Below are 71582 nucleotides of genomic sequence, written 5' to 3'. Positions count from 1 at the left end.
TTTCCTTAATTCCCCTATGAGGAACAAGGCAATGCACTTTGGTGATTATGTGCGCTGGTTCAAAATAATCACCCTGGCTCTGGCCACAAAACAAAAATGCAAAATCCAGGGAAGTTACGTCTCCAGGTACCTCCATCTCCGGACCTGAGGTGATCAGTTTAGTGTAATTGACCCATGTCTCCAGAAACCGTATTAGCTTCTGACCATGTTAATAAGCTCCCGGTGGGCATGATTAGAAAGTCTGTGCCTGTCAAACTGAGATTGCGTAACTTGGCAAGAAAGTTTGGAAGTGTGGTTAAAGTGGGTCCACTGTGCATTATTAATGTGAATGTGTTTCAAAGACATTGCAAACATTCATTGAAATTTGTAGGGTGGAATCTGCATTGTTGCAGAAGACCCTCCCTTGCAATCCAGGTCACCCTCAACAATGAGATAACTTCCAGGACAAACCCAGCCTGTGGAAAATGTGGGGACAGTGTTGAGTAAAGGGGCTGCCTGCAGTTGTTGGCTCTCCCCAAGACATAGGACCCCAGAGGACAGTAGGGCCTGTTGATGGTTCTCCAAATGCTTGTGGATCCACCCCCATTTCTCGCTCCCCTCCACCAGCCAGCTGGTCCCCCTGCCCTCAGACTGGATCAGAGCCAGGACCCCTTGGAAGGGAAAGGCCTGTGTCCCATTCCCCACCCCTCTGAGCCAGCCCGTGCCCCCCTGGATCAGAGGCCCCTATACCCCATAACGCAGCAAAGGCCCTATATCCCAGAACCTGAACCCACTTCTGTATGTCATGTGGCTTTCCCCAAACCCCTGCATGGCACCTTACTCTTCAGCACCCAAAGCATCACCCCTTACAGCTCAAGAGCACCCCCCACAGCTGCTCAAGGATTAAACATGCTCCCAATTGGGGGGAGGATGTTAACCCTTTGTGCCCTGCCCTAGAATCCCCACCTCTCCCACCCCAAACCTACATGTTACACACAGCAAAATGGCTCAGGGCCCCCAGCCTAGGATGGGTGAATCACTCCAATTCCTGCTCATCCTGTCACAAAGCTTTGCTTGCTGGACCCTCCCTCAGGGATCCCAGGACCGAGCAGGGCTCAGAGCCTGATCACCAGAGGAAATAATATCCTTGCGTGATCCAGTCCCTGCTCCCAAAGTCAGGTCCCATCACCAGGCTCCGAGACACTCTGAGCTCATTCTCCTTCTCTCTGCAGCAAGGGAAGCACCAGAAAAAAGCTCTGCACAGGGTCTGCACAACAATCAGCCTCATGCTGTAACTGCACACCTTTCCCACCCAGTAAGACTAGCTCAGCAGGGTGGAAATGCAAACACCTCTAGGCTCTTCCCACCGAGCTGGGAATGGAACCCAGGAGTCCTGACAACCAGGTTACCCCTCTGCCCTTCTCTAACCACTAGACCTCACTCTCCTCCCAGAACCAGGAGTAGGTCCCAGGAGTCCTGGCTTCCAACTCTCCTGATCTAACCCAAAAAACTTCCCTTCCCAAGCTGCAGATAGAAACCAGGAGTCCTGACTCTCTTCTCTCCCCACCCCACTTCCAGAGCCAGAAATAGGACCCAGAAGTCCTGGTTCCCAGCCCTGCCCCATCCCAGCTCCTAACCTAGATGACCCCACTCTCTTCCCACAGCTGGGACTAGAACCCAGGTGTCCTGTCTGAAGCTTAACCTCCCTCCATTTCCTAGCAGAGATTTCAAATCTCAGGCCCTAACATTTGCCTCAAGACAACTAGTTAATCTATGAGGAGTTGTATTAATAGCAACACCCGCAGCATCTCACCAGGCCTGGTGGACTCTCCTTCCTCCAGAGCCCATCACATGTCTATTAACAGCACCAAATGAGCACAGCTGCTCTGACAGCCTCAGCAGGGCTGCTGTCAGATGCTGTCCAGGCCTTTAAAACCACACAGGTTTCCTTACCCAGCCCTGCTGATTCTGGTGACCAGGAAAAGGAGCAGTTGGAAGGCCTCTCTGTAACCCCTAGAGCTGGGCTCAGTCTCTGTGGCCTGGTCAGCCCCCAGCCTGAGGTTTGTGAGCAAGGGTATCAGTTGGTACCAACTGTGGTGAATTTTGGGAGGTGGACACATTTGTCCTACACACTGGGCTGAGAACCCACCAACTCATTAAATACAATGTAACAGATTCAGGGGTCTAGAGGGGAAAGATCCTGTATGCCATTCCCAGACCTCCTCCCATCCCTGCCCCTGGCCAAAGGTCAGATTGGGACCAGCTTTCCCCAGAAGGGGAAGGTTCCCTATACCCTATTCCCAGTATCCCCTTGTCAGAAGCCAGAACCTCCTGCTTGTAGAAACCCCACTCTAACGTGCCCTCCTCACATAGGGTTGCCTGCAATCCCTTATTCAAGGGATATCCCTTATTTTTTCATCTCCTTACAAGATCAGGTGTTGCTGAGCATTGCAATAAGCCACAAGAAATACCCCCTGGTGAAGGTAGGTGAGTTCTGCTTATTGTTAAACTAAAACTGATGATATACTGGGAGAAGGGCTTGGGCAGAGGTGCTATGAAAACAGCCCCTTATATCTGAAATACAATGTTGGCCACCCTATCCTGACACCACCCTCCTGCCAGCTCTTGCTAGGGCTATCAAAAGCAACAGAGTGGCAGTCCAAAAGCCAGACTGTCCAAGGAAATATGTCCCAGGCTGGGGCAGGAACAAAGTTGAATTTTGGCTCCAGTACAGAAAGAGTGCTTGATGACTGTGAGAAATTAGCTGGGGAGAGTGAATCAACACAGAAACACTGAGAGAACAAGATGTGTGAACCATAGAAGTGTGTGTGTGTGGGAGGTTAATATCCTGAAGCAGGAAGTTCCACAGATTAATTATGTACTCAGGAAAAGAGAAACCTGCTCTGTCATATCAACTGCATTCAGCTCCTAATGTAGTATTCTCCTCCCTTCCCCCAAAGGAATGTCCAGGTGAGATCCTGGGGTCACAACCCTGGTAGATGAATTCTCAATATCTCACACCCACAACCTATCTTGCAAATGCCTTCCCTTTAAAGGGGGGGTGTTTGCTGGAGTGCCCTTAATATAGGAGAGCCTCTGAGGCGGAGCTAAGGCCCTCTAGCCCCACCCACAAATAGCCTGACTGCCTCTCTTTATAAAAGACCATGCTCAGGGAGTAGTGGTTTCCTTTAGATTGAGTGGTAGAGTTTGTAAGATAGGACTGTGTATAGGCAGTCTTAACGAAGAGTGTTGGGCAACTTTAAGATAATCTTCTATCTATGGGCTTTTGTAGAGAAGGGCTGAGAGTTAGGGCTTCTGTGTTCTGTTCCCAGTTTTGGCTGGTAGTAGGGTCTGGCTGGGGCAGAGCTGGCTGGGAACTAGAATTCCTGGTTTCTGTATTCTATGAAGAGAACTTTGAGAGAACATTGTCACTCCTAGCAGGGAGATTCAGGCACAGAATGGGTGTGAAGCCTGTTTTTTCTAACCCACTAGACTCTCTCAGACCTGGGCAAAGAACCCAGGAACCCTGGCTTCCAGTATCCTCCTTCTCTGTCCCATTGGCCCTTTCTCAGGTCTCCAGAAGGGCTCTGTAGAGTTGAAAAGCTTGTCTCACCAACAGAAGCTAGTCTAATAAAAAAATCTCACTTATCTTGTCTATCCATAGACCCTATGATGGCAATTTCACACATTATCCTGCACAAACCTTACTGAATTATGTGAAAACTTATTGAATTAAATGTATGTATCATTGCGTGCTAGGGATTGTATTTAATTCTGTGGGACATGAGGACTGTTGCCCTCCAAAAATTAAGAACAGGTTGAAGGGGTAAATTCACTCAAGTTGTAACATCTCTAGAGAGCTACCACCCCCTGGAGAGAGCTTATGTATACTCGTTCAAATTGGATTCTTCAAGGCCCAATGGACAAAGAAGGGACATTGACAGAGCCTTATTTCTAGTGCTCCAAACAGACAGGATTTTGTCTCCAAGGGCTGCCTCAATCCTTCCCGGGAAGTTTTGGAAGGACATAGCCCAGTCTGTTTGTTTGTTCTGAGCAAAAGGTGTTGTGAGCTTGTAACCATAGGAAAAAAAAAAACCTTGATGGCAAGGTTTGAAGGACAGTTCAGCATCCAGAGCCCTTGTTGGAGCTGGGGTGATCTTTGGTGAAGTTATTTGCATGCATGTAGGTTCTTTTCTTGCTTTTAATATTTTCTCTACAATGTTTTCCCCTTGAGAATGAATTTTCTTGCTTAGCAAGAGTGGTGTGGTAACTTATAACTGTAGCAATACACTGTTTTCTGTCACTAAGGAGAAAAGTAAAGCAGGTTGGCTTAGGCAGTCTGGCTTACTGGGGAATTCACAGTGTAGGTAGTGAACTGTGGAACTGCAGAAAACCCCAGTCAAGAGGGAGAGAGATGTGCATCCCCACCCAAGAGAGGTGAGAGCTGCAGAGCTGGAAACCTAAAAGCAGGTGTCCTTGCTGGACCATATAGAGGAGTTACAGGTTCATTGGCCCTAAATGAGACAGACTCCACTCCCCTTGGAACTTCTCTGGAGTTTACTCGCAGGGACTTGCCTTAATCAACACCCCTCACCCTCAGGTTTTAGTTCCCATAGAAGCTGTGGGAACCATCCCCCTGGACTAGAAAACAGTAATACATAAACCATTCATATAATGGAATTTAATATAATGGTCCCAAAGATACTGCATGGGGTTGCAATATCTGTCACACCAGATCTCCTGAGTGTCTTATCTGTTGGACCATGCCACCTCTCTAAAACATTATTCTTAAAACTTGAACGCATTAGAGTTTTGATTTTCATGATAAAGTTACATAGAGTGGAAGGGAATGCAAAACATGATCAAATTATTCATCAAAGCGGCTGAGAGAACTTTCTTCTCTCTAACGTTCTCCCCAGGGCAGCCTTCACCTCCTTGTTCCTCAGGCTGTAGATGAGGGGGTTCAGCATGGGGATCACCACCGTGTAGAACACAGAGATCACCTGGTCCTGCTCCCGTGAGGAGGTGGAACTGGGTCGTAAGTAGATAAAGACCGTCGTGCCATAGAATATAGCCACGGCTGTCAGGTGAGAGGCGCAGGTAGAGAAGGCTTTGCGCCTCCCCTCGGAAGAGCGGATCCTGAGTATGGCAGCAGTAATATACAGATAAGAGAAGAGGATGATCAGTATGGTAGTCAGTTGTATGAAACCAGCAAAGATAGAAAGCAACATTTCATTGTTGTGAGTGTCGGTGCAGGAGAGCCGCATGAGCGGAAGGACGTCACAAAAGTAATGATCAATTACATTGGGCCCACAGAAGGACAGCTGAAAGGTGCAGCTGGTAAACATGGTTGCATTTGCAGCCCCAGCCATGTAAGAGCTAGCCAAGAGCCAGACGCAGGACCTCTTGGACATGATGAGCCTATAGAGCAATGGGTTACAGATGGCCACATAACGGTCATAGGCCATCACCGCAAGGAGTAAAGACTCAGCTGTGGCAAAGCCAAAAAGAAATATAGCTGTGCAGCACATCCAGCGTAGGAAATAGCCTTACTCTTCCTTGAGAAGCTCACCAGCACCCTGGGGGCGATGGATGAGGAGTAGCCAAGGTCAACAAGTGACAAGTTGCTGAGCAAGATATACATGGGGGTGTGAAATCGGGAGTCCCTCCAGATTAGGCCAATCATCCCCATATTCCCCAGCAAGGTGAGAACATAGATCACCAGAAATATGAGGAAGAGGGCAACCTGCAGCTCTGGATGGTCAGTGAATCCTGCAAGGATGAATTCAGTCACGGTGGTGTCGTTTCCCCAGGCCATTGCTTCACACAGGCTTTGAAGCAGACATACACAAGGGGAATTTCTGTATAAATAAAAAATAGTGTGAGGACCTGGAATTCCATATGACCAATGACAGCATTTTAGTCCACTTGAGACCCTTGTTTGCTGAAAGTAAGAGTACTTTTACCCATGTGTGAGTAACTCATTCTCTCTCTCTTTCGAAGTGGACAATCTGCAAAGAACAACTATTAGCACAAAACTATAACATAGTGCCAACTTGATTGCCAGAGGGTGAAGTTCACTGTTGGCTCAGCTGAAAAACCTTCCCCTCCCCCAGCAGAAATCAAGGGAGTTTACATTAGAGCTGGGTGATTTTTGTTTTGCTTTGATTTGGTGACTGACCTGAAAAATCCTAAAATACCAGTAACTTGTTTCCTCTTCCCCACCCCAAAATCATTTACATGTCAGATTTTTACCCTCTGCTCCTTTGGAACCTGTGGAACTCCTTGCCTGAGGAGGTTGTGAAGACTAGGACTATAACAGGGTTTAAAAGAGAACTAGATAAATTCATGGAGGTTAAGTCCATAAATGGCTATTAGCCAGGATGGGTAAGGAATGGTGTCCCTAGCCTCTGTTTGTCAGAGGGTGGAGATGGATGGCAGGAGAGAGATCACTTGATCATTGCCTGTTAGGTTTACTTCCTCTGGGGCACCTGGCATTGACCACTGTCAGCAGACAGAATACTGGGATGGATAGACATTTGGTCTGACCCGGTACGGCCATTCTCATGTTCTTATGTTCCTTCTTTTAAAGTTAAATCTAACATATTTTTTAAATAAAATGTCATTTCCAAACAAAACCTTGAAACTCATTGTTTCAAAAATGTCAAAATGAAATATTTCACCTTTTAAATTTTTTTTCCTCCCTGAAACCATTCGCAGAATTTGACACAAGTCTACCAGAAGTTTTGGGTGATGCAAACCTGCATTTTTGGGTGAATAAATTATTCAGAACAATGGCAAAGGTACACAGTTTTCCTGATCACCAGGTAAGGATGACCAGATGTGGGCGAGGTTGTTAACTTGTCTTGCTAGGGTCAGAGCATCAGGGGATTAGAATCTACTCGGGTATTTTAATGACAAAAGGGATTAAAGACCAACTTATTTTAAATGCTAAATTCTCCTGTGATACTTTCCAGGAGTATCAAGGGCTGAGGTCCCTCAGCACCACCTACCCTTAGCATGAGGAAGTCTTGTCCACGCTGGCTCTAGACCTAAATTCCCCAGCCTGTGGCAAGACAAGCGCAGCCTTCCAGACCTCTGCAGGCCTCGCTTTCTCTGTGCGGGTTACCCATAGGCAGATATCAACCCCCTCCAAATCTTCTGCGTGTCCCTCTGGTGTACTCAGCCCCTGTTCCACTGAACACACCCAGAGCTCTCAGCCTCTCTACCCCCAAAGAAATTGTACACGGCAGCTTGCAAAACACACCTTAGGATCACCACACTACTTAACACACAGCACTTAGATATACAGAAAACAAGAATAAGTTGATTATCAAAGAACAGAGAATCAAGTGATAGAAAGTAAGATAATTGGAAACAGTTACTTATAAAACAAAATCATAGCATGCTTCCTAGAGCCTAAACTTAACTAACAAGGCACAACAACATCAAAAGACAGGCATCCGAGCTTGAATCCGTAACTTTTTTAGTCACTAAAAATCATGGCTTACCCACAAGATAGCTTACCCCAGGCCTTCCCCAGCATTTTCAAGCAGTCTGGTGGAGATCCCTTCTCAAAATCAGTCCTGCTAGCTGCTTGTCTTCACAGGTTGATGGAATAACTGGGGGTTAATCTGCATCCCAGAAGTAGTTTCAAAGATAGATTCTTACCCTTACATAGGTTACCCATGTTCTTTTTCCCTGCAGCTTCCAACATTTATTGATTAGCATTTTGCTCAGGCTGCAAATAGTGTCCATACAGTAATTAATTTGCACATGACCAGTTACAGTGAGATAAGCATCTCTTCCCCTCTGACTGCCAGGAATATGTGGATTACTTTTTGGTGACCTGTGTTAACTCACAAACCTAGAGACTCTAGTTTTTTGTATATATACGTAAGTCTTCACATATTTTACATACATACATAAAGCTGAATGATTATGATGACCAGTGGGGCCCAGGCTTTCATTAGAGACCTTACATGACAAAATTTGGTGGATTAGTGTGCTGATATCAGACCCAGAGGTTTCCTTGTATATCTATGTGCCTTCTGCTAGTTGGTATCAAGAGATCCTTGGATCACATTTCCCTCTTGGCCAAGTCTAGTAACTTCAGAATAAATCTTTTGGAAGATTATTTCTGTGACCCTTACACTCCCAGTATGGTGTTGCCGGGGCTAACACTGTTGCTGTGCTGTGAATGATCCCTGTGGTCAATTCTGGTGCATCCTTCTGGAAATCTCATAGGAATTAATCTCTACCCAATGCCGGGCAGTTGCAGAATGAGTAAAGCTCAGAGGCTGATCTGGGATTTATACACTACCCATTGGGATCCCACAATGTGGCCTCTTACAAAGGGACGAGAGAAGAAAGGACTCAGAGTTTGGGAGGACAGTTAATAATGACAGCACATGAAATGAATCAAAAGTGTTTTGCTGTTATCTGCAGCACCATCTCTCTCCCCAGACACAGCCCAAGCCCAGGGTACAGCCTAGCAACACAACGATTCACCTGCTGTGTGCTGCTCTTTAGATTCTGGATGTAGCAGCTTCAGCTGAAGGGGTCATTTCCTACATAAGTAGCTCTCTGATCAGTTAGGAAATTTTAGGTCAAAATTATACCTTCAACCCGATTTTCCAGTGGATCATTAAATTTTACTTGCTGCTTGCAATAGGCTTTTACTTTTCTTTCCCCGCTAGTGCTACACTCAGACAAAGCAAACCTACCTGCGTGAGGATGAATAATTTATGTGATAGCTCCAAGAAAGTCCCATCTGGAGGAAGGGCAGGGGACTGATTTATATTCTCTTACAGGCCATTGGGACTGTAAGTTTCTCCAAACTGTCAGATAGACGAAGGAGCTTCAGCTATCTTCATGTTGCTGAGGCCAGGTATCTTTGTGGAGAAGTAATTTGTATAACGCCCTGCGAGGCCGCTGTGATGCATGTCGGTAATTGATCCCAGCGGGTCCATTGATCGCTGAGACCGAATGAGTCAAAGCACTTGGGATGGAATATGGAGACTTTTCAGTTCTCGGTGTTGTTCAGATTGTGCAGATTGGATGGCTCAAGAGATTGGGAATTATCTAACGGTTCAGGGCTACCTTGTGCTTTGATCACCCACTCTGTGTAAGGGGCAGTGCTTAACTATACCACCCCAGGAGGAGATCAGGGATTGAATTGTGACTCAGGTGCCACAGCCGATAGCTACCCTCATCTATGATGATTCGTTGGAACACAGGGGAAGAGGCAATGCTCTGCCAACTTTCCATCCACCCATGTGTCAGCTGTGCAGCCCATGCTTTCCCCAGAAAGTCCCCTACGTAGGGTGAAGTCTGTGGGGTCCTGCTTCTCCTTATGTGTGAATGACCCCTGTAGAGACAGGCCAGGCTCTGGCTCTCAGAATGTAGATCGGTTTTGTTTAAGCATCCAAAGCTTTTCTGTGCAAAGCAAACATCTGGAATCTATAATACTGGGCTGGCAATGAGCAAAACATAGATGGCAAACACCCACTTTCTCATGACAGTCCGAGTACCTCTACTCTTGGTCTCAGTTGGACACTGAAAACAGTAAGGCCACATCTACACTGACAATTGAAAGACAAAACTTTTGTTTTTCGCAGGTACTTAACCTCCCCCCTCCACCTGAAAGACAAAAGTTTGCTGTGAGCAGCGCCTTTGTGAACGACCGCATTGTCGGCAGGAGCGCTCTCCTGTCGACAATGCAAACCCCACTCGGTGGTGGTAGAAGCATTTTGTTGGCAAAAGTGCCGACCAACAGCGTTCACCCTGCCCAACTTTTAGCAACCCAGCCGTGTCACTAAAAGCTGTGTAGTGTAGACATAGCCTAAGGCATAAAAATATATGTGAGTGTTTCAGAATCTTAAACCAACTCATGTCTGAATGTGCTGCTTGAAGAAGAGCTGGGATCTATGGGGGGATCAATGGTTTGTTCTGGAGGGAGGGTTGGAACAAGTTCATTCATATTCATAGGGAATATATATTTCTCTCTCTCTCTCTCTCTCTCACACACACACACACACACACACACACACACACACACACACACACACACACACACACACACACAAGAATCAAATGTCGGAATGACTTTTATTTTAGATTAAGGAAAACAACAAAACAAGAAAGAACTAATGTAAGTCCTCAGGTGAAAGAACAGTGTGTGCATGTCTTTGTCCTCAGTCACATGATGCATCATCTCTGCCTTACAAAATAGCCACTGGGTGAGCCCAACATTCTCTGTCCTAGATTTTCCCCCACCAAATGTGTATTCTGTACTGCACTATCCAGCCTTGTCCTGGACAACTCCGATAACAAAGGTCTCTGTCCCTGTAAGGAAACAATATGCAACAACTTGGCATCCTAAATGGACTTACCCACACAGTTCACAACACTGGATTAATTTTGATACAAGAACAAAAAAAGTTTATTTAACTGCAAAGACAGATTTTAAGTGATGACAAGTAATAAGGTGTTAAACTCAGAAATGGTTACAAGAAAAATAAAGATAAAAGACTTTCTCAACTTATCAGACCAGCCTTGGTGTAAAGTGGAGTTCTTACCACAAGTTCCCATAATCACTGCTGTCCAAGTTTCAGATCTCAATCTGCACCCAAAGTCCATAGCCTGTTTTTGGTGGTTGTTGTCATTGTCTTAGGCACAAAAGAAAGAGACGGACAGGGAGAGAACTTGGGAGTATTGGTGCCCCTCACTTTTATAGTTCAGCCACCCTTTGAAATTCTAGCCTTGGGATCCCTATCCTTAGAAACTTATTAGGACTTTTAAAGTAATAGTTCTGTAGATTTTGTCGCCTACCATCCATGGAAATAGCCTTTGATATGTGGTTAGCTCTATTTTCTTTTTAAAATACTTATGACCTCTCAGTAAGAAGTCTGTAGTAAGTCTTGGACACATTCCTCAAGGAATATCTAACTTTCAGGGAGGAGATATTGAGAAGTGTGGCAATGGGCACTAATGCTTGTGATGATACAAGCTTCAATCCCACTCACATACCACCAATGTATTGGCTTTGGACTTTTGTTCTCCTGTAATGTTGTCATTGCAGTCGATGTCATTACGGTTATTTCCATGTTAACTGTTGCAGCTTCCCTGAAGAATATGCACATGGAAGTGGTGAAGAGGGACTGAGAAAAGGTTAAATGGAACCACAAAAATCTACAGTTAGATCAAGAGGATAGATCTTTTGGTCAAGCAAGTAATTTTGGTAACAATATTCTCTTCTCTGAAATTTTGACCAGAGGGAGAAATTTCCACATCTATGTGCTTAAGATTTATGTTGCTGTGTAAATCAAGAGTGAATCTCCTTTAATGCTGCTTCAATGGTTATCACTATCAGCTCTAATCACAGCAATCTGTGTTCAAATCTCAGTGAGAACTACAGGTTTCTTACAATTATTTCATTCAGAGAGAAGGTCAAGGGTTTTTTCTTTAAACGAATGTCTAATGTAGGGCCCTGGGTCCATATTTAGTCACACAAATAACTGGCCTGATTAACAAAATGCTGCGAATCCAGAAGATAATATAGATTTTTTAAGTTTCCTTGTGCCAAAACCATGTCAATCCTAAAATATTGTCAATAATAAAGTAATATGCTGTTGTAAGTTATTTTCATGTTTAATCATTGCAGGACTTCACTGAAATCAGCTTTTTAATTATACTCAAGGAGTGTGTATTATTTTTAAAACACTAGGATTTGTAGTGTATTCTAAATAACCATTGTAACAACTTTCCTAGGGTTGCGGTGGATTCTCTGTCACTGGAAATTTTTCAATAATATTTTTTTTCTAAAAAAATATGCTGTAGTTAACATCAGAATTAATTGCTTAGGTTCGACAGCTCTGACTAGCTTCTTGTGATAGATGGGAGGTCAGGCTACATGAGCTCATGGTCTCTTCTACCCTTAAAATATATGAATAAGTTCCATTGTATTCCATATAGATTCTTATACGCCCTTGCTCCACTTAGGCTCTAAACACTTTGATAAGTTCATTAAACAACATGACTAACATCTGTCACATGTGGGTGTTCTCTCTCTTTCATCATTTAGCCATAACTGCTGTACCAGATCAGATCACTGTTTCTTTTGTCTGGAAGTCACCACTCACAGCTGCTCGAGAGGAAGGTGAAAGGAACAACCTGTTGGCAAATTATGAAATAAGATAGTCCTAGGAAAAGATTCGACCTAAACTCAGTCAGTAATTGGGTGTCTGGAACATTTTTCATAGTGGGGGTGCAGAAAACCAGCCCACTTACCCCTGTCCCCCCCACCACTCCCCAGAACTGGGGCTAGGAGCAGGGCCGTGTCTCCTGGAGTGAGTGACCCAGACAAGGGTGAGGAGCTGAGGGTGGTGCCACTGCTGGAGATGGGCATGGGGCCGGCAGCCAGGACTCCAGGGTGGGGCAGCATCCGGAACCTGGGGCGCAAGCCTGACAGTGGAGCCCCAGGCATGGGGGTGGCTGCTGGGACCCCAGGCAGAGATCTTTTTTGACACCATACTCCCTGGCAGGGAAGTGTCTGGCCATCACGGTCCTGCTGCAAATTACTCAATACCATCTCAGATTCTATGTAACTATTTCATATGTTCTAAACCTATTGCTTATGTCTGTGTGTGCTTAAATCTAACAAATCGTAGTTTTAGATAAGAGCACACTTACTTGTATGAATCTTTCATCAGACAGAATTGCTGTGTTCCCATTGATTTATTCCTGACATTGCCTGGGGTGAAACAGTTAAGTTACCACTGCTTTGGGTTCTGAAAACCCTGGGTAACAGTTGAAATGTCATGCATTTTTAATTTTAATCAATAAAACAAAATTTGTTGGAGAAAAATAACAATTTTTCCGTCACGGTTCAGGGCAACTGCCCCTATATTTCCCCTCTGTGGTCGAGAAAGTGCCCCGACTCTTAGAATTCTGGCTCCCCACCTGTCACTTCTCTTGGGGTATGTCTACACTACCCTCCAGATTGGCGGATAGTGATCGATCTATCAGAGATCAATATATTGCATATAGTGTAGACACTATAAAATCGATCCCTGATCGCTCTGCTGTCAACTTCAGAACTCCACTGCGGTGAGAGGGGGAAGCGGAGTCGATGGGGGAGCGGCAGCGGTCAACTTGCTGCTGTTCTCACGGCCAGGTAAATCGACCTAAGATAAGCCGACTTCAGCTACTCGAAGTTGTGTATCTTAGGTTGACACACACCCCCAGTGTAGACATAACCTTGAATGTGTAGAAGTCTCTCTCCACTTTCTGACTGAAATTTTCCAGGCTGTAAAGTTCCCTGCCTATACTATGAATTCTACAGCAATGAGATTCCATGAGCCAGCCTGCTTTACTTGTCTCCTCAGAGATAGAAAACAGTGTAATTGTCAGTTATCACACAGATCTTTCTAAGCAAGCACATTTATCCTTAAGGTAAAAGCTTTACACAGAAAACAAATTAAAATGATAAAAGAACCTCCACACCCACTGAAAAGCTTCCCATAGATCACTGTCCCCACCCTCTCAAGTCCAGTAAGATCTTTGGCAGGTGACAGTCCTTCCAGCCCTTCCCTAAATACTGGGGGCCCTCCCCTTGGACAGAAGTTCTGTACATTTGCTGGATCAGGAAGGAGGCCCTGAGTCAGTTTAAACTCAGGTTATTGACCCCAAACCCCTTTTATTCTGATCTCTGAAGAATCTGAGAGAATTTGTCTAATTACCTCCCACTGGAGCATTGTGGTCTCCTCTGCCATTCAATTTCATGTATTCACTGGCCTACAATGTTACATACACTCATTACAGTGAGATCTCCCAAAAACATGGCAGGAAATTGCCATACCTGTCAGATATTCTCCTTGCCCTGTTTTTATATTTGTAACAATTAGTGATCTGTGATATGTAAGAAATTAGACTGATAGTTGCCCTCTGGCCTTAAACTCTATAGATTAGTCATTTATTATTATTATTATTATTATTGTTTGTTTGTTTATTTGACAAACATAATAAAATACCCCAGAGAGTTTGCAATTAGGTCCATGTGATTTGGCTCCTGCTCTAGTATTCAGCCTTCATTGTTACTGTTCTTATTTGTATTAAAATGAACCCCTAGGAGCCCACAAGTACCCCATTGTGCTGGGTGCTGTACATATAGACACAACAGAGAGACAGTCCTTGCCCCAAAGGTTTCCAGTTTAAGACAGGAGACAACAGACGTTGCAGACAGGTGGGGGAGTACGAGAAAAGACACAATACTGGGCAATTGTCTCAATAAGACTGTGGCCTAATCGTTGTCAAGTTTCTGGAGACTGTGAGACCAAACATGAGTTTTCAGGAGGGATTGGGAGGAGGAGAATGAGAAAGTGTTGTGAATATTTATAGGGCACTCCTCCCAAGTGTGAAGGGCATGGGAGGAAAGCACAAGGATTCTTGTCTGAAAATTTAACATTTTAGCGACAGAAGCTGGGCCTACTGGCCAATCTGGGATGAATGGTGGCCTTTCAATAGTGAGTGTTGGTAGGGTCAGCTGGAATAGATTGTGAAGAGTCTTGAAAGTGAAGGAAGCATAGAGAAAGGGGATCCAGTAAAGGGAGACTGAGAAAGAGATGACATAGTCAAACCAATGAGCTAGGGAAATGATCTTTGCAGTAGCGGTCTGAATGGATATGAAACATTCACATAAAGAATCTGACACATCAGAAAAGGGCAGACAAATAAACAGACAGGTTTTTAAAGTGCTTATACACAAATGCTAGAAGTCTAAATAATAAGATGAGTGAACTAGAGTGCCTCAGGTTAAAGGAGGGTATTGATATAATAGGCATCACAGAAACCTGGTGTAGCGGGGACAATCAATGGGACACAATCATTCCGGGGTACAAAATATATCGGAAGTACAGAACAGGTCATGCATGGGAAGGGGAAAGGCACCATATGTGAAAGAAAATGTAGAATCAAATGAAGTAAAAATCTTAAATGAATCCACACGTTCCATAGAATCTCCATGGATAGTAATTCCATGCTCTAAGAAGAATATAGCAGTAGGGATCTTTTATCGACCACCTGACTAAGACAATAATAGTGACAATAAAACACTAAGGGAGATTAGAGAAGCTATCAAAGTAAAGAACTCAGTTATAGCAGGGGATTTCAATTATCCCCATATTGACTGGGTACATGTCGCCTCAGGACGAAAGGCAGAGACAAAACTTCTCGATACTTTAAATGACTGCTTCATGGAGCAGCTGGTATGGGAACCCACAAGGGGAGAGACGATTCGTGATCCACCAGAATGGTCTGCAGATATAAAATGGATATCTGTGGAGTTGCAGGGCTCTAATTAAAGGAACCGGTTATGGATCTATTTTCCAACATATGTCACTTTTTTGCACCTTCTGAGGTGAATGACCCCTTAAGCATCTGATCAGGATTTGGGGGATAGGAGGGGAGGAATGGGCCAGTTCTCTTTGAAACAAAGAAAAGGAGAGGAAAGAAAATACCCAGAAGTTGGAGCAATAACTGAACACTGCACATCTTTGTGTGGTTATCCCTAGGAGATGTGAAAGTTTTAATGACCCCCTCCATGTTTGCCCTGAACTGCAGAACTTTGGGGCTCCCCAAGGATTCCATCCCCAAATGGCACTGAAATAACTTTATAAACAAGGCTTCCAAACAATCTGCTTTACAGTCAAGAGTAACAGATGTCTCCCTCCTGCAGGTAGGTTTAATTGCTCTGGTTCTGATGAAAATGGAATAAATATTCTCTTTTGGTTCTGGCATTTTGAATTAATTCTGATTCAGAGCCAAATCTCATGGAGATCAGATTTATTGCCTCTAGAGGTCCTGACATTTTAAGAAGGCTGTATCCTCAGCTGGTATCAGTTGCCTAACTCCACTAAAGCCAATTTTCCATTTACATGTGCTGATGATCTGGCTCGTTAGAGTAGAGCAGTAGCTCTGTTATGGATAAGCTTGAGACTCACTTTCCATTGGCTTTAAAATCCACAGCCTTACTCAGACTTGAAAACAGTTGATCCTCGTGAAGGTCCAGGGTAGGGTTAATGGACTAAATTTGAAGTCATGTGTGCAAGGGAGAGCCCCTTGAAAAGTCACAGGATATCAGAATTGTGCAGTTCTCATCATGTTATTTTGTGAATGCCCTGGGCACACTAGGGCTCTGATTCTCCTCAGACTGTTCTCACCTTCTTAGGGTTGATCCCAGCTAATGTCTGGCACCCACTGCCCCTAAAAAATGCACATTTGGCTTCCTAAGTGCCAAGCACCTTCCACATGGAGACCTGGCAGGTTCCAATCTTAAAATCCTTCAAGGTAGGTTTTGCCCCCTGGATTAATGGCTTGTGCCAGTTTGCTGGATCAAAACAAGGGCCCCTCAGTTAATTTAAATTCAGCCCTTGTACACCATGCCTGCGCTTGTCATTTTTGTCACGACGTATGTATGGGACCAAACTCTCAGTAGGCATAACATATGTCTAATGATGACGCTCTGTCTGTAATTTTGTCACTTGTTCCTTAGAAACCTACTGCCACTCTGAGGGAAGGAGCATTTCAAAAGTTATCCAAGGTAAACTTGCATGTGCAGGGGGAAGGCTGAAAGCCAGAGGGTTTGCAGGCAGCTTGGCCTCAGAACCAGGTGGCTCAAGATGACTGGATGCCAGGGCCCACCTTGCTCTGGGAATTTTGACTCCTGGCTTTGGCAGACTTCTACACTTGCGTGTTGTGTACGTATGACAAGGAGGAAGGTGGAGAGGAGAGCTGAATTGCATGTGTGTGTGTGTGCATGTGGTGGGAGGGAAAGCTTGGAGCAGCCAGGTCTTTTGGGGGATGGTCACAGCAATGGTTGTGGTGGAGGGTTGAGTTTCAGAGGAGTGGTAGAGGAATGTGTGTGGGGTGGTGTCCACTGTCCAAACACTAGGGCTTTGAAAACTGAGTTCAATGACTAGAGCTCGGAAGAAGAATTTGCTTTTGAACAATGTAGGGTTTTTATTTTCCTGTGATCCCTTAATGTATAAGGGAAGCACTTGAACACGTTACCTAGGGAGGTTGCAGAATCTCCTTCCTCAGAGGTTTTTAAGGCCAGGCTTGCCAAAGCCCTGGCTGGGATGATTTAGTTGGGAATTGGTCCTGCTTTGAGCAGGGGGTTGGACTAGATGCAACCCTGATATTCTTTGATTCCGATTAATTCCCTCAAAAAACTACTATTAAGCCAGGAGAGGGGCACCTGTGTATGGATTGCTAGGAGAGAGAGTCACATAAATCCAGGTGGAAGGGAGGTGCCTATCTGTGAGGAAGGGGCAGTGCTTAGGAAATCAGTGGGTCCTATTGCAAGCTTAGGAGACTCCCCACCTGGCATCATGTTGACTGTGGTGGAATGCATTTTAAGGTGCCTCTCTGTCCCCATTCGTTGTACAGGGAGACTGTGGAAGCTCCTTCACTGGAGGTTTTCAAAAAGAGGCTAGAGAGTCAGATGCATGATTTGGGCACAACAAATCCTGCCACTTGGCAGGGGGTAAGACTCGATGACCCTTGCAGTCCCTTCAACCGTCACGGTTCTATGATTCTGCAGGGAGGTACCTAACTCGGCTTTCTGGATTGCAGTGCTGTGCTTATGTCTGTTTAGGCACCTAAAAATTAGATGCCATGATGCTTAGAGCTGCACTGCCTGAGTCCCTTCATGGATTCCAGCCAATGAGACTTAAACACAGCGGGCCAGATGATCATCCCCACAGACATGCCGAATAGCATCTCATCCCACCATTGCTCCCATCGAAGTGAATAGCACCACCGCCCAGCTGGGGTAAGTTTGCTGCTCAATTGAGAAAAAATATCGGATCTGGTGCTCTGGGGGAAGGAATGTTTTTTTTCTTCTTCAGAAAGGCAAGGCTATAAAACAGAGCTTGTGATAAACATGGCTGTGCAACTTTAATAGCTGTCACCGTGGTAATCTGAGGAGTGGATCCCGAGCAACAGGGTCAGTTTTCTGGTGGAATCTAGTTTATTGTGACATCAGGAGCTCGGGAGTGTGAACAGGGGTCAGGCTTCTTGTGCACAAAAGCTAGAGGCTCTGCATGGAATGCTGGGAAGCCTCAGGCTGCTGAATAAAGGTCTCTTTCCTGCAACTCCCTGCTTGCCCACATCACTTATTGCTAATGAAACAACTAGCCTGGCTCCATAACAGAAAGTGCATGAGCACCCATGCCTCAGAGACGTTCACACACCAAGTAGTACTTTGCCCTGCAAAAAGTCTCATTGCCCAGGGGTCCTACTAACTGATGTTGGGGATTGTATCAGAATCTGACCCTGGAAATGACATTATGCAGGTGGGTGAGTTGTCAGCAGCAAAGATTGAACTTGTCCCTGTGGCTTCAACAGCCTGAGCCGCACTCCCTGAGCTAGAAACCCTAGCCTGAAGCCAATGGTGGACTCTGAACACTCCATGCAGATCAGACAGGAGAGGGAAACAGATCTTCATGGTGAGTGAGAGGCTTATGGATTTCTGATATGGTTCCACTGCCTAGAGTTAATGCTTTGTTGAAAGTGACAGAGTTTGAGGTGTTTTGTATACAGCCCTTATCATAAACAGATAGCTAAGGGTTAATGCCTCTTTTACCTGTAAAGGGTTAAGAAGTTCATCTAGCCTAGCTGATGCCTGACCAGAGGAACCAATGGGGGAACAAGATGTTTCAAAAGGAAGGAGGGAAGTTTTTTCCTTTGTTTAGTCAGTTTCAGTTTCAGCCAGAGTGAAAAAGATCAAGGAACCAGCCTCTTATCAGAGTAGTAAGTTTTAGAAAGGAATAAATAGGTTTTGTTTATTTTCGTTTGTGACTTATTTTGGTGCCATTAAGGGAATTATCAAATTGGGTATTCTTGTGTGTATTAAGATTTCTGCCCAGGGGAACATCCTGTGTTTTCAATCTATTGTCTGTGAGATACGCTGGTATGCTGTCTTCCAGAGGGTTTATATTTTTCCTTTCTTTTACCTTTCTTTTCTTTAATTAAAAGCCTTCTTTTTAAGAACCTGATTGATTTTTCCTTGTTTTAAGATCCAAGGGGGTTGGATCTGGACTCACCAGTAACTGGTGGGGGAAAGGAGGGAGGATGGTTAAATTTCCCTTGTGTTAAGATCCAAGGGGTTGGATCGGTGTTCACCAGGGACTTGGTGAGGAAGTCTCTCAAGACTATCCAAAAAAGGTAGTTAGTTTGAGAGTGGTGGCAGCGAGACTAGATGTAAGCTGGTAATTAAGCTTAGAAGTGTCCATGCAGGTCTCCACATCTATACCCTAAAGTTCAGGGTGGGGAAGGAACCTTGACAGCCCTTGTCAGGGTTCCCTCCCCACTCTGGACTGTGGGAAACAGATGTGGGGACCCGCATGAAAGACCCCCTAAGCGTATTTCTATCAGGTTTTGTTAAAAAACTTCTCCAAGGCACAAATTCTTCCTTATCCTTGGACAGTACCACTGCCACCACCAAGTGAGTTAGACAAAGATTCAGGAAAAGGATCACTTGGAGTTTCTGTTTTCCAAAAATATCCCCCCAAGCCCTTTCACCCCCTTTCCTGGGGAGGCTTGAGAATAATATACCAACCAAATAGATAAACAAGTTGAGCACAGACCAGACCCTTATGTTTTTAGAACACTAAAAACCAGTCAGGTTCCTAAAAGCAGAACTTCATTAAATAGAAAAAAAATAAAAGAAGCACCTCTGTACAATCAAGATGGAAGGTAATTTTACAGGGTAATAAGATTTAATACACAGAGAATTCCCCTCTAGGCAAAACTTCAAAGTTACAAAAAACAGGAATAAACCTCCCTCTTAGCATAGGGAAAATTCACAAGCTAAAATAAAAGATAAGCTAACGCATTTCCTTGCTATTGTTTCCAATTTTTGAAATCTTGGATGCTTATTTCAGGTAGGGTTTTAGGAGATGGTTTTTCCAGCCCTGGTCACTCTCTGTACAAGAGAGAATAACAAAGAGACCACAAACAAAACCTCCCCCACCAATTTGAAGGGATCTCTTTCCCTTATTGGTCCTTTGGGTCAGGTGCCAACCAGGTTATTTGAGCTTCTTAACCCCTTATCGGTAAAGGAGGGATTTTATGCTACCCTTAGCTGTCGGTTTATGGCAGCCCTCATCTGTCTCCTCTCTCAGTGTACTACTCACTTTCTCACCTGCAATGGAAAGTGCATCTGGGATAAATGGCGGAGAGGAATTACACGGCAGTGACTGAGTTTGTCTTGTTGGGATTCACACAAAACCCGAAGCTGCAGGTCATCCTCCTTTTGATGTTTCTGCTGATCTACATGCTGATCCTAGTGGGGAACCTCACCTTGGTCACCTTAATCAGAACTGACTCCCAGCTTCACACCCCCATGTACTTTTTCATCAGCAACCTGGCCCTCTTAAATGTCAGCTACGCCACCATCATCACTTCCAGCATACTTATTACTTTAGTATCAGTGAGAAAAGTCATTTTGTTCTCTGGGTGTGCTCTGCAATTCTTCTTCCTATGCATCGCATTATCCTGTGAATGTTACCTCTTGGGTGTCATGGCGTACGATCGCTTCATGGCCATCTGCAACCCATTGCTCTACACTGTCATCATGTCCAAGTGGTTTTGCGTGCTGCTGGTACTGGGGTCCTACCTAGTGAGCTGCGTGAATGCAATTGTTCAAACTATATTTATATTCCGCTTGTCCTTCTGCAACTCAAACGTCATCAACCATTTCTTCTGTGATGTGTCCCCAATCCTGAAACTGTCCTGCTCTGACACCCGCATTACAGACATTGTTCATTTCACCTGTGCCACTGTGGTGGTAACACCTACTATCTTGATCATCCTCATCTCCTACATATACATTGTTGTCACTATCCTAAGAATCAACTCTGCCAATGGCCAACGCAAAGCCTTCTCCACCTGCACCTCCCACCTGGCAGCCATCACCATCTTCTACGGAACGGGCTCTTTCATGTATTTACGGCCCAGTTCAAAGTACCTCATGGACCATGACAAAATCATTTCTTTGTTTTATACCCTCGTGATCCCCATGTTAAACCCCCTGATCTACAGCCTGAGGAACATGGAGGTGAAAAAGGCCTTTATGAGGATGTTACACAGGAAGATTTATTCTCAGTGAATTTAAATGTTGAGAGTGGGTTTTTAACAGTAAACAAGGGGAGTGAGTTCTTTACATCATCTTGTTTTTTGTGGATAACCAACCCAGTGCATCTTGCACCAAAAAGAACTAAGGGGCAGGTTTTCCAAGGGATCTGCACCAAACAGCTAAGATTTGGCAACTCATCAATTATCCAGCTTCTCAGAGCTGCTCAGCTCCCAGTTAGGAACCATTTTGTGCTAAGGCCACATTGCCATCCTCAAGTGAAGGGCAGGCTGGTCCTGTGGTTCAGGCACTGGCCGAGGACATAGAAAATCTGCGTCTAATTTCTTGGTCCACAGTGACTTTCCTCTGTGATGTTGGGCAAGTCACTTAGCCTCTTTGTGCCTCTGTTCTCCATCCTTACAACGGGGATGGTGGCACTGCCCCGTCTCCCAGGGGTGCTGAAAGGGGAGCAACGTTAAAAAAAAAAAAGACAGTAAAATGCTTGGAGAGCTACTGATACAAGCAATAGGCATTATTATTAATTATTATTATTATTAATGTATTAAGTGTTTTAAAAGCATGAGCTGGGCCCTCTAATAATGAGGAGAGTAGCTGAAAAATCATTTATATTTCATAATAATTATGATATGTGTGTAGTTATTATTATTTGCCTTCTAGGTTTTGAATATTTGAATTATTTAAAGCAGTGAATATTTGGGTGAACTCTGGTCATGTTTAGAAGATTTCATTACAAGGTCTTACCTAGAGTTCAGGGCATGCCCCAATGAGCCACTGAGGGGCATTTCATCTCTGCCTTATACAGTACTAGTCCACTAATTTTGTACAACCTTCTACTTACTCACAACAGCCTTTTCTGTTTCATGGATGGCCACATATAATTTACATCTGTCACGGAGTGTGGGGGAATCAGGGCCCTGCACCCCCGGTTTCCTGCGATTCACCGTGACTCTCAGCCAGCCAGTAAAGCCGAAGGTTTATTTGGATGACAAGAACACAGTTCAAGACAGGTCTTGCAGGCACAGACAACAGGATCCTCCCCAATTAGGTCCATCTTGGGGTCCCAGGAGCACCACAGCCCATTGAGGAGTCAGAACCCCGTCTGTGCTTCCATCCATTCCCCAGCCTTCTCCTGAAACACTCTCACTCCCCTGCCTCTCCTTCCCCCAGCCTTTGTTCAGCTTCCTGGGCAGAGGTGTCACCTGGCCTCTAACCCCTTCCTGGGTTCTCACATTACATGCTCTCTCCCATCCCCCAATACAGACCGTCCTTCCAGGCCAACACTCCCCACTCAGCATTCACAGACCACAGTAAGAACAGTCCCAGTTCGTCACAACATGTGATAGTCGTCTGGTCGTCTATGCCAAAAACTTTGTATGGGTTTGTTCATCTCAGGTTTCTAAGGATCACCTGACAAAATTACATACAAACAAAGCATCGTCATTAGACATAAGTCATGCCTACTGAGAGTTTGGTCCCATACATACGTCATGACAAAAATGACAAATGCAGGCATGGTGTTTAGACTATTACATTAACTTTATAAATGTTATCTGTATGTTGGTGATCAAAAACTCAGGAAACATGACAACATCATAGACTGTCACATTAAGAGGTGCCCAGAAAATATTCATAGCCCTTTGTGTTCAATAAGTGTCATATGTATTTGTGTGTTCTGGTTTCGTTGGCTGGGTTTCCCTTGGAATCTGCGTGAATAATGCAGAAGCTTTGTCCTTTGGAATAAGTGGCAGTGATTGGTTTCACCTGTTTCCGGAGGCCTGAAAAACAAAGAAAGCCTTTTGGGTACAAAGGCTGAAATTAAATTAACTGAGGGGCCCTTATTTTGATCCAGCAAACTGGATCCAGCCATGAGAAAACAAGTGGAACTTCATTAGCTCACCTTTATAAAAGAAGGGGTAGAACTCCCAAATGGATTGTCACTGAGAGAAACTATTCCAGAAACCAAATGGACAAGAGGGGAGATTGTCTGAGGAGGCCTGAGGGTCAGAGTCAGGAAATTTTGTTAGGGGAATTATTAGGGCGAGAGACTGATTTGGGGAGGACACTACTGTGCTTGCACAGGCTTTGAAGAAAGAGTCTGCAGGGGGTGGGATTGTGTTTGTTAAGAAGGTTCAGTTACAGAAACTACCTCAGTTGAAGACAGTATCCCTGGATTCCTTGAGGAAAGCACAGATGAGGGTCACCTCAGAGAATGAGTTGACCTGGCAGAATGCAGCTTAGTCTGACAGGAGGAGGGTGCTGTAAAATAGGCCCGATCTATCACAGTGCCCTTGCTGGGACATTGAGGGGAAACACAGATGCAGTTGCCCTAAACTGTTACAGGTAGATGCCCATTATTTTTAGTAGGTTGTCTCTATAGGGATTTTTGCCTTAAGCATAAAAGAGGGGGGAGGGATAGCTCAGCAGTTTGAGCATTAGCCTGATGAACTATGAGTTCAATCCTTGAGTGGCTCATTTAGGGATCTGTGGCAAAAATCTGTCAGGGGTGGTACTTGGTTCTGCTGTGAAGGCAGGAAACTAGACTTAATGACCTTTTTAAGGTCCCTTCAAGCTCTATAAGATGGGTATATCTCCAGATAGGCAGGGCAATGTAGGGAATCTACTAGACCTGCCCTGAAACTCCATTCCCCAGGGCTGCAAGTGCAGAACCTCTCAGTGCTAAACTCACTCCATGGAATTGTAAAGGGTGTTACACAGACCCAGAGTGCTCAGATTCCAGGATATAAAAAGTATCGATCAGGGTATAACATGTATCAATAATCAGCTTCAAATGTAAACATTTCCATCTCAACCCACATGACTCCAAATGCACATGGATGGATAATTCCCTTTGAATTGCTTCAGGAGCACCTGGCCTGGATTAGGAGCTGGGAGGGAGCAACAGGGGATTACATCCCAGGCCGTGATAGAAACGCAATATAAACATCTCTAAGCACAGATCCTTCTGGTGTTTCTTTCCTCGTGCTACAGGTATGTTATATGGTGATGGTTTTATGTGGAACTAAATAAACTAATAGATGCATTTTTAACATCATGCAAAGGTATAGTGATCTACCTACCTGTCTGTCTAGCTATAGTCTCAATAATAGAGAGAAAGAAGGATATAAAAGGCTTGGTAGGAATTACATTCCATGGGAAATTCAGACATTTTGAAATTTGTTTTCATTCCAAATTGAAAAATAAAGAGAAAAAACAATCCTATAAAATGAAATTTTTTTGGGAAAAATTGTTTCAGGTCAAGCAAAATGTTCCATTTCAAAAAAATCAAACCAATTCATGTAAATGTCAATCTTTTTAATTTAAAGTTATGTTATAATATAATAAAAAATAAAATACATTTGAAACTGGAAAAAAAAATTGAAAAGAACACTCAAAACATCCCTGTCTTCTCAATTTTTCCCGTTCAATTTTGACAAGACAGTCTTTCCTCATGGAAAAATGTTCTATGGGAAAATTTTCCACTAGCTCATATATATATATATATATATATATATATATATATATATATGAGCTAGTGGAAAATTTTCCCATAGAACATTTTTATATATATATATAATAAGAACTGTTTGAGTTATTTATCAGCTATTTTTCAGGGTGTCTTAATTCAGAAATCATTGCAGGAAAACATCCTGCCTACTCCTACATTTTCTCATTCCAGGAAAAATAAAAACCTCCTGTTCCACAGACAAAGTAGTATGAGTTGGAACATAGGAAAGGGTGACTATTTAAGATGTATGGGTGCACTGCAGGTGCCTAGTGGGAAGATGGTATTAGAAGTACAGTGCCTGGAAGTATAGTGCCCAAAATATCTTGGTTGATGCGGTGAATCCTTCATAACTAGAAGTTTTCCTTAGACACCCAGATTGTGGTAGCACTCAGGCTGGCATATACCCACGGTGTTGCCACTGAAATCAACTGAGTTCCTCTGGATTTGCATGATTATATATGGAAGTTGTCTCTAGCACATTCATCGCCTTATTTCCCCTCTGAGATGGGCGAGAGAGAAGCAGATCATTTTTACCCATCAGAGTATGATTTTGTTCAGAAAGTTGGATGGTTGGTCTTGCTGTCTCTCTAGGAGTGGAACTGAGACTCGCTGAGTGCTGTCTAGCCATTGAATGGTTTTCAGCAATAGTTCAGAGGAACCTGTTCCTGCACCCATCATCAGCAATGATGAGAGCTGAATAAGTATGTTAGGGTACAGCTACACTGCAAAGAAAAACTCACGGCACAGAGCCTCTGAGCCTGGGTCAACTGATTTGAGCTGGTGGGGCTAAAAATAGAGGTGTAGATATTCAGGCTCAGGCTGGAGTCCAGGTTCTGAGATCTTCCGCTTCTTGCAAGGTTACACAGCGCAGGCTCCAGCCTGAGCCCGAACTTCCACACCACTCTTTTTAGCCCCGCAGTCCGAGCCCTGTGAGCCTGAGTCCATTGACTCCAGCTCTTTTATCACAGATTAGAGACTCTGAGTTACCCATTCCTTGCTAGCTAACTTTCCTAGTGTTGTAGCTGGGATTTCCAGGAAAGATTGGATGATGTTTATGATCATATTAATATCTAGCTCTTACATAGCACTTTTCATCTCTAAATTTCAAAGTTCATTTCTTCTATACCTCCATGCCCCTACCACAACATATGCATAAAAATACTTAGAACTTGTATACGAGTTCCCACATAGCTCTCAAAGTGCTTTACAAATGAGTGGTGTTGAGAAAGTGAATAAGGAAAAGTTATTTACTTGTTCTATAATCTAAGAACTAGGGCCACCAAATGATATTAATAGGCAGCAGGTTTAAAACAAACAAAAGGAAGTTCTTCTTCACACAGCGAACAGTCAACTTATGGAACTCCTTGCCTGAGGATGTTGTGAAGGCTGGGACTATAACAGGGTTTAAAAGAGAACTGGATAAATTCATGGAGGTTAAGTCCATTAATGGCTATTAGCCAGGCTGGGTAAGGAATGGTGTCCCTAGCCTCTGTTTGTCAGAGGGTGGAGAAGGATGGCAGGAGAGAGATCACTTGATCATTACCTGTTAGGTTCACTCCCTCTGGGGCACCTGGCATTGGCCACTGTCGGTAGACAGGATACTGGGCTGGATGGACCTTTGGTCTGACCCAGTACGGCCATTCTTATGTTCATAAAGGCATGTGAGCACAATTTTCCCCATTTTACAGATGAGGCACAGGGAGGTGAAGTGTCTTGCCCATGGTCATGAAGAAAGCCAGTGGCAGAGCTGGGAATAGAAACCAGGTCCACTAACTCCCAGTTCTATGTTCTGTCCGGTTGCTAATAGATATGTGTCCACATCAATTTTTTTCCGCAGAGATTCATAGAGTCTAAGATCAGAAAGGACAATTGTGATCATCTAGACTGATCTCCTGTATAATACAGACCAGAGAACTTCCCAAAATAATTCCTGGACCATATCCTTTGGAATTAATAACACTCCTTAGGAGTGGCATACATTACCCTTCTTTGTCACTTGCAACAGATAATAAAAGGACTAAATAAAACCCTCCTCATCTCTGATGACTACAAAAACATTGACCGTAGCTAGGCAGATGCTGTGCCACAGCCCCTGCCTATCATCTCATTGCTTCCTTGTACTCTTCCATCTGTCAGTTTGCACCCACCTGTGGTCTATTGTCTTGTAATTAAATTGTAATCTTTTATGGGCAGGAACTGTTTTGTTGTTCTGTTTTTGTACAGCATCTAGCACAATAGATTCTGGTTTATGATTAAGGTTCCTGGATACTACCTAAATAACTGTAATAATATTAAATAGTCCATGAAGTCTTGGTTCCTTTTGGAAGATAGGTCCATCAATGGCTATTGGCCAGGATGGGCAGGGATGGTGTCGCTAGTCTCTGTTTGCCAGAAGCTGGGAATGAGCGACAGGGGATGGATCACTTGATTGTTCTGTTCATTTCCTCTGGGGCACCTGGCACTGGCCACTGTCGGCAGACAGGATACTGGGCTAGATGGACCTTTGGTCTGACCCAGTATGGCCGTTCTCATGTTCTCTGGCAGTGATCCTTCTGAAACAAAGTGGAGTTAAGTTGGGGAAATAGGTTGGAATAAACTTACATTGTCATTGTTTATACTGTATAATCTCCCCAGAAACAGAGCATATCACAGCCAAAGCTCCTGTTATATCATAACTTTATCAATCAATCAGTCAATCTACCCAGCTCCTTAAGTGGGCTCCCCCTACTGCAATATCTGAGCAAGGAATACATGACAGTAAAATAAATGATAAAATACCATTAAAAAAATCAGCAGTTTTGGGCTTGTTTTAATTCCTTCACACCAATCATTCGATCATGTCTGAGGCTGTGTTAGAGCTAATGGAAGCAACTCTGATGGTGTTGTATAACTCCTAAGATCTTTTGCCTCCTTTTCCCCTTTGAGTTTAGATGCTTTTGATGATGCCCAGAGGAAACGAGAGCGCCGTGTCTCAATTTCTGCTGCTGGGATTCTCCAGCCTGGAAGAGTGGCAGATTGTGCTTTTCCTGGTGTTCTCCCCGATGTACGTGATAATCCTGACCTCCAACATTGCCATCCTGGCAGCCATCAGTGTTGATCGGAGCCTCCATACCCCCATGTACTTCTTACTCTTCGCTTTGTCCTTCTCGGAAACCTGCACCACTTTCGCTGTCGTCCCCAAGCTGCTGGTGAATTTGCTGTTGGGAAACCAAACAATTTCTTTCCTGGGATGCGCGACTCAAATGTTCTGCTTCTTCGGCTTTGGGGCCACAAATTGTTTTCTGCTGTCAGCCATGGCTTACGATCGCTATGTGGCCATATGTAAGCCACTGCAATACCCAGTTGTGATAACCAGGAGGGTTTGCGTTGAGCTGGTCGCTGTTTCATGTGCAACTGGCTTTCTTATAGCGCTAGGCATCAGTTCCCTTGTATTCAGTTTGCCCTTCTGCGGGCCCAATGCCATCAAACATTTCTTCTGTGACATCTCGCCCGTTCTGAGGCTGGCGTGCAGTGACCATCATATCGCTGGGATGGCCATTGTTTTTCTGTGTGCCTTTGTTTTGCTAGGCGCCTTCACGGGAATCGTCCTCTCTTACATCTATATCCTCGCCGCCATCCTGAAGATCCACTCTGCACCAGGCAGGCGCAAGACCTTCTCCACCTGCGCCTCCCATCTCATCGTTGTGATCACACACTTCGGCTGTGCTTTTTTTGTCTATTTAATACCCAAATCAACCTCTTGCCTAGATGAGGACACTTTCATTGCCTTGTCTTATACCTTCTTTAGCCCCATATTGAACCCTGTGGTTTATAGTCTGAGAAACCAGGAAGTTAAATCAGCCCTAAAGAAATTAACTGCCCACACATTTCTTTCTCCAAAAATGTGAAAAGTTGCAAATTTAGGCAATTCCAATATATCAATGAACTCTGCATGATTCATAGACTCATAGACTCCAGGACTGGAAGGGACCTCGAGAGGTCATTGAGTCCAGTCCCCTGCCCTCATGGCAGGACCAAATATTGTCTAGACCATCCCTAATAGACATTTATCTAACCTACTCTTAAATATCTCCAGAGATGGAGATTCCACAACTTCCCCAGGCAATCTATTCCAGTGTTTAACTACCCTGACAGTTAGGAACTTTTTCCTAATGTCCAACCTAAATCTCCCTTGCTGCAGTTTAAGCCCATTGCTTCTTGTTCTAATAGTGATGTCACTATTGTCCATGGTATGGTCTTCAAGGCAGTGACCTTGTCTTTCTCTTTGTCTGGACATTAAGAGCCCCTGTGGCTCAGTATAAATAATGGACAATAAAATAATATTGTTACCCCTTATTCTGAAACCTCTGTTGCCCCTCTGACAATGTCTGGGGCCTTGCCGGTCAGCTTCCCAGTAGCAGTTAAATCTACAATGCAGAATCTGGCTGTATTCTGAGGGTAACTTGCTCTATTCACACATGTATACCAGTCCTGAAATGAGATGGTCAAACAACAAGCAGCGCAATCTCTTATTCCAGGAATCTCATCCCAACACCGATGCACAGGGAGCAACTCTGCCTCAAGAATTGTCTCGAATCAGAGGCCAAGGCAGACAGCAAACTCTCCTGCCACTCACACAACTCCCATTCCCTCCAAAGCTGCCTCTACAACCAAAGACTTACTTTACCCAACTATGATAACAACACCACATGTTCCTCCCAGAGTCAAAGCTTGCTTGCACACTAAGAGGATGTTTATAGAGGCACTGGAGGTGTAATTTTCAGCTAGGGTAGACATACCCCTTCTAGCTCTGATCAAGCTAGCATGCTAAAAACAGAAGCGTAGCCATAGTGGTGCGAATGGCGGGACGGGTTAGCTACCCCAAGTATGATCTCATTTGAAACCCTCGGCATGTAATCAGGGATAAGCCCTCGTGCTGTTGGGCTACACGATGAGAGCTAGAAGGGGTATGTCTACCTGAGATGGATGTTACACCTACCAGCTTTAGCGCAGACATACCCTAAGAAAAAGAACTGAGACCATGGTGGTGCCTGCATGACATTATTTTTTTCTCTTATTTTTTTATTATCTCTGTATACGTATAAGTGCAAAGTGTTATTACGACCAGTCGGTGGCAGTGGAGGAGTTCCTGACTTCTAGTCTTTGTCCGTGCTTCACGTTGGTTAAATCAGTACCGCTCCCCCACCCCCAAATACACAGATCTTTGCTGAAATGGAAGTATCGGTATTTGGAATCTCAGGGAAGGCGGCTGAATGACTGCCACAGTTTGAGCTTTAAGTAGAGCTGGTGGATTTTTTCCCACAGGAAAAAAGGGATAAACTTTTTTTGTGAATAACGTTCCCCGTTTGACCAGTTCCAGTTTTTGTTAATAGACACCCCCACCCGCCCTTCTCCCATCTTCCCGAGATAACTGCCGATATCCCAGCACAACCATTTCTTCCCATGTAAATATTGTAAAGGAAAAGAACCTCTTAAAGCTCCCCGCTGCCAGTGCTTGCCTAGTACATCTCTTTACTTGTGTGAGATGAGGACCAGGGGGTATTTGCTCATGCCACTAAACTTGTTAAACTGAAAAATAACTTCAATTTTTTTTCAAAGTGATAAGAGTAAAATTAAAGGCAAATTACAGTCCTAGGCAGATCATGGCATGTTCCCTCCCGCTTCCCCGTAACCTCACCCTCCACTTTGGAATGGTGATGACAGAGGTGCCATCCCCTTCCAGAGAGGCAAGGCTAATGCATTTTCTTACCCAGGAGTAGCATCATGTTTGTTTGTCGCTCCCTTGGGTAGCATCAGGAGTTTCCTTTGTCCATAGAGATGAACGGGGTGTGGCAGGACACCCCCCCAGTACTTACCCCAGCAGCTAGGGTGTATCTGTTTTTGAAGAGAGCAAGCCAACTGAATTCCTTCATTCCTGCCAGACAGAGCTCCCTGCTGGGTTGGGTTGACATAGCTCCCAAAGACGTATGTCCTACAGTTACCTGCCCCATGCATCTGAATGGGATGTTAACAGAATAGACCCATGGTCACACTCTACACGGTATTGTTATAATACTTGTAAAAGGTTTGCCTTGTGAGGCATTATTTAAAAACACATAGCTTGCTGGTCAATATCATGGCAAAATGCACATGGCATCATTACATGTAAAGTTATGAACATAAGATGAAATCATGACTCAAGCATGTTTCCCAGATAAGTCCAGGGAGTAGCTAAACCACTTCCTCAGAGACAAAGGGCAAGCTGACACCTCAGGCATCAAGTCTGAGTCAAGAAGTCTGAGGCACCATTACCATCTAAGTGGCCATTCTTTGACGAGGAAGTGGGCAGGGACAGAAATCTACATTTGAGCAAAGAAACTGTATGGAGTTTCCTTTCTTCACCAGACTGCCTATCACCTTTCTCCCATCTGGAAATGCTTCTCAATGGGGGGCAGGACTATAAAAAGAAGGAGAAGACACCCCAACACTCCCATCATCTCTCTCCCTGTCTAGCTCTGGCATCACACCTATGAAGATAAAAGAAAACAGCCACTGCACTCATGGGGAGGGATCCAAACTGAAGAGCTTGGTCAGTAATATGCTGGAGTCTGTAGTGAGAGTCTTTGTTTGAATCTAACATAGTTTATTAAGTTAGACACTAGTAAATATTTTATCTTTATTTTTCTTATAACAGTTTGTGACTTTTAAGCCTCATTACTTGTACTCACTTAACATCTATCTCATTGTAATTAATAAACTTTTTTTTTTACTGTTTTACCTAGTGCAGAGTGTTTAAATTGGAGTGTCTGGCTACTTTATTTAAAATAATGAGATGGCATATAGTTGTTGGCTAAGACAGATGCTCATGAGAAAGAGGCAAAAGGAAAGGGACAGGAAAGAGGACATATAAGGTGGGGAAGGAATATATCACATAAGGGAGGGTGTGACAGCAGGAACACAAGTCTCCTATCCCAAATATTCAGGATTTAGCTGAAGCAGGGCCAGATGGTGATATCATCTGATTCCTTTTCTCTGGCTTTGTCTGGTGAGGATGTTTTTCAGGATCAGGACGATGAAGGACCAATTGTGTCATGGTGGATGCCAGAGGATGATGGAGGTGGAAGCCATAATGGTGAATCTCAGGCCTTCCAACCCACTTGTCCCCGTGCTACCATGTAGTGACCTCAACCCCAGATAAACAACATCCTTTGAAGCATGGATACTACATCCCACGGATCATTAACCTATCAAAACACGTTTGGGTGGATTCAACTATAAACATTTCCTCCCATTTGTGGAATCTTTCAGCTCATTGCCCTGCCAACCCATGACTTTACAAGATGTCTTACAGACCCTTTAGTGCTGTTCCTTTAACCCAACCATCCAGTTCATAGCAGTCGATCTGTCCCCATCTTTCGATGACTTTTATACACAATTCTATGTAATAAGCTGAGTGGGATTCATGTTACCTGGGGCATCTTAGATTTCATACATCTGCCCAACCCCAGCATGTAGCACAATGTGGGGCTGGCTCCATGACTGGGGGCACCAAGCAGTACAGCTAATTGAGACTGTGACCTTGTTGTGCCAAGCACTGTATCAGCAGAGAGAGGGAAATAGACTTCCTGAAGGTCCTACAGCAGGACAAAATTAGGAATAAAATCCAAGTCTCCTGGCTCCCAGCCCAGTATCTAATGCACTAGACCACATTACTTCTTTGTATTAATTTAAGTGTTATTTTAGCAGCTCTGCAGCTGGGCAAACACTATTATTTGAATAACTTATATGAGGAATGACATTAACATTTGGTGAATAAATTATCCATACAATGTTTTCAAAGTTCTCATTCAGCTTTGCAGAACACTTTGCTTTTGAAGGTACATTTCCTTCATGAACATCACATGACCTATCAAAGCAGTACATTGAAGAGTCTCATAGATTGCTAAAAGATGTTTTTGGAAAGGAGAAGAGATGACAAAGGGCGGGGTTATCAAAAGCACTCCAAACTGACCTTACTCTGCTCCCATTGAATTGACTTTAGTGGGAGCAGAGTGAGGCCCAAGGATGAGTGTTTTTGCCCCATGAATCCTGTATTGAAAAGTCTTGCTAGCACATCTAAGTTGCACATACTGACCAGATTTGAAACAGGTATCTTGTGTGACATACACCAAAGGCAGATCCCAGGAGGCTGCATCAGGTATATTTAGCAAGAGGAATAACATGAGGAACCATATTTGTTACGTAGAAGGATTCAACATTTGTTACCTAGAAGAATACAGTATGTTGCTTTTTGCATCTACAATGAGGCTGTTACGGGTGAGGGATCCTTCAGCTTCCTGGCTGAGGAAAATGGGCCAATTTTCTCTGAACCTAAGAACAGGGAATGAAGTGAGCTCATGAAGTGAGCCCAAGTTTTGAAGACAACACGTCCATGTGCAGTTATCCCCCGAGGACTTGAAAGACATTTTAATGATCCCATCTGTGCTTAGCCTGATATGCAGAACTCTGTGGGCCACCCAGGGATTACATCTGCAAATGCCACTTCAACTAATATATAAACAAACCCAGCGGTCTCCAAATACAATTCTTTCGGTGGGGTCAACAATGACAGACATCTGCCTGCTGCAGGTGGGTTTCATCACTCTGGTTCTAGTGGAGGTGGTGTAAATATTCTCTTTTGATTTTTTTTTTTTTGCAAGTGGAAATAGTTCTAATTTGGAGGCAATTCACCTGGAGAAGGGACTGTCTGAAGCATCCATCTATTATTGTTTTCCTTTTGCACAGTAACACGATAAGGAAAGTCACGCTGATGTCTCAGGTAATCTGGGACACACAAGTGACTGCTTAGGTAAGAGTCGTGTATGAAAAAAAGTGCAGTGGAGGTAGATTTTACAAAAAGGCCACATTCTCAATGGCTGTAATGTCTCTGAAATCAATGGTCATTTGCTCTAGTTGAGGGCCTGGCTTATGAGAGGGGTGTGGTAGCTGTGGTATACTTAACGATGGGACTTGTCTACTGTTTAAGAGCTGGTTTCTGTAAGTGCTTTACAATCAGCATGCTTGCTTGGGAATAGATTGCCTAGGGAAGTTGTGGAATCTCCATCTCTGCAGATATTTAAGAGTAGGTTAGATAAATATCTATTAGGGATGGTCTAGACAGTACTTGGTCCTGCCATGAGGGCAGGGGACTGGACTCGATGACCTCTCGAGGTCCCTTCCAGTCCTAGAGTCTATGAGTCTTGAAAATTGCGATGCCTCCTGGAAGCCAAGGGTAAGGTACAAATGGATAGTCCCTTGTGCTTGGAATTCTTGAGATACAGCCTCACGGTTCTTGAGTTCTTGCTAACCCTAGCCAGACTGCGCTGAGTGTGGACTGAAGGGGACTTGGGCTCAAACCTGACCCCAAACCTGGGCTTGGCGGGCATTGTGGGCATACTCAGGCTGGCTCAAGATGACAGTCTGTGCTCATCGAGTCTTAGCATCACTCTTCAGCTGTGAGCTTCAGTCCTGGCCTTGGCAACTTCCTTAGCCTGCGTGTGGATATTAATTACATTCTGCAGAGGTTTCTTTTAGAACTTTTGCCCTGAGGCAGGGCTGGCTCCAGACACCAGCTCAGCAAGCAGGTGCTTGGGGTGGCCAAAAGGAAGGGGCGACACATCCAGCTCTTCGGAGGCAATTCGGCGGCAGATCCCTTAGTCCCTCTTGGAGGGAAGGACCTGCCACCAAATAAGAAAGTGATGCGGTGGAGCTACCTCTAAATTGCTGACAATTGCAATCATGGCTTTTTTTTTTCCCCACCGCTTGTGGTGGCAAAACCCTGGAGCCGGCCCAGCCCTGAGAGCAAAGTTCCTGGTTTAGGAGCTGATTTTTCCAAATGTTTCAAAATGTGTATGCATCAGGGGATTGCCTTTGAAAGTGACATAGTAGAACTGACCCAGAGATGGGATCTGAGATATAAAATTGGAATCATTTTGTTCTGAGGATCCAGCCATGCAGCTCTTCCTAAAATCAGCTGCTTATAATTTTCAGGGTATAAAAATCGACATATATGTACATTGATTTCCATAATGATATGCTGCTGGGCAGTTTGGAGTAGAGCTGGTGGTGCTATTTTGGGGTAATTTGGTTAAGAGATTCCTGAGAAGCCCGGGCAGGGATTCTCAACCTTTTTCTTTCTGAGTCATCATGCCCCCCAACGTGCTATAAAAACTCCAGAGCCCAGCTGTGCCACAACAACTGTATTTCTGCCTAGAAAAGCCAGGGCCAGCATTAGGGGATAAAATTGCCTGAAGCTCTATACCACAGGGGGTCCCGCAAAGCTAAATTGCTCAGGCTTTGGCTTCAGTCTTGGGTACGGGGGTTGGGGCCATGGGCTGCCATCCTGTATGATGGGGCTTTGGCTTTCTGCCCTGGGCCCTAGCTAGTCTAATGCCAGCCATGCCTGGAGTAAACCCTGAAACCTGCCCCAGACTCCTTGTTGAGAACTACAGAGGTAGGGAACAAAACTAGGGCTCTGACTGCTAGAAACCATATACCATTGAACTGTCCTGGGATCAGTTCCTTTGTGAGTGACACACACTAAGCAGTGTGCTCCCTTGGTGACTTAAGGGCACAGATGCTGTCCCTAGAACCAAAGGACTGTGTGTCCCAACCCTTTACTCCGGTATTTTGTGTGCTGTCCACCTTGGTGCTCTCAAGGTGCCTTTCTGCTCGGTGTTTGGGACCACAAGGAAGCAACTTTGGAAGCATGAGCGGGAACGGTCACTTTAGAGGATGTCTAGCCCTCCACAGACATCCCCCCCCCAGTGCCATAGAGCTATCTGCCAACGTGTAGGTGGGGGACAGTTTGGTGAGCAGTTCCGGGTCAGAGGTATGATGCCTGGATGGTGATGGAGAGCCTTGATGATATGGGAGGGAATCATTGCCACACAGAAAATGACACCGGAGAGGCTAGTGTAAGATTCCCAGCCAGGGTAAATCACCTCTCTGTTGGCATAGGCTCACTGAACGCCTGCCTGGCAGCACTCAATATGATGAACAGGATCTGTGCCAGCCACAGGGAACAAATTCACTCAACGCATAGCACCAGCACACGGGACGGGGTGGGGAGCTGAGAACTGTGCCTGGTACAGTACATAGCTCTGGGATTGTAGCCGGGAACTGAGCATGTATCAATGAGAGCAGACTAAGGAACCAGGAATGGGCATGCTCGATGAGTGGCACATGCACACGGTGCTGGTATACGGACTGGATATGTGATCTGTATGGCACAAGTTCAACAAGGGCTGAGTTGCAATGCCACAGGCACATTCGGGGCCTGTTCAGTGTGCGGCATAGTGCACAGACCAGGTGCGGTGAGTGCATGGCACAGAACACAGCTCTGGGATCTGAGTTGGGAGCAGGAAAGATGCATGTTTGGTGCATGCACCTGGCACACACTGAGAGACCAGCGTAGGGATCTGGGAATAAGTATGTTTGGTGCCTTGTGCAGGCAGAGAACTCTTCCACTGGGATGGGGAGCTGCAAATGGGCTCTGGAGTAGGAAATGTATGTGTCCATGTGTCATATCCTTTCTCACACTGAGTAGAAGCTTGTTATGCAAAGATTCCCATTGGTCAATGGTAGAGCTCATTGATGTGGATTATGGTCTCAGATTCTGGGTTTTCTATAACCTGTCTTGGAGGCTTATGACAATACTTACCTATCCTTACAGTTAGAGAGTTTTCCTCTCAAAACTAACCTAACTTGGAATGGTGGTGGAAGCATGAAGGGGCATGCAAATGTTTAGCATATCTGGAGATAAATACCTTTCAACACTGGCTACAACAGTGCCATGCAAATGCCTGTTCTCACTTTCAGGTGACATTGTAAATAAGAAGCAGGCAGCATTATCGCCTGTAAATATAAACAAACTTGTTTGTCTTAGTGATTGGCTGAACAAGAAGTAGGATTGAGTGGACTTGTAGGCTCTGAAGTTTTACACTGTTTTGTTTTTGAGTGAAGCCATGTGAAAACAATTTTACATTTGTAAGTTGCACTTTCACAATGAAGAGATTGCAGTACGGTATTTGTATGAGGTGAATTGAAAAATACGGTTTTATCTTTTACAGTGCAAATATTTGCAATAAAATAATAACATGAAGTGAGTACTATACACTTTGTCTTCTGTATTGTAACTGAAATCAATATATTGTTGAAAACATCAAAAACATTTAAGTAAATGGTGTTCTGTTAAGTCTGCAATTAATAGCAATAATTTTTTTATCTCACGATTATTTTTTAATTGTTTGACAGACGTACTAGTTTGCTTATGAAAATGTTACGTGCAACTGTGTCAAAAGCCTTACTAAAATCTATATCATACCTATTGCTTCACCTCATTTTCTAGGCTGGTTACACTGTCAAAGAAGGACATTAACTTGAGTTGGATTGATTTCTTCTTGACAAATCTGTGTTGGTTGTTACTTATTGTTGGCAATGGGGATTGAACTATGGCTCTGACTTTAACAGTATGAGCTTCTACTGCCAGAACTAGAAGACCCACCTGTATAGCCTGAAGCCAGTAGCAAACTCTTAAATCTCTATATGGTCTAGTCACTACAGTGACCAAGAGAATCATAAGGTATATTTAATAGTTATAATCTCTTCAGACTTATGCACTGACTACAGGCCTTATTTGTCTCCTCTTTCAGTGTACACCTCACTTTTCTCACCTGCCAAGGACAGTGCATCTGGGATAAATGGGAGAGAGAAATCACACTCTGGTGACTGAATTCATCTTGTTGGGATTCACGGACAACTTGAAGCTGCAGGTCACCCTCTTTGTAGTGTTTCTGTTGATCTACTTGCTGATTCTAATGGGGAACCTCACCTTGGTCACCTTAATCAGGATTGAGTCCCGACTTCACACCCCTATGTACTTTTTCATCAGCAACTTGGCCCTCTTAGATGTCAGCTACTCCACCATCATAATTCCCAGCACGCTGATGACCTTTGCAGCAAGGAGCAAGGTCATTTCATTCACTGGATGCACTGTGCAGTTTTTCTTCTTCTGCATCGCTGTCTCTTGTGAATGTTGGCTGTTGAGTGTGATGGCGTATGATCGCTTCATGGCTATCTGCAGCCCATTGCTCTACACTGTCATCATGTCCAAACGGTTCTGCGTGCTGTTGGTGCTGGGGTCATACTTCATGAGCTGTCTGAATTCAATGGTGCAAACTGTATTTATATTCCGTTTGTCCTTCTGTGATGCTTATATCAATCATTTCTTCTGCGATGTGCCCGCTCTTCTGAAGCTGTCCTGCTCTGACACCCGCATCACAGACATTGTTCATTTCACCTGTGCGACAATAGTGGTATCAACTACCATCCTGATTATCCTCATCTCCTATATATACATCGTGGTCACTATCCTAAGGATCAGCTCTGCTAAGGACCAACGCAAAGCCTTCTCCACCTGCGCCTCCCACCTGACGGCTGTCACCATCTTCTACGGAACGGGCTCTTTCATGTATTTACGGCCTAGTTCAAAGTCTTCCATGGATCAGGACAAAATCATCTCAGTGTTTTATACCCTGGTGATCCCCATGCTGAACCCCATGATCTACAGCCTGAGGAATAAAGAAGTCAAAGAGGCCTTTAGGAGGATAAGAGAGAGGAAGGTTAATTCTCTGTAAATGCAAATACTGGGTATGGCTTTAATTCAATAGAGGGAAGAAAAGGCAGGCAGTGATTTCTCTGTATTGTTAGCTTGGTTTCTGTGAATAACCCAATGTGCGTACCTACCATGAAAAGGAACAAAGGAAGGTAGATTTTCCCAGGGTTGCTGACTGGAGGTGGAGGGGGCGGGCAAGGGTGGCAGACCACGGGCCCTGGTGACTTAAAAGGGCCCAGGGCTCCCAAGACCACTGCTGCTGCCAGGGTAGTACCGGCAGGAAGCTCCCTGCCACTTTTAAGTCACAGTAGCTGTGCAGTGCGGTGTGTCAGCAGTGGGGGGAAGCCCTGGGCTGCCCAGGGCTCCCTGCCACTTTGAATCACAGTGATTTAATCACTGGTCGGGCCAGCAGCAAAGTGGGGCACCCAGAGCTGCCAATGGGTGTGGTGTGGGTGCAAAAGGGGCAGCGGTAATCACTGCTGGAGCCCCAGGCGGCAAGGGCCATGCAGCGCTCAAGGCATCTTGGGCAGGGGGTGCTAGCCCCCCAGCCCCAGCCCTTCTGCCTAAAGTCCTGCCCCTTCTGGGGGCCTGGAGCCTCCCTCACAGTTTCCCCAGGGGCACAGCAATTCTGTCAGCAGCCCTGGATTTTCCGAAGAGCTCGACACCCAACAACCACCAGAAGGGCACCTCGGGGAGTAAGCAGATGGTCACAGAAGATCAGCTCCCACTCAGGCACCAGTTTGTGCTAAGGGCACATTGCCACCCCCAGGTGCTCAAAACCCGTGAGTCAAATCCTAAAATTGAGAGTGGTTGAAAAAAGCATTCTTATTTTTTATTTTTATTTTTTTTTAAATCTCTCTACATCTTGAACCTTTGAGTCCTTTCAACCACTTAATATTTGGATGAACTCTTGTTGAGTGTACCGGCTTTTCCTTCCAGGATATTAGTTAGAGACAAGGACTTGTCCCAATGAGCCAAGCTGAAGCATTTTAAACCCACTTTTATAATGCCAGGCCATTCTGTGCCACCTTCTACCTACTTGGCAATAATCCTTTTTGTATCATGAACATCCACATGTCATTTATACTTGATGGTTGCTTGGTTCCCTAAAAGATTGACAGTGGTTTGTTTCACTAAAGTTTCTAAGGGAAACCTTCCAATTAAGCCTCATAATGGGAAGTAAATTACTTCCACAGAGTTATACAGCTGAGAATTTGGCCTAGTCTACACATCTAGAGCTGAAATTTGTTTAGGTGGTTGATTTCTTCTTAGAGGAGGCAGACTGCTTTGTAGACAGCTGTCAGTTCTTCCTGGATTATTGGGTACTCACTCCACTTTGGCTGGACTGGGCATGAGGTTAGTCAAGGTTTTATTAAATAGCACTTCCTTATCATTTCTTCTGTGATGTGCCCCCCCAGCCTGAAGCTGACCTGCTCTGGCACTCGCATTGCAGACATTGTTCATTTTTCCTGTGCCGCTATGGTTGTAACATCTCCTCTCCTGATCATTCTCATCTCTTACATGTACATTGTAGTCACTCTTCTAAAGCTCAAGCCCATGAAGGGCAGGAGCAAAGCCTTCTCTACCTGCATCTCCCATCTGATGGCCATCACCATCCTCTATGGAACAGGCTCTTTTATATATTCATGGCCCAGCTGAAAGTACTTCATGGAAAAGGACAGGGTCATCTCTGTGTTTTATAGCCTTGTGATCCACATGCTTAACTCCTGGATCTACAGCCTGAGGAACCAAGAGGTGAAAAAAATGGAGTCCTGTGGCATCTTAAAGACTAACAAATTTATTTGGGCATAAGCTGATGAAGTGGATTCCAGCTCACAAAAGCCTATGCCCAAAGAAATGTGTTAGTCTTTAAGGAGCCCCAGTACTTCGGTTGTGTTTGCTGAAGCAGACTAACATGGCTACCCCTCTGAACAGAGGTGAAAGAGGTCTTTGGAGGGTGATAGAAAAGAAAGTTTTTCCTCTGTGTAAATGTTAGACATGGTGTTTAATCAATAAATGGGAGCGAGAAGGAGAAGTGAGTTTTCTGTGTCGTTATTTTTATATGAATAACCAAATATGTTACTCTCATTAAAAAAACACAAAAACTAATGCCCAGATTTTTCCAAAAAGCTCTGTTTCCAATAGCTAACTTTTCAGCACCCAAACAAGTGAGTAGATTTTCCAGAGGTCTCCGCTCCCACTTAGGGACCTAAATTATTCATTTGGGACCTGCACTATTTATCTCAGTGTTGGGTGCTGACCACTGCTATGACTTGGGCTTCCTAACTGCGGTGTCTAACTGAAAGCCCAGTACCTCTGAACATCTGCTGGACATGTTGTACTGTCTGTCCTGAAATGTACAGTCAAAGCTTTCTCCTCTTTTGAGATGTGTTGCCAGTTTGGAAAGATTTCCCATTTTACCAGACTAGAGCTCTTACAAATAAAGGTCTCAGTTCTGGAAAGCCCTTAGGTATGTGCTCGCACCCATCTCTATCTAATGAATCCATTAAGCATATGCTTGACATTGATCACATGATTAAATCCCATTGAAATCTGGGGGATTTAATCACACTCTTAAATGATTTCCAGAATAGAAATATTTGCCTAAAATGGGAGCAGAATCTTTGAAAGAAAAAAAACAACAACAAAAAACAAAACAAAAACCCCACAACCAACCGTTTGAAGGATTTGATCCTAAGACTTAAAGAAAGAATCACAACAACAGTGGACTTAGATCAGGCCTGATCAGTAATTACCCTAGCAGAATCCATGTCACATGGCAAATGACCATTTCCAAGAGATGTGTTGACTGGATGAAGGCCAGGCCCCATTGTGTCCAGCCAGGTCAGAGGCACAATAGCCAAACCAGGTAGTTACCAGGTAGAATGCAATGGATTGGGATTAAGATATTTTTTTTTTCTTCAGAGATGTCTAAAAACCTGGGATTGAAGTGGCAAAAATGGCTGAAGATCAGGGTTGAGGGGCACTGGCAGACTGAAGGGTTCAGAAAGGGCTGCAATAGCCGACCGTCCGGAGACATGACTGCGGCAGCTCCACCGGAGCCGCGGAGCACCGGACCCTCTGTAGGCACCACTGCCGCAGCTCCACTGGACCCGCCTGCCGCCCCCTCCGGCAAAACGGCGCCCACCAATTATTCTGGCACCCTAGGCCATTGCCTAGGCTGCCTAAATGGTAGCGCCGGCCCTGGCAATAGCACAGACTGATGGGTTGACTGGATGAAGGCCAGGCCCCATTGCGTGTCCAGCCAAGTCAGAGGCACGATACACAAACCCATCTCGCAAAGTTCTTCCATCACTAAATGCAGCAGGAATAGTTATCAAAGAAGAAACGGGGGACTTTGTGAATGTTTGTGCAGCTGGCTCTTAGAACACAAAAATATGGAAATAGGAAACCTGTCTAACAGACAGAATCGTAAACCATCAGTGCAAATTGCCTTTTGCTAACTTATAGAAAATGGATGCATTCAACTCACGCAGACAAAATATATTAATGAAAGCATGGAATTTGTTGTTTCAGGTATAAGTGCAATTAAAAAGGAGATGTGATGTAACCACAATAAGAAAGTAGTGAATAGGTGTAGTGCATTGTATTTAGAATGTTTTATATTCATGCTGAAACTGTACTGTTGTTAGATGACGTAATCTTTGCATGATGCTTGCTCTGTATACAGCAGGGGAATTCAACATGGCTAGAGAAACACATTCAACCTGAGATCCTTCAGGTATTCTCTTATGCTTGGCTCCTGCAACCATCTGTCTACCTATCTATTTATCTTAGTTTTATAGTGTTAGCCAATATCGTATACAATATTATATATAATAGTACGTATGTTTATACAAGTATGAACTGTATTCATCTTAAGATCTTCCAAAACTATTTTTACTTATGTTATGCTATTTAGCCAAGGGGAGATGTGAACTATTGTAATCTCAGAGAACAAGGACAAGACAATTAATTTTGCTAACACCCCACTAACGTGCGCTTTATAACAAGTTTTTACTGCTAGAGGATACTTCTAAGGTTTTGCCAACTTCTCAAATATAGTGGTCAAGGCATAGATAATAAACTAGTTATACATGTTGTCCTGTTTACTTTCCAGTCTGTGCAAGCCTAGCAAAAACATTCAAAAACATGTCAAAGGGTAAGAGATAAAAAAACCCTTCAACTTTAGTATAGATGGAGACAGAGTGAAGCTGAGATTTTCAGGCAGTCTGACCTCTGCACTGTTACCATGCAGATGAGTTGGTAATATATGTAGTCTTCCTTTCTCTGTTATGCTGCATTTATCTGTTACTAATAATCTTTTATTCCTAAAAGTTGATTAAGCCGAGACATTTGGCATTACTGAATTCAGTCGAACCTGTAACACATGGTAATATTTTAGGGCTGGACCTAGTGTGCCTTAAAAATCAAGTGCACAACTCCCATTGATTTCAATGATGCTAATGAAACCCTTAAAGGATGTGGGGAGAGCCAATTCTCTGAGCTTGTCCATTTTCCAAATGATTTTTATTTACCCATCTTGTACAAATATCTGAAGAGCTAAATTCAGCTTGGGCCAGTACATGCAGCAAAATGAAATTTCCTCTCTCGGTAACATGACATGACATGTCCCATTTTTGGATGGTATCTGTGCCATTAATAGTTTCTCTGTTTATACCTTGGAAACTATTCAAAGTGATGCTTTAAAATGTCATGAGATGGGAAGATGGATAAACTTAAATGCTGATCTGTCCCTTAGGTAAGATCCATTTTGATAGTGATAGCTATAGTTTCCATGTATTTGTCTGGCACATTTCATCCACTGAAGGATCTCTGAAGATGTCACGGGAGTCATATGCGCATCATTTCCCCCACTGCTTTATCACAGTTGCTGCTGTGGTGTGACTGCTCTGGGTTAATGCAATGTAGCCAACATGAGACACGTCAAGAGTTAATAGCTGAGCTGCCTCTTTGAACCCTCTTTGGCCAAATCCATGGAGGACTGGTGCAAAGCCTCCTCCACCTGCATCTTCCACCTGGTGGTCATCACAGTGTTCTTTGGAACTGTCTCATCCGGGTATTCACAATATTTTGTGCACTCCCTCATCCACTTTCTTCATATCATTAATGATTTTATTGACCTCAATCGTATCCCCCCGTCGTCATCTCTTTTCTGAACTGAACTGTTCCAATCCTTTTAATCTTTCCTCAAATTGAAGCTGTTCCATAGCCCTGGTCATTTCTGTTACCCTTCCCTGTATCTTTTCCACTGCTAATATACATTTTTGAGATGGGCTGACCAACACTGCACACAGTATTTTAGATGTGAGCGTATCATGGATTTATATAGTGGCCTTATGATATCTTCTTATCTATCCCTTTCCTAATGGTTCTGATCATTCTGTTAGCTTTTGACTGCTACTGCAGCTAGATCGGATGTTTACAGAGAACTGTCCACAATGACTCCAAGATCTCTCTCGAGAGGTAACAGCTAATCTAGTCCCCATTTTGCGTGGATAGTTGTATGACTCCTCAGTCTGGGATGGTTCCTCAGATCCACCACCTAAAAAGAATGGCTCAGGTGTGGGAATCTCCCTCATATCGTCTGCAGTGAAGACCAATGCAAAGAAATCATTTAGCTTCTCTGCAATGGCCTTGTCTTCCTTGAGTGCTCCTTTAGCGCCTCAGTCATCTAGTGCCGCCCCCCATTCTTTGTCAGGCTTCCTGTTTCTAATATACCTAAAAGAATGCTGTTAGTTTTTTAGTCTTTTGCTAGTTGCTCTTCAAATTATTTTTTCACCTGCCTAATTAGACTTTTACGCTTGACTTGCCATATTTTATGCTCTAGGTGTATATTATAGTTAATAGTTTAATATAACATAAAAATTAAAAAAAAAGAAATCGGGTTGAACCAAAACATTTTCTTTATTGAAATGATATATTTTTACCTTCTCAAAACAGACTTTCAACATTATTAAAATGAAATGTTTAGACATTATCAGAATGAAACCTCCTGATGGTCCCAAAGTTAAATTGTTCCAAACTGTGGTTTTTGTGGCTATATTTCTTGCCTGCTGCTCAGCCAGCATGGTGAAGTTGCCGTTACCGACTCTGATTCTCTCCTGCCTTGCTTCTTGTGCTGTCGTTTATACTGGATCACAGTGACTACTGAAGAGAGGATCAGCTATTATATTTCACTCAAATACCTAATTCTGGGGGGAAATAACACTGAATCTGGATGACTTCAGCCTATCTGCACCACATGAAGAAGAGCATCATACATATAAAGTTCATCAGAGAGAACTTACTTAAAAAAGCCCACTAAATAAAGGGGATTGAATATAGAAAAAACAGTGGCTAGGGAAGCGGACAATCTGGGCATCCTAGAAGTCAGGGAAGTCTCAGATCCTGGCAATGCAGGACATTCTCCAGTCAATCAGCACAGCAAGCAGGAAGCCTGGGCAACTGGCTGCCAAGGAAGATGGGGATCCCAGGGATCAAGTAGGCTAGGGAGCCTGAGAGCTTGCAAAAACAGGGCGGCTTGCCCACCCATCCATCAGCCAGCAAGCATGCACATGGCCTGGTAGGAAACCAGAAAGGATGACCAGACTTCCTGTGATGCATTTTAATTCAGCCTGTATATGTGTGGCCTCCTCCTGAATGTATCTTTGTGGCTTTGAGGCAGCCCTGCAAGTGGCCCCTCATCTCAGTTTCCCTTTGGGGTATCTCCAAGCTCTTCATTTCAGACTCTTACTCAAATAGCAGTCTTTCTGGGGGTCAGTTCCCCAGGCTGCCTGCCTGGTGTGCTGCTAGGGGTGGGTTGCGGGGGTGGGGGGTGTGACTACCTGAATACCCAGGATCTGGGATCTCCCTGACTTCCAGAAAAGTACTCAGTATCATCCCATTTTATCCTCAGTTAGGATGACTTTCTTTTTTTGAAATCTCAACATTTTCCATTGGAGAGAAGATCCATTTTCAGACCAGCTCCTCTCACTTCTATTTATTATTAAATCACGAAAACCAGCCTCTCAGTTAGATTCAGTGAGGAATAATTTTCTGGTATATTGTCTTCCTCAAGGCGTCCTTCACCTCTTTGTTCCTCAGGCTGTAGATCAGGGGGTTCAACATGGGGATCACAAGCGTATAGAACACGGACACCACTTTGTCATACTCCACTGAGTTGCTGGATGTGGGTCGTAAGTACATAAAGGACAGAGCCCCATACATTATGGACACAGTCGTCAGGTGGGAGGCACAGGTGGAGAAAGCTTTCCGTCTTCCCTGGTTGGAGCGGATTCGCAAGATGGTCACCATGATAGAAACATAGGAAACAAGGATGACCGGGATAGTACTTAATGCAACTATGGAGGTAAAGAGGAAATGCACAGTTTCACCCATGCGAGTGTCAGAGCAGGAGAGTTTCTGGAGTGGGGGGATGTCACAGAAAAAGTGATCAATGAGATTGGGACCACAGAAGGAAAGGCTGAACAAAGAGCCTGTGTGCACAATGGCATAAACAGAGGCAGAGAAGTATGATGCAGCTACCAGCTGTATGCAGACTTTCTTGGACATAATGAGCATGTACATCAGCGGCTTGCATATAGCTATGAAGCGATCATATGCCATCACAGCCAGAAGCAAAGCCTCAGAGTTCGCAGAGAAGGCATGAAAGAAAAATTGCGTGGCGCACCCAGCAAAGGAAATGACTTTCCTCTCTGTTAGGAAGTTCACCAGTGCCTTAGGGGCAATAATGGAAGAGTAAGTGATGTCTATAAGGGACAAATTGCTGAGGAAAAAATACATGGGGGTGTGTAGCCGCGTCTCTGTCCTGATTAAAGAGATCATGCTGAGGTTCCCCGCTAGGTTCATGCTGTAGAGAAGCAAAAATATCACAAAGAGAACAGCTTGCAGTGATAGACTGCCTTTGAATCCTAGAAGGATGAACACCGACACTCCAGTGTGATTGCCATGCGCCATATGTTCCAGATCCTGTTGGGGTAAAAGAAAGACACACAGACAAGGTACAGTTTATGATTCAAGATAAACCGTATGGGACTGGGAGGTGGATACCACCATTGTGAAATACAATAGAAAGCCAAGATACAAAAGCCAAGTTATGCTGTTCTGGTTGTGTGACATTTGCAAACTTAAACTAATTTCATGTGAGCTGTATAATTGCCAAGATTTTACTCCTTTTGAAGGAAAATAAAATAAAATAGAAAGATCACATCAGAATTTTGAGTCTGCATCCCTAGCAGGCAATGGTATTTGCTAATATCTCTTAATGGCATTCTACAGCTCTGTATCATTTGAAAGGATGTAGAGAAACTAGAAAGGATCCAGAGAGGAGTGACAAAGGGATGGAATGCGAGCCCTGTGAGCAAAGGCTGAAGGAAGTGGGTATGTTTAGTTTGGAAAAGAGGAGATTAAGGACGGGCATAATAGCAATCTTCAAATAGTTGAAACATTGCTATAAAAAAGTTGGAGAAAATTTTTTTCTCTTGCCACAGAGGGCAGGACAAGAGGCAGAGGGTTCAAACTACAGCACAGCCGATTTAGATTAAACCTCAGGAAAAGCTTCCTAAGTGTCAGAGCAGTAGGACAATGGAACAAACCTGCCAAGGGAGGTTGTGGAAGCTTCTTCACTCGAAGTTTTCAAAAGGAGGCTGGAGCCATGGGTCTTAGGTTAGTCCAGGGGTCGGCAACCTTTCAGCAGTGCTGTGTTGAGTCTTCATTTATTCACTGTGATTTAAGGTTTTGCGTGCCAGTCATACATTTTAACATTTTCAGAAGGTCTCTTTCGATAAGTCTGTAATATATAACTAACCTATTGTTGTATGTTAGGTAAATCAGGTTTTTAAAATGCTTCAGAAGCTTCATTTAAAGTTAAATTAAAATGCAGAGCCCCCTGGACCAGTGGCCAGGACCCGGGCAGCGTGAGTGCCACTGAAAATCAGCTCGCTTGCCGCCTTTGGCACATGTGCCATAGGTTGCCAACCCCTGGATTAGTCAGACACAGCAAACACTGCATCTTGGCTGAGGGTTAGACTAGAACACGACCCCTGTGATCCCTTCTAACCCTATGATTCTCTAATTCTCTGAACTCTGCAACAACCTGATACAGGGCAGAAAGGCGGATGAGGTCTTTGAAAACCAGCCTTCTATTGCAGCCCTAGCACCCTTCCATATTGAAATCATCAGTTCGGAACCAGGATATATTCATGACAAGTCAGCAAAAGCCGCACATTTGAAATAAAGCCCTAGAGCAAATTCCACAGAGACGATTCTTTTGGAGATAACAAAGTTAATATTCACAGAGGGGGTGTTTACATAAGTAAAGGAGGTATTAATGAACAGCAGAGGTCAACAAAGGGAGGCTGTAATTAAATCATGGTTGAAAGAAGCTCTCACACTTGTTCTGGCCCCTGGCACTGGCATGGAAGTGTTATAACTCAGCAGGGAATCAGAAGCAACTCAAGTGGGTTTGGAAAAGATCATCATTCAGGAGAGAAACAGCCTACTGAATACAGATTCAGATAAAATATCTCTCTCATGTTCACTATGGCAATAGCCGATCACGCTCCCACCTCGCCTGGTGTCAGAGCTCAGGCTCCAGCCTGAGCCTGAATGTCTACACAATTATTTTTTTGCCTGTAGTGCAATCCCCAAGAGATAGTCAATTGACCTTACATCTAGGACTCTCTGCCATGGGTCATTTTTCCTTTCTGCAGTGTAGGCATACTTTGAAGCTCTGTTAATCTCTCTCATGTACCCAGGGTGCGTGGAGACAGTGGGAGTCACATTAGATGATCGTAATGGTCCCTTCTGACCTTAAAGTCTATGACTCTATGAGGACCGGCCTTTTTTTCTCCGAAGATACTTTGAAAGCAGAGACATTAAGCAGCTTCATAGTGAATACGCACCTGATAGCCACCTAGAACTTCACAATGAGGTGCCTCTGTAACAGGGAATGTCAGTCAGACAGGGCCCAGGGAGACGTTTCCTTGGGATCCAAGTGGGTCCAAATGTGCTTGTTCTTCCACCTCAAGCTAATGAGAAAAATCTGAAATATACAAGAGCTTTTTAGTTTCATTCCATTATCCCTGTGTATCCACTCTGAACCCGCAAGACCTTCCGTCGGAGCAGAGACTTGTGGTTTGGGGGAAGCCAGTGCTGCCCGTTTGTACAGAACCTTTTTTCAACAGAGAGAGATCATGTCTCTCTAGGGCTGCCAATCTAGAATATTTCACCAGTAGAAAACCTGCTCGAAGAAGTTTAAAATGAAAACATTTGTTGTTCAAAAGCATGAACTGCATTTACAGAAAACAAAATCCCCAGTAACTGGATTCCTGGCCAATAAGGGGTATTTTTGTCTTACCTTTTCCCTTTTTTCATTTGAGGATCATATACAAAAACTTAGCTCATTAAAGCACATTAGGCCAGATACTTAGTTGGTGTAAATCATTACAGCTCTATTGAGGTTGATTATCATAGCACCATCAACAACATCTGAGGGTCTCTAGCCCCATATACAAACCTCTCCCCCCTAAAAAAAAATCACATGCCTCATACAGGGTATTTTAGGCTTTTTATCCCATTTTACTGCAAATTATACAGTTGGAGATCATGAAGAAAACATTTTGGTGGTAAAAGAGTCACCACTTTGAGAATAGGGAAAAAAACCCGTTTCTCATTGAAAAGAATGGATCTGGGTGTATTTACCAGGGAGCTGAAGAAAAGAAAACATTTATTTTACTCACGTTAGTCTTCGTCCTGTAATATTAAAGGTGCCTGTTGCAAGAGAGACATCTCTCTGTCTTGGATTCAAAAGGAGTAACTAGAGGCAGGGGGTATTTATGTGGTCTGCAGGCATTTGGAGACAGAATCCCTTAGAGCTGTCAATCTCCCACCTGGCACAAAGGGCATCATTAAAATGCCCTTTAGGTCACATGGGAGCAGTAGATAGTGGGATGCCAATCTGATGGCTTCTAACTTTGTTCAAGTTCCTTGAAGCATTGATGCTGCTTTCCATCCCTTTCCCCTGTTTTAAATCTGAACATCCCCCTAGCAATAATTATATACAGTCAGGAGTAAATATGGAAAAGTTTATTGAAAATGCATTTTCTGTTACATTTATTTAATTCTTTTGTAACTGCAGAGAAAATCAGAATTGAGTCATTCATAACACTGTTTTATTGAAAGCCCAGATATAGAAACTTTAAAAGCAGTTACCAGGTAGAATGCAATGGATTGGGATTAAGATGCTTTTTTTTTTCTTCAGAGATGTCTAAAAACCTGGGATTGAATTGGCAAAAATGGCTCAAGATCACGGTTGAGGGGCACTGGCAGACTCAAGGGTTAAGAAAGGGCTGCAATAGCACAGAGTTATGGGTTGACTGGATGAAGGCCAGGCCCCATTGTGTGTCCAGCCAAGTCAGAGGCACGATACATAAACCCATCTCGCAAAGTTCTTCCATCACTAAATGCGGCAGGAATCGTTATCAGAGAAGAAACGGGGGACTTTGTGAATGTTTGTGCAGCTGGCTCTTATAACACAAAAATATGGAAATAGGAAACCTGTCTAACAGACAGAATCATGTACCATCAATGCTAATTGTCTTTTGCTAACTAATAGAAAATGGGTGCATTAAACTCACACAGACAAAATATGTTAATGAAAGCATGGAATTTGTTGTTTCAGGTATAAGTGCAATTAAAAAGGAGATGTGATGTAACCACAATAAGAAAGTAGTGAATAGGTGTAGTACATTGTATTTAGAATGTTTTATATTCATGCTGAAACTGTACTGTTGTTAGATGACATAATCTTTGCATGACGCTTCCTCTGTATACAGCAGCGGAATTCAACATGGCTAAAGAAACACGTTCAACCTGAGATCCTTTAGGTATTCTCTTATGCTTGGCTCCTGCAACCATCTATCTATCTATCTATCTATCTATCTATCTATCTATCTATCTATCTATCTATCTTAGTTTTATAGTGTTAGCCAATATCATATACAGTATTATAAATAATAGTAGGTATGTTTATACGTATGAATTGTATTCATCTTAAGATCTTCCAAAATTAGTTTTACTTATGTTAAGGTATTTAGCCAAGGGGAGATGTGAACTATTGTACTCTCAGAGAACAAGGACAAGACAAATAATTTTGCTAACACCCCACTAACATGAGCTTTAAAACAAGTTTTTAATGCTAGAGGATACTTCTAAGGTTTTGCCAACTTCTCAAATATAGTGGTCAAAGCATAGATAATAAACTAGTTATACATGTTGTCCTGTTTACTTTTCAGTCTGTGCAAGCCTAGCAAAAACATTCAAAAACATGTCAAAGGGTAAGAGATAAAAAAACCCTCAACTCTAGTATAGATGGAGACAGAGTGAAGCTGAGATTTTCAGGCAGTCTGACCTCTGCACTGTTACCATGCAGATGGGTTGGTAATATATGTAGTCTTTCTTTCTCTGTTATGCTGCATTATTTGTTACTAATAATCTTTTATTCCTAAAAGTTGATTAAGCCGAGCCATTTGGCATTATTGAATTCAGTCGAACCTGTAACACATGGTAATATTTTAGGGCTGGACCCAGTGTGCCTTAAAAATCAAGTGCACAACTCCCATTGATTTCAATGATGCTAATGAAACCCTTAAAGGATGTGGGGAGAGCCAATTCTCTGAGCTTGTCCATTTTCCAAATGATTTTTATTTACCCATCTTGTACAAATATCTGAAGAGCTAAATTCAGCTTGGGCCAGTACATGCAGCAAAATGAAATTTCCTCTCTCGGTAACATGACATGACATGTCCCATTTTTGGATGGTATCTGTGCCATTAATAGTTTCTCTGTTTATACCTTGGAAACTATTCAAAGTGATGCTTTAAAATGTCATGAGATGGGAAGATGGATAAACTTAAATGCTGATCTGTCCCTTAGGTAAGATCCATTTTGATAGTGATAGCTATGGTTTCCATGTATTTGTCTGGCACATTTCATCCACTGCAGGATCTCTGAAGATGTCACGGGAGTCATATGCGCAACATTTCCCCCACTGCTTTATCACAGTTGCTGTTGTGGTGAGGCTGCTCTGGGTTATGCAATGTAGCCAACATGAGACACGTCAAGAGTTAACAGTTGAGCTGCCTCTTTGAACCCTCTTTGGTCAAATCCATGGAGGACTGGTGCAAAGCCTCCTCCACCTGCATCTTCCACCTGGTGGCCATCACAGTGTTCTTTGGAACTGGCTCATCCCTGTATTCACAATATTTTGTGCACTCCCTCACATGTTTGGGCTCTTTCCTTCACCTGTCCTGGGATGGAATCTCCAGACTCTCCCACTCGTAGGTTATCGCCTCCTGTGTATCTACAGGGGCTTCTCATCTGGTCCATTTGGGTGTGGGGCCTGCCAATCTTCCCTTCGGGAGCTGTGAAGAGTAATTAACACAGTGACCAGCTTTCTTAAAAAAAACACCACCACACACCTATGTTTCATCTTAACAGCAAAAACTGCAGCATGAGAGCAAAAGGATTTTCAGAGGTAAACCAGTCTATGTGCACAAGTGTCTCACCTAAGGCTTAGAAACCACTGGGGAGATTAGCAAGGTCCTTCCGCTGGGCCCATGGCTATGTCAGCCTAGAGTCTCACAAACAGCACCAGACAACTGCCCCCACCCTCTCTAAAGATTTGCTTTTTAACTATTTCATATCCTTTCACTCTATTCCCATCTGTATAGGAGCTGATCTGCACTGAAAACTAATGTCAGTGTAGCTACGTCTCTCCAGAGTGTGAAAAATCCACACACACCCTCTGAGAGACATAGCTGTGCCAACATAACCCCTGGCATACACAGTGCTAGGTCCATGGAAGAATCCTTCTGTCAACCAAGCTACTGCCTCTTAGGAAGGTCAATTAATGACGCAGATTTGAGCACCCTTCCTATCCCTATTGTGAGCATCTCCACTGAAGTGCTACAGGTGCATCACCGGCCCTGTGCTGCGGTAGTATTTGAGGTATAGGCGCACCCTAATTTTGGGCTGGAGACAAGGATTTGGGCACCATTTCTTAGTTCTGTTGCAATGTGAAGGATGGGAGAGTTGATCCATAACCATTTATGGCTCCTGTATATGACATGGATAGTGAGATTAAATACGGTCTAGTTACACTGGGTTCTTGGAAGGATGTCATAGATACATTGATTAAGCTGGACTGTTAAGAAATGATCAGGAAGGCAACAAAATATCTCTAGTAGAAGTAACCTGCTGGTAAACATGGCAGGAGTCATTAGCGGCTTCCTATGAATTTCTTTGGCTGATGTCTGATTCTTGTCTTTTGTGAAGGGGGTTATAGCATTTCCTGGGGTAAATAACACTGCCTCATCCACTTTCTCCATATCATTAATGATTTTATTGACCTCAATCATATCCCCCCGTCATCGTCTCTTTGCCGAACTGAACTGTTCCAATCCTTTTAATCTTTCCTCAAATTGAAGCTGTTCCATAACCCTGGTCATTTCTGTTACCCTTCCCTGTATCTTTTCCACTGCTAATATACATTTTTGAGATGGGCTGACCAACACTGCACACAGTATTTTAGATGTGAGCGTACCATGGATTTATATAGTGGCCTTATGATATCTTCTTATCTATCCCTTTCCTAATGGTTCTGATCATTCTGTTAGCTTTTGACTGCTACTGCAGCTAGATCGGATGTTTTCAGAGAACTGTCCACAATGACTCCAAGATCTCTCTCTTGAGAGGTAACAGCTAATCTAGTCCCCATTTTGCGTGGATAGTTGTAATACTCCTCAGTCTGGGATGGTTCCTCAGATCCACCACCTAAAAAGAATGGCTCAGGTGTGGGAATCTCCCTCACATCGTCTGCAGTGAAGACCAATGCAAAGAAATCATTTAGCTTCTCTGCAATGGCTTTGTCTTCCTTGAGTGCTCCTTTAGCGCCTCAGTCATCTAGTGCCGCCCCCATTCTTTGTCAGGCTTCCTGCTTCTGATGTACCTAAAAGAATGCTGTTAGTTTTTTAGTCTTTTGCTAGTTGAACTTCAATTTATTTTTTCACCTGCCTAATTAGACTTTTATGCTTGACTTGCCATATTTTATGCTCTAAGTGTATATTATAGTTAATAGTTTAATATAATATAAAAAAAAAGAGAGAAGGTTGAACCCAAAACATTTTCTTTACTGAAATGATACATTTTTTACCTTCTCAAAACAGACTTTCAACATTATTAAAATGAAATGTTTAGACATTATCAGAATGAAACCTCCTGATGGTCCCAAAGTTAAATTGTTCCAAATTGTGGTTTTTGTGGCTATATTTCTTGCCTGCTGCTCAGCCAGCATGGCGGGGGGGGGGGCGGGGTGAAGTTGCCGTTATTGACTCTGATTCTCTCCTGCATTGCTCCTTGTGCTATCATTTATAACGTATCACAGTGACTACTAAAGAGAGGATCAGCTATTATATTTCACTCAAATACCTAATTCTGGGGGGAAATAACACTGAATCTGGATGACTTCAGCCTATCTGCACCACATGAAGAAGAGCATCAAATATATAAAGTCCATCAGAGAGAACTTATTTAAAAAGCCCACTAAATAAAGCGGATTGAATATAGAAAAAACAGTGGCTAGGGAAGCGGACAACCTGGGCATCCTAGAAGTCAGGGAAGTCTCAGATCCTGGCGATGCAGGACATTCTCCAGTCAATCAGCGCAGCAAGCAGGAAGCCTGGGCAACTGGCTGCCAAGGAAGATGGGGATCCCAGGGATCAAGTAGGCTGGGGAGCCTGAGAGCTTGCAAAAACAGGGCGGCTTGCCCACCCATCCATCAGGCAGCAAGCATGCACATGGCCTGGTAGGAAACCAGAAAGGATGACCAGGCTTCCTGTGATGCATTTAATTCAGCCTGTATGTGTGTGGCCTCCTCCTGAATGTATCTTTGTGGCTTTGAAGCAGCCCTGCAAGTGGCCCCTCATCTCAGTTTCCCTTTGGGGTAACTCCAAGCTCTTCATTTCAGACTCTTACTCAAATAGCAGTCTTTCTGGGGGTCAGTTCCCCAGGCTGCCTGCCTGGTGTGCTGCTAGGGGTGGGTTGCGGGAGGGTGTGTGACTACCTGAATACCCAGGATCTGGGATCTCCTCCAGGAAAGTATTCAGTATTATCCCATATTGTCCTCAGTTAGGATGATTCTTTTTTTTTTTTTTTTTTTTGAAATCTCAACATTTTCCATTGGAGAGAAGTTCCATTTTCAGGCCAGCTCCTCTCACTTCTATTTATTATTAAATCATGAAACTCAGCCTTTCAGTTAGATTCAGTGAGGAATAATTTTCTGGTATATTGTCTTCCTCAAGGCGTCCTTCACCTCCTTGTTCCTCAGGCTGTAGATCAGGGGGTTCAACATGGGGATCACAAGGGTATAGAACACGGACACCACTTTGTCGTACTCCACTGAGTTGCTGGATGTGGGTCGTAAGTACATAAAGGACAGAGTCCCGTACAGTATGGACACAGCCATCAGGTGGGAGGCACAGGTGGAGAAAGCTTTCCGTCTGCCCTGGTTGGAGTGGATCCGCAAGATTGCCACCATGATAGAAACATAGGAAACAAGGATGACCAGAATAGTACTTAATGCAACTATGACGGAAAGGAGGAAATGCACAGTGGCACCCATGTGAGTGTCAGAGCAGGAGAGTTTCTGGAGTGGGGGGAGGTCACAGAAAAAGTGATCAATGATATTGGGACCACAGAAGGACAGGCTGAACAAAGAGCCTGTGTGCACAATGGCATTAATGGAGGCATAAATGTATGATGCCGCTACCAGCTGAACACAGACTTTCCTGGACATAATGAGCGTGTACATCAGCGGCTTGCATACAGCTATGAAGCGATCATATGCCATCACAGCCAGAAGCAAAGCCTCAGAGTTCACGCAGAAGGCGTGAAAGAAAAATTGCGTGGCGCACCCAGCAAAGGAAATGACTTTCCTTTCTGCTAGGAAGTTGACCAGTGCCTTAGGGGCAATAGTGGAAGAGTAAGTGACGTCTACAAGGGACAAGTTGCTGAGGAAAAAATACATGGGCGTGTGTAGCCGCATCTCGATCCTGATTAAAGAGATCATGCTGAGGTTCCCTGCTAGACTCATGGTGTAGATAAACAAAAACATCCCAAAGAGGATAGCTTGCAGCGATCGACTGTCTTTGAATCCTACAAGGATGAACACCGACACTCCAGTGTGATTGCCATGTGCCATATATTCCAGATGCTGTTGGGGTAAAAAAAAGAAAAACAGCCAAGATACAGTTTATGATTCAAGATTAACCATATGGGGCTGGGAGGTGAATACCACCATTGTGAAATACAGTAGAAAGCCAAGATACAAAAGCCAAGTTATGCTGTTCTGGTTGTGTGACATTTGCAAACTTAAACTAATTTCATGTGAGTCTGTATAATTGCCAAGATTTTACTCCTTTTGAAGGAAAATAAAATAAAATAGAAAGATCACTTCAGAATTTTCAGTCTGCATCCCTAGCAGGTAATGGCATTTTACTAATATCTCTTCATGACATTGTATGGCTCGGCATCATTTGAAAGGATGTAGAGAAACTAGAAAGGATCCAGAGAGGAGTGACAAAAAGATGGAATGCAAACCATGTGAGCAAAGGCTGAAGGGACTGGGTATGTTTAGTTTGGAAAAGAGGAGATTAAGGACAGACATGATAGCAGTCTTCAAATACTTGAAACATTGCTATAAAAAAGTTGGAGAAAAGTTTTTTCTCTCTTGCCACAGAGGGCAGGACAAGAGGCAGAGGGTTCAAACTCCAGCACAGCCGATTTAGATTAAACCTCAGGAAAATCTTCCTAAGTGTCAGAGCAGTAGGACAATGGAACAAATCTGCCAAGGGAGGTTGTTGAAGCTCCTTCACTGGAGGTTTTCAAAAGGAGGCTGGATCATCATCAGTCTTGGGTTAGTGAGACACAACAAACACTGCACCTTGGCTGGTGGTTAGACTAGAACACGACCCATGTGGTCCCTTCCAACTCTATGGTTCTATGATTCTCTGAACTCTGCAACAATCTGATATAGAGCAGAAAGGTGGATGAAGTGTTTGAAAACCAGCCTTATATTGCAGCACTAGCACTCTTCCATAATTAAATCGTCAGTTAGGAACCAGGATATATTCATGACAAGTCAACCAAAATCTCACATTTGAAATAAAGTCCCAGAGTAAATTCCACAAAGACAATTCTTTTGGAGATAACTAAGTTAATATTCAGAGAGGGTGTGTTTACATAACTAAAGGAGGTATGAATGAACAGCGGAGGTCAACAAAGAGAGACTGTAGTTAAACCATGGTGGAAAGAAACTCTCACACTTGTTCTGGCCCCTGGCACTGGCATGGAACAGGCATAACTCATCGGGGAATCAGAAGCAACACAAGTAGGTTTGGAAAAGATCACCATTCAGGAGAGAAACAGTCTACTGAACAGTGATGCAAATAAAACTCTTCTTTCTCTCTCTCTCTCTCTCATGTTCACTATGGCAATGTCTGATCACCCTCCCACCTCGCCTGGTGTCAGAGCCCAGACTCCAACCTGAGCCTGAATGTCTACATAGCTATTTTTTGCGCTGTAGCACAAACCACACAAGGCAGAATCAATTGACCTGGCCTCTAAGACTCTCTGCCATGAGTGATTTTTCCTTTCTGCAGTGTAGACATACTTTGAAGCTCTGTAAATCTCTCTCATATACCCAGAGTGCGTGGAGACAGTAGGAGTTGGACTAGATGATCATAATGGTCCCTTCTGACCTTAAAAGTCTATGAGGCCCGGCCTTTCTTTCTCCGAAGATATTTTGAAAGCAGAGACATTAAGCAGCTTCAAACACACCCGATAGGCACCTAGAGCTTCACAATGAGATGCCTCAGTAGCAGGTAGGGTCGGTCTGACAGGGTCCAGGGAGACGTTTCCTTGGAATCCAAGTGGGTCCAAATGTGCTTGTTCTTCCACTTCAAGCTAATGAGAAAAGTCTGAAATATACACGAGTTTTTTAGTTTCATTCCATTATCCCTGTGTATCCACCCTGAACCCGCAAGACCTACCATAGGAGCAGAGACTGCTGCGTTGGGGAAAGCCAGTGCTGCCCATTCTGTACAGAACCTATTTTGAACAGAGGGAGACCATCTCTTTCTAGGGCTGCCAATATGGTATATTTCACAGCAGATAACCTGCTCAAAGAAGTTTAAAATGAAAACTTTTGTTGTTCAAAAGCATGAACCTTATTTTAAAAAAAATAAAAATCCCTTGCAACTTGATTCCTGGCAAACAAGGGGTATTTTTATCTTTCTTTTTCCTTTTTTTTTCATTTGAGGAGCATATGCAATAACTTAGCTCATTAAATCACATTGGGCCAGATGCTTAGTTGGTGTATAGCTCTATTGTGATTCATGCTGCTATGACAATCAACAACAGCTGAGGGTCTCTAGCTCCATATATGACCCTGTCAAAAAAAAAAAAAAATCACATGCTGCATTCAGGGTATTTTATGCAAATTATTCAGTGAGAGATAATCAAGACAACATTTTGATGGCCGAAGACTCACCATTTTGAGAATAGGGAAAAAAAACCTGTTTCTCTTTGAAAAGAATGGATCTGGGTGTATACACCAGATAGCTGAAGAAAAGAAAACATTTATTTTACTCACATTAGTCTTCATCCTGTAATATTAAAGCTGCCTGTTGCAAGAGAGACATCCCTCTTTGTTGGATTGAAAAGGAATAATTAGAGGCAGGGCGTATTTATGTGGTCTGCAGGCATTTGGAGACAGAATCTCTTAGAGCTGTCAAACTCCCACCTGGCACAAAGGGCATCATTAAAATGCCCGTTAGGTCACATGGGAGCAGTAGATAGTGGGATGCCAATCTGTTGGCTTCTAACTTTGTTCAAGTTCTTTGAAGCGTTGATGCTGCTCTCCATCCCTTTCCTCTGTTTGAAATCTAAACCTCCCCCTAGCAATAATTATTTCCAGTCAGGAGTAAATGTGGAAAAGTTTATTGAAAATGCCTTTTCTGTTACTTTTATTTAATTCTTTTGTAATTGCAGAGGAAATTAGAATTGAATCATTCATAACACTGTTTTTTTGAAAGCCCAGAGATAGAAACTTTATAAGCAGTTACCAGGTAGAATGCAATGGATTGGGATTAAGATGTTTTGTTTTGTTTTTTCTTCAGAGATGTCTATAAACTTGGGATTGGAGTGTCAAAAATGGCTGTAGATAAAGGTTGAGGCGCACTGGCAGACTCAAGGTTCAGAAAGGGCTGCAATAGCCAGGACCGGCACTATGGGTTTGAGTGCCCTAGGTGGACGGCAATTTCGCCGCCCCCCCATGCTGGTCCTGCGGCTCCGGTGGTGCTGACGCAGTAGTGCCTTCGGAGGGTCCGGTGCTCCATGGCTCCGGTGGAGCTGCCGCAGTCATGCCTGTGGGTGGTCCACTGGAGCCGTGCGAGCAGCCGACTGTCCACAGGCATGACTGCGGCAGCTCCACCGGAGCCGCAGAGCACCAGACCCTCTGTAGCACCACTGCGGCAGCTCCACCGGAGCCGCCTGCTGCCCCCTCCGGCAAAACCGCGCCCACCAATTATTCTGGCGCCCTAGGCGATTGCCTAGGCTGCCTAAATGGTAGCGCCGGCCCTGGCAATAGCACAGAGTGATGGGTTGACTGGATGAAGGCCAGGCCCCATTGTGTGTCCAGCCAAGTCAAAGGCACGATAGACAAACCCATCTCGCAAAGTATTTACATCACTAAATGCGGCAGGAATAGTTGTCAGAGAAGAAATGGGGGACTTTGTGAATGTTTGTGCAGCTGGCTCTTAGAACACAAAAATATGGAAATAGGAAAACCTGTCTAACAGACAGAATCATGAACCAGCAATGCAAATTGCCTTTTGCTAACTATAGAAAATAGATGCATTCAACTCACACAGACAAAATATATTAATGAAAGCATGGAATTTGTTTGTTGTTGCAGATATAAGTGCAATTAAGAAGGAGATCTGATGTAATCACAATAAGAAAGTAGTGACTAGGTATAGTACATTGTATTTAGAAAGTTTTATATTCATACTGAAACTGTACTGTTGTTAGATGAAGTAAGCTTAGCATGACCCTTGCTCTGTATACAGCAGGAGAATTCAACATGGCTAGAGAAACACATTCAACCTGAGACCCTTTAGGTATTCTCCTATGCTCGGCTCCTGCAACCATCTATCTATCTATCTATCTATCTATCTATCTATCTATCTATCTATCTATCTATCTATCTATCTATCTAGTTTCATAGTGTTAGCTAATATCATACAGAACATTATATATAATAGTAAGTATATTTATACAAGTATGAATTCTATTCATCTTAAGATCTTCCAAAACTATTTTTACTTCTGTTATGCTATATTGCCAAGGGGAGATGTGAACTATTGTAATTTCAGAGAACAAAAAAAAGAAAATAATTTTGCTGACACCTCACTAACGTGTGTTTTATAACAAGTTTTTACTGGTAGAGGATACTTCTAAGATTTTGCCAACTTCTCAAATATAGTGGTCAAGGCATAGATAGTGAACTAGTTATACATGTTGTCCTGTTTACTTTCCAGTCTGTGCAAACTTATCAAAAACATTCAAAAACATGTCAAAGGGTAAGAGATAAAAAACCTCTCAACTCTAGTATAGATAGAGACAGAGTGAAGCTGAGATTTTCAGGCAGTCTGACCTCTGCACTGTTTCCATGCAGATGGCTTGCTAATATATGTAGTCTTCCTTTCTGTGTTATGCTGCATTTATCTGTTACTAATAATCTTTTATTCCTAGAAGTGGATTAAGCCGAGACATTTGGCAGTACTGAACTCAGTCGAACCTGTAACACATGGTAATGATTTAGGGCTGGACCTAGTGTGCCTTAAAAATCAAGTGCACAACTCCCATTGATTTCAATGATGCTAATGAAACCCTTAAAGGATGTGGGGAGAGCCAATTCTCTGAGCTTGTCCATTTTCCAAATGATTTTTATTTACCCATCTTGTACAAATATCTGAAGAGCGAAATTCACCTTGGGCCCGTAAATGCAGCAAAATGAAATTTCCTCTCTCGGTAACATGACATGACATGTCCCATTTTTGGATGGTATCTGTGCCATTAATAGTTTCTCTGTTTATACCTTGGAAACTATTCAAAGTGATGCTTTAAAATGTCATGAGATGGGAAGATGGATAAACTTAAATGCTGATCTGTCCCTTAGGTAAAATCCATTTTGATAGTGATGCTGTGATTTCCATGTATTTGTCTGGCACATTTCATCCACTGCAGGATCTCTGAAGATGTCATGGGATTCATATGCGCATTATTTCCCCCACTGCTTTATCACAGTTGCTGCTGTGGTGAGGCCGTTCTGGGTTAATGCAATGTAGCCAACTTGAGACACGTCAAGAGTTAACAGTTGAGCTGCCTCTTTGAACCCTCTTTGGCCAAATCCATGGAGGACTGGTGCAAAGCCTCCTCCGCCTGCATCTTCCACCTGGTGGCCATCACAGTGTTCTTTGGAACTGGCTCGTCGCTGTATTCACTATATTTTGCGCACTTCCTCACCTGTTTGGGCTCTTGCCTTCACCTGTCCTGGGATGGAATCCACAGACTCTCCCTCTCTTAAGTTATCGCCTCCTGTGTATCTACAGGGTCTTCTCATCTGGTTCATCTTGGTGTGGGGCCTGCCAGTCTTCCCTTAGGGAGCTGTGAAGAGTAATTAACACAATGACCAGCTTTCTTAAAAAAACACACACACCTGTGTTTCATCTTAACAGCAAAAACACAGCACAGCATGGCAGCGAAAGAATTTTCAGACAGTAAATCAGTCTATGTGCATGAGTGTCTCACCTAAGGCTTAAGAACCGCCGGGGAGATTAGCAAGACCCTTCTGCTGGGCCCATGGCTATGTCATCCTAGAGTCTCACAAACAGCATCTAACAACTGCCCAGCAATCTCTAGAGATTTGCTTTTTAACTATTTCATATCCTTTCACTCTATTCTCATCTGTACAGGGGCTGATCTGCACTGAAAACTAACATCGGTGTAGCTACGTGCCTGGGGCCCAGGTCCCCAAGCTGCTTGCCTAGTGTACTGCTGCGGATGGGTTGGGGGGTGTGTGACTGCCCGGATACCCAGGATCTGGGATCTCTCTGATTTCCAGGGAAGTATTCCATATCATCCCATATTGTCCTGAGTTAGGATGATTCTTTTTTTTTTTTTTTTTTTTTTTAAATCTCAGCATTTTCCATAGGAGAGAAGTTCCATTTTCAGGTCAGTTCCTCTCACGTCTCTTTATTATTAAATTATGAAACTCAACCCCTCAGTTAGATTCAGTGAGGAATAATTTTCTGGTATATTGTCTTCCTCAAGGCGTCCTTCACCTCCTTGTTCCTCAGGCTGTAGATCAGGGGGTTCAACATGGGGATCACAAGGGTATAGAACACGGACACCACTTTGTCATACTCCGCTGAGTTGCTGGATGTGGGTCGTAAGTACATAAAGAACAAAGCCCCATACAGTATGGACACAGCCGTCAGGTGGGAGGCACAGGTGGAGAAAGCTTTCCGTCTGCCCTGGTTGGAGCAGATCTGCAAGATGGCCACCATGATAGAAACATAGGAAACAAGGATGACCAGAATAGTACTTAGTATAACTATGACGGCAAGGAGGAAATGCACAGTGGCACCCATGTGAGTGTCAGAGCAGGAGAGTTTCTGGAGTGGGGAGATGTCACAGAAAAAGTGATCAATGATATTGGGACCACAGAAGGACAGATTGAACAAAGAGCCTGTGTGCACAATGGCATTAATGGAGGCATAAATGTATGATGCCGCTACCAGCTGAACACAGACTTTCCTGGACATAATGAGCGTGTACATCAGTGGCTTGCATATAGCTATGAAGCGATCGTATGCCATCACAGCCAAAAGCAAAGCCTCAGAGTTCACGGAGAAGGAGTGAATGAAAAATTGCGTGGCGCACCCAGTAAAGGAAATGACTTTCCTTTCTGCTAGGAAGTTGACCAGTGCCTTAGGGGCAATAGTGGAAGAGTAAGTGACGTCTACAAGGGACAAGTTGCTGAGGAAAAAATACATGGGGGTGTGTAGCCGCATCTCGATCCTGATTAAAGAGATCATGCTGAGGTTCCCTGCTAGACTCATGGTGTAGATAAACAAAAACATCCCAAAGAGGATAGCTTGCAGCGATCGACTGTCTTTGAATCCTACAAGGATGAACACCGACACTCCAGTGTGATTGCCATGCGCCATATATTCCAGATGCTGTTGGGGTAAAAAAAAGAAAAACAGCCAAGATACAGTTTATGATTCAAGATTAACCATATGGGGCTGGGAGGTGAATACCACCATTGTGAAATACAGTAGAAAGCCATGATACAAACGCCAAATCATGTTGTTCTGGTGGTGTAACATTTGCAAACATAAACTAATTTCATGTGAGTCTGTATAATTGCCAAGATTTTACTCCTTTTGAAGGAAAATAAAATAAAATGGAAAGATCACTTCAGAATTTTCAGTCTGCATCCCTAGCAGGCAATGGCATTTGCTAATATCTCTTCATGATATTGTATGGCTCGGCATCATTTGAAAGGATGTAGAGAAACTAGAAAGGACCCAGAGAGGAGTGACAAAGGGATGGAATGCAAGCCATGTGAGCAAAGGCTGAAGGAATTGGATATGTTTAGTTTGGAAAAGAGGAGATTAAGGACAGACATGATAGCAGTCTTCAAATACTTGAAACATTGCTATAAAAAAGTTGGAGAAAAGTTTTTTCTCTCTTGCCACAGAGGGCAGGACAAGAGGCAGAGGGTTCAAACTCCAGCACAGCCGATTTAGATTAAACCTCAGGAAACTCTTCCTAAGTGTCAGAGCAGTAGGACAGTGGAACAAATCTGCCAAGGGAGGTTGTTGAAGCTCCTTCACTGCAGGTTTTCAAAAGGAGCCTGGATCACCATCAGTCTTGGGTTAGTGAGACACAACAAACACTGCATCTTGGCTGGGGGTTAGACTAGAACACAACCCATGTGGTCCCTTCCAACTCTATGGTTCTATGATTCTCTGAACTCTGCAACAATCTGATATAGAGCAGAAAGGTGGATGAAATGTTTGAAAATCAGCCTTATATTGCAGCACTAGCACTCTTCCATAATTAAATCGTCAGTTAGGAACCAGGATATATTCATGACAAGTCAACCAAAATCTCACATTTGAAATAAAGTCCCAGAGTAAATTCCACAAAGATAATTCTTTTGGAGATAACTAAGTTAATATTCAGAGAGGGTGTGTTTACATAACTAAAGAAGGTATGAATGAACAGCGGAGGTCAATAAAGGGAGGCTGTAGTTAAACCATGGTTGAAAGAAACTCTCACACTTGTTCTGATCCCTGGCACTGGCGTGGAACAGGCATAATTCATCAGGGAATCAGAAGCAACACAAGTAGGTTTGGAAAAGATCACTATTCAGGAGAGAAACAGTCTACTGAACAGTGATGCAAATAAAACCCTTCTTTCTCTCTCTCTCTCTCTCTCATGTTCACTATGGCAATATCTGATCACCCTCCCACCTCACCTGGTGTCAGAGCCCAGACTCCAACCTGAGCCTGAATGTCTACACAGCTATTTTTTGTGCTGTAGCGCAAACCACACAAGGCAGAATCAATTGACCTGGCCTCTAAGACTCTCTGCCATGGGTCATTTTTCCTTTCTGCAGTGTAGACATACTTTGAAGCTCTGTAAATCTCTCTCATATACCCAGAGTGCGTGGAGACAGTAGGAGTTGGACTAGATGATCATAATGGTCCCTTCTGACCTTAAAAGTCTATGAGTCTATGAGGCCCGCCCTTTCTTTCTCCGAAGATATTTTGAAAGCAGAGACATTAAGCAGCTTCATAGTGAGTACACACCAGACAGCCACCTAGAACTTCACAGTGAGATGCCCCAGTAGCAGGGAGTGTCAGTCAGACAGCGTCCAGGGAGACGTTTCCTTGGAATCCAAGTGGGTCCAAATGTGCTTGTTCTTCCACTTCAAGTTAATGAGAAAAATCTGAAATATACACGAGCTTTTTAGTTTCATTCCATTATCCCTATGTATCCACCCTGAACCCGCAAGACCTTCCGTCGGAGCAGAGACTGCTGTGTTGGGGAAAGCCAGTGCTGCCCGTTCTGTACAAAACCTTTTTTGAACAGAGAGAGAGACCATCTCTTTCTAGGGCTGCCAATATAGTATATTTCACAGCAGAAAACCTGCCCAAAGAAGTTTAAAATGAAAACATTTGTTGTTCAAAAGCATGAACCTTATTTAAAAAAAAAAAATCCCTTGCAACTTGATTCCTGGCAAACAAGGGGTATTTTTATCTTTCTTTTTCCTTTTTTTTCATTTGAGGAGCATATACAATAACTTAGCTCATTATAGCACATTGGGCCAGATGCTTAGTTGGTGTAAATCATCACAGCTCTATTGTGATCCATGCTGCTATGACAATCAACAACAGCTGAGGGTCTCTAGCCCCATATATGATCCTGTCAAAAAAATCACATGCTGCATTCAGGGTATTTTAGGCTTTTTATCCCATTTTACTGCAAATTATTCAGTGAGAGATAATCAAGACAACATTTTGGTGGTCAAAGAGTCACCATTTTGAGAATAGGGTATAAAAACCTGTTTCTCATTGAAACGAATGGATCTGGGTGTATTTACCAGGTAGCTGAAGAAAAGCAAACATTTATTTTACTCACGTTAGTCTTCGTCCTGTAATATTAAAGCTGCCCATTGCAAGAGAGACATCTCTCTTTCTTGGATTCAAAAGAAGTAATTAGAGGTAGGGCGTATTTATTTGGTCTGCTTGTATTTGGAGACAGAATCCCTTAGAGCTGTCAGTCTCCCACCTGGCACAAAGGGCATCATTAAAATGCCCTTTAGGTCACATGGGAGCAGTGGATAGTGGGATGCCAATCTGTTGGCTTCTAAGTTTGTTCAAGTTTTTTGAAGCACTGATGCTGCTCTCCATCCCTTTCCCCTGTTTTATGCATTCCATAAATCTAAACCTTCCCCCAGGAAGAATTGCTTCCAGTCAGGAGTAAATATTTAGTGAAAATGCATTTTCTGTTACATTTACTGAATTATTTTGTAATTGCTGAGAATATAAGAATTGAGTAATTCATGACACTGGTATTTTGAGAGCCCCAAAATAGAAACTTTATAAACAATTACCAGGTAGAATGCAATGGATCAGGATTAAGATGCTTTTTTTTCCCCCAGAAATGTCTAAAAGCCTGGGACTGGAGTGGCAAAAATGGCTGAAGATCAGGATTGATGGGCACTGGCAGACTCAGTGGTTCAGATAGGGCAGCAATAGCATAGAGTGATGCATAGAGTATGGGATGAAGGTCATGGCTGGGGGCATATCTCACCCTATATAAGCAATAATGTGTGCATCTCTCTAGCTGTGATGATGAAATGGAATTTAAAAAATACCAAAATGAGCATGTCAAAATAGGGACCAGCAACTTGTGATTCTACTACAGAAAATCATTCCTCAGTTATCTACTATAATTCTTTAGTTTTGCCGACAAAGGAGTGAATATGGGAGGAACCATCTGACATAATATACTTGGATTTTCTTTGACAAAGTCCCTCACATGAGGCTATTAAGGAAGTTAGGTAGTCATGGAATATGAGGCAAAATGCTGTCATGAATGAGAAATTGGTTACGCAACAGAAAACAAGTGCCAGATCCTCAGAGATATCTAGACTACTAATGTCTGTTGATTTCAGTGGAAATTAGGAGCCTACCTACCTTTGAGCATCTGGGCCAAAGAGTAGAATAAACCATCAATTTCAACACAGCAAACAGATAAAATATGGGTTGACACAATGTTCCGCATTAGGACTGGTGGTGTTTCAAATATTTATTAATGATCTGGTACAGGGGGCCAGCCGTGAGGTGGCAAAATTTGCAGATGACATGAAATTGCTTTGGTGAGTCCAGGCTGGGGAATGAGAGTGAAAACTTCAGAGGGACCTAGCTGAAAGTTGGGGGAATGAGCAGCTCAGTGGCAGGTGAAATTAACTGTTGACAAAGGATTTGAACAGCTCACGCACAATTCTGTGTTCTAAGGTCAGTAACTGCCAGTGAAACATTCTCTGGTGTTACTGTGGAGAGCTGAATGACAACTTCTCCCCAGTGAAATGGAAAATGGGCAAATTCAGACCTGAACCATGGAAATACTGGTGCTTGTCAAAAAACGGGAGTTTTTACACAGTAAATTATTTGTTATTGGTTTGTTTTTTTTAAGAAAATATTAAACCCCAGAAATGTTCAGCCTAAAACTTTTGACTGAAAACCAAAAATGTCTATTTGCCCTGCAGCCTTGGGGGAGCTGTTGTGTGGGTGTCTCGTGTTGCAATTCTCCTCAAAAACCGGGGGGTGTCTGGCAGGATTGTATCTCCCATTGTTCTGATACTGAGGCCCCCAGCCTATGGCCTGCAGTCCATAGATGGGCCGCCAGAGCATTTTGTAAGGTCTGCAGCCTGCTTCAAAACAATCTACTGACGGCCAATTCAGGGGAGCTGAAACAATTTTTATAGTGGGCTGCTGGAAGCCATTGAACCAAACTGTAAACCCTGTACATGATGGAAACCACTTCAAGCCAGGGGGTGCAGCAGCAGCACCCCTACGTCCAGCAGCTATGGGCCAATTCATTAGTGTTTTGGTGCCATGTTTATATCATTTTAATTTACATGTGTGTAAATAGACAATCTTGTACATAGAAACAATCCAAAGACACATCAAACAAGCTGAACTTAAAATATAAATCAACATCAGTGACTTTAAATTTTATTAAAATGTGTAGAATCTGCTTGACCCCCAGTGTTTAGTTCATGTGGCCCTCCTGTGCAATAGGGTTGGGTACCACTGTAACCTGATCCATTAAGCTAATTTCTTATGGCCCAAATCCTTGGGAGATAGGTGCCTAAATACTGTTGAGGCTCGGGGCCTATGTTCCTATATGCAGTGCTAGTCAGGAAAGCAAAACTAACATGTCAGAGTGCCTAAGGGATAAGATAGATTTACAGATTTTAAGGCCAGAAGGGACGATTATTATAATTATATATTACAATGAATATTGGGCAGCACTTTTTGTTTCAAGGTCCTCTCTTCTATATGCTTAAACATCCGATTGCTTCTCTGGATTAGATTTTCTGTTCTACATCTCTGTTGAACCAAGAGCATTTCCAAGCAGTCTGTTGTTACAGCAACGTGCGTGACCCCTGAGTCTGAACTCATGTGGCTAACCAGAGCTACTGCCAGTGTCTTAATCGCTAAATGGCAAGTTTTAGCACGCTAGCTCGAGAGATGCTAAAGTGAGTCTGCCTAACCGGGCTGGGAGGCAAGCTCCCAGCTGCAGTAAAGAAATACTCTGTGTGACTGAAGGCTAGGTCCACTGAATGTAAGGGTGTTTCACACTTAAAACACTACAGTGTAAACATGACCTGCACTGATGGGAGGGAGTCTCCTGTTGGCGTAGGCAATCCCCCTCCTCGATAGGCAGTAGCAAGGTTGACAGAAGAATTCTTCCTTTGACCTAGCACTGTCTACATAGGACCTTAGGTTGGCCTTACTGCATTGCACAGGGATGTGGATTTGAGTTTATTCCCCTTCTTGGGGAGAAGTCATTGCCTGATAAGCTTTAGGGAAGAGGAATAGCAGAAAGGATATTGAAATTATGTTTCCTGAAAAATGGAACTGAGGTATGTGTAGGCTGCATCTGGAAGCGTGTTTCCTAGATCAGACAGACAGACACAAGTAAAGTTGTGCTATTTGATATAACTTTATATAATAGAATATTTTAATTATATTTTATATCATGTTTAACATGTTATAACAATTAGTTTTGTTTCAACTTTTATAACAAAATTATTTGACATTTTCAGAGGAACTGGTAATGAATCAAAAATTTTTTAATATTATTTCTGTTGTAAATTCCAAAATGTCCTACCTCATAAATGTCAGAATTTCCTGCAGAATGGAAAGCCATTTTCTGACCAGGTCCAATTAAAAAAAAAATTGAAAATTGCACTCTGCCTCTCCTTATTCCTGTGAATTGCTTCACATTGATTCAGAACCATTTGTAAATGTGCCAGGGTAACACAGTTTGGTGAAACTGATGCTTCATTCTCCCCACTCAAATAGCCCCATAGCTCAGATGGTTGAGCACTGGGAACAAACACAGGAGCTTTTCACCACGTGTCACAATATTTGTTTAATTCAGACTCACACCACCCATCTTCTGGGAAAAGGGAGAACATTGTCACTCCTGTTTTACAAAAATGTACAAAGATCAAACCCAATGCTTAAATGTCTGGAGGAAAGAGCTTGTGAGGAAAGATTTAAAAGAGCAAAGCATCACTAATATACTCAGGACATTGGATTTAATCAATACAAAATTCCTCGAATCAACATGAAACAAAACTTTTTTTTACATTATGACATATATAAAGGAATTCTCAAATGACCATTTAATTAGTTATACAAAAAGGAAGAGCATCAAGAGGAGAGACTGAGACATCTTCACCCCAGAATTTCCTATAATCCAGTGGCTAAGGCCCATTCTTGTAATGTGGAGGCCCCAACTTCAAAACTTTTTCTCCATCTCAGGCAGAGGGAGTAACTGGTCCTGAGTATCCCACAGCCTCAGAGAGCGAGAGGCAGCAGCCTGGCAGCTGGCTGCAGAGGAAAGGCCTGATGGCAGGCCAGCTGGGAATGAAAGGAAGAGGTAGGCAGAGCCTGCATGCAAGATGTGTGTGTCTGGACACACTGCTGAGGGAACCCATTGCTACATATCTGTTGAGGGAGTCTCTTATGCTATACGATTACTGTGGGTGCTCATTGCTACTCAGCAAGGACGGGAGTCTCTCCAATTAGAACTGCTCAAAATTCAGTGAATTTCAAATTTCAGACGAAATGTTTTGTCAACAGGTCAAGTATCGGTGTAAAGAACAGGATGTCTCTTTGTGTGTCCGAGAGAAAAGTTTCATCAGCATTTCAAACACACCACAAGGTAGATCTAGTTTGAGGGGATTCCTCTTAGGCTATGAGACATCCAGGGCTCAGTAAGGGCTGTTCTGTGAACAACCATCCTCCATCCGTCTGGCTCCATGGTACGTCTATCTCGCCTATGTCATGGGCCAAACTGTGCTCTTGGTTTTCTCTGTGTGAATCCAGCATAACTGCAGTAAAGTCAGTGGAGTTCCTCTGGATTTACCCTACTGTAGCCAAGGGTAGAATTTGATCCAGACAAAACTGGCCAGCTCCCCAGTGGATGTAAGTTAGAATGTCTTTGTTGACCTATATGGAGCTATGTTGATTTATACCTGATGAGGATCAGGCCCTATGACAGAGTTATCTGAGTGTTTTTAGCCGTCATTTGGGATTTTAGGCTTAAAAGCAAGATACACCTCTTTAGTTTTGAGTCTATTTCACAACCTATTCCTGGAGAGAAGGGCTTCTCTATGTGAAACATATCCATATTTCTGCAATGAGCACATCCCTTTGAAAGAGGAAAAAAAGAAGAGTAAACAAAACACCCAGCAAATCCACACGTGATTCTTCCCAGCTCCTGGGAGAGACGAGGGACATTTTGATGATCCCATCGGTGCCTGGCTAGAGATTCAGAGCTCTGAGATGCTTCAGGGACTTTGCACTAATATGCCACTAAACCAGATATAAACTGTGATACAGCATGGCCAGAGGGCAGCAGGAGAGGGTTAGAAGGGAGCCTTATTCCCTGTAAGGGGAAGAAAGTTTGCTATAGATTAACTAGAGCACCTGAAGCCAATCAGAGCACCTGCAGTCAGTCATATGATAAAAAAAACCCTGCTTCAATCAGACAGTGTGGGAGATGGAGCAGAAAGGATTGGTGCTGGAGCAGAGAACAGTTTGAAGGAGTTGGAGCAGAGAAGATTGATGCTGGAGCAGAGAACAGTTTGAAGGAGTTGAAGCAGAGAAGATTGGTGTTGGAACAGAGAACAGTTTGAAGAGAAGCAGAGGAAAGTTTGGAGGAGTGCTGAGGTGGGCTAGGAAGTCCAAGACCCTAGGTAAGGGGCACCTGGCTTGTGCAGAGGGAGGGCAGGAAGCCCCCACAAGCTGAAGTGCAGGAGAGGGAAGTAGCCCAGGGGAAAGAACTGCCAGTTCAAGTGGTTCACTGCTATCCTCAGGGCCCCTGGGCTGGGACCTGGAGTAGAGGGTGGGCCCAGGTCCCTCTCTCTCCACTCCCCTCCTCAAGGACACTAGTGGGGCAATTAATATTCCAATTCAGGGGCAACAAATGGCAGCCTGAACACCCCCCCTAAAGAAGAGAAAATGCGAGACCCATCATAATAGTGCTGGCAATTTGCCACAAAACATATCCATCATCCTGATGTGATCCATTTGGAACTGAGAAGCACAGGAGAGGCAAATTAGATCATTTATTTTGGATGTGGGGGGAAAAAATCTCTTTCATTTCAAATTTCTGCAAATGGCTACAGCATTAGACTGAGCCACTCAGAACTGAGATTTTTTTGGTACAAATGATTTTGGTTCTTTGCCCTTTTCTAGCTCAACATAAGTTATACTGAAAAGGGAACCCAGCTCTTGAAAGTAGTCCATAGACAGAATGCAATAATGAGGTAAGCATGTGAGGTTTTGAGATCAGTTCTGGCATCTGCAAATGATAAAGGGAATATTGTAGAATAACAAAAGTGTGTTGTGTGGCAATACTATTGGATTTTTCAATGATGTTCAATCTAGAAATGAGGGGATGGGCAGGTGGAAGGACAAATATGTTTGTTTTAAATTCTCTGAAGTGTCTTTTATGCTGGATGATAGCTGCCCTCCAGACAGAAGTGCTCAATGGCTTTTGCCAAAGCCCACTGGTCAGTGGAGTTCTTCTGGTGAGTTCAGTGGGTTTTGGATCAGGTTCCTATCTATTGAGATGCTACTGTTTGGTTCCGAGTGGCATGGGATTTTCCAGCACACCACCACCTAGGAAGGGATGGGGGTGTGATGCCTGCCAGGGAAAGAATTGTCCAGGTTGTCAGCTACCAGCAGGTTGCAGCTGAACCAGAGGCAGACCCCACCCTAGGGAGCAGAGAGAAATGTGTCCCAGGGAGGAGCCCAGAGGAGGGTGATGGGATCTCAGAA

General features: G+C 43.6%; 6 protein-coding genes across 6 annotated transcripts; 3 read left to right on the top strand and 3 right to left on the bottom strand.

Moving 5' to 3' along the window:
- Nucleotides 1–4853: 4853 nt before the first annotated feature.
- LOC115651322 (olfactory receptor 1019-like) lies at nucleotides 4854–5806 on the bottom strand. The gene is given in 2 exon segments (XM_030562255.1): nucleotides 4854–5485; nucleotides 5488–5806. Coding segments are annotated over 2 exon segments (942 nt in total). The 5' UTR covers nucleotides 5798–5806.
- A 14406-nt stretch (nucleotides 5807–20212) lies between these two features.
- On the top strand, nucleotides 20213–21151 carry LOC115651647 (olfactory receptor 1019-like). Its single transcript, XM_030562741.1, has one exon. It carries the CDS (start codon nucleotides 20213–20215, stop codon nucleotides 21149–21151), a length of 939 nt encoding a protein of 312 aa, XP_030418601.1.
- Nucleotides 21152–27583: 6432 nt separating this feature from the next.
- LOC115651321 (olfactory receptor 10T2-like) lies at nucleotides 27584–28528 on the top strand. Its single transcript, XM_030562254.1, has one exon. The coding sequence runs from the start codon at nucleotides 27584–27586 to the stop codon at nucleotides 28526–28528; it is 945 nt and encodes a 314-aa protein (XP_030418114.1).
- An 8832-nt stretch (nucleotides 28529–37360) lies between these two features.
- Nucleotides 37361–38296, top strand: LOC115651646 (olfactory receptor 1052-like). The gene has a single exon (XM_030562740.1). The coding sequence runs from the start codon at nucleotides 37361–37363 to the stop codon at nucleotides 38294–38296; it is 936 nt and encodes a 311-aa protein (XP_030418600.1).
- Nucleotides 38297–45315: 7019 nt separating this feature from the next.
- On the bottom strand, nucleotides 45316–46428 carry LOC115651320 (olfactory receptor 1019-like). The gene has a single exon (XM_030562253.1). The coding sequence runs from the start codon at nucleotides 46252–46254 to the stop codon at nucleotides 45316–45318; it is 939 nt and encodes a 312-aa protein (XP_030418113.1). The 5' UTR covers nucleotides 46255–46428.
- An 8188-nt stretch (nucleotides 46429–54616) lies between these two features.
- LOC115651095 (olfactory receptor 1020-like) lies at nucleotides 54617–62648 on the bottom strand. Its single transcript, XM_030561978.1, has 2 exons — nucleotides 62058–62648; nucleotides 54617–55567 (listed from the first exon to the last, which is right to left on the bottom strand). Exons 1-2 carry the CDS (start codon nucleotides 62646–62648, stop codon nucleotides 54617–54619), a joined length of 1542 nt encoding a protein of 513 aa, XP_030417838.1.
- Nucleotides 62649–71582: the final 8934 nt, after the last annotated feature.

Source organism: Gopherus evgoodei, chromosome 4 (genome assembly GCF_007399415.2).
Source record: "Gopherus evgoodei ecotype Sinaloan lineage chromosome 4, rGopEvg1_v1.p, whole genome shotgun sequence".
Classification (NCBI taxonomy): Eukaryota; Metazoa; Chordata; order Testudines; family Testudinidae; genus Gopherus; species Gopherus evgoodei.
This window is presented reverse-complemented; position numbering and strand designations above follow the sequence as displayed.

Excerpts from the sequence above, each read along its gene's own strand:
- LOC115651320 (XM_030562253.1), bottom strand. The coding sequence starts at position 46,254 with ATGGCGCATGGCAATCACACTGGAGTGTCGGTGTTCATCCTTCTAGGA.
- LOC115651646 (XM_030562740.1), top strand. The coding sequence starts at position 37,361 with ATGGGAGAGAGAAATCACACTCTGGTGACTGAATTCATCTTGTTGGGA.
- LOC115651321 (XM_030562254.1), top strand. The coding sequence starts at position 27,584 with ATGCCCAGAGGAAACGAGAGCGCCGTGTCTCAATTTCTGCTGCTGGGA.
- LOC115651095 (XM_030561978.1), bottom strand. The coding sequence starts at position 62,648 with ATGGCGCATGGCAATCACACTGGAGTGTCGGTGTTCATCCTTGTAGGA. Across the intron at positions 55,568-62,057 it reads ACACTCACATGGGTGCCACT|CATCTGGAATATATGGCACA; the intron begins GTGCATTTCCTC and ends TTACCCCAACAG.
- LOC115651647 (XM_030562741.1), top strand. The coding sequence starts at position 20,213 with ATGGCGGAGAGGAATTACACGGCAGTGACTGAGTTTGTCTTGTTGGGA.